Source organism: Gavia stellata, chromosome 22, assembly GCF_030936135.1.
Source record: "Gavia stellata isolate bGavSte3 chromosome 22, bGavSte3.hap2, whole genome shotgun sequence".
Lineage (NCBI taxonomy): Eukaryota > Metazoa > Chordata > Aves > Gaviiformes > Gaviidae > Gavia > Gavia stellata.
In genome coordinates, this window is record NC_082615.1 from 3,029,622 (window position 1) to 3,099,910 (window position 70,289).

Genomic DNA, 70,289 nt, shown 5'->3' on the forward strand with positions numbered 1-70,289 from the left:
TTTGTTCTTCTGAATCTCGGTGGGGTTTGAAAAGACTCTGGAGGGGAATTAGTTCAGGTGGTTGATGAGAGGCAATTGGATGTGCAAGAACAAATTCAGGTCTCCAGTACCACGTGGCAGCATTTGAAAGTCTTTCGTAGCTGGGTTCTTATCTGAAATGTACCAGGAATCTCAGTGCAGTCCTAGCTCTCTGCATTACACAGCTGATGGGCTCCTTGGCCTCTGCAATATATCCAAATCCCTCATCTTCCTCTTCTGGCCTCTAAATGACGTGTTTTCTCCTATCTCTGTATTCTCACTTCGGTATCACCCTCCCACCCACGTCTACGTGCTGCTCTGCAAAGTTCATCTACAGTAAAATGTGGAAATCAATCCTTTGGCTGAGCCAAGTGGCATTTCCATGCTTTTATCAGAAAGCCTGGGCTTAGTGCATTTTCAGACGGACTTGTCCAGCTGCCGCGTGTGATACGTAACTTCTGGGATTTCGTCCTCTCACAGTCCACTGTCTGCAGAGAGCTGTGATTTTGCTGTACAGAAGAGAGATAGCAAGTAGAACAGACATGCTTATTACACCCTTATAAGAGCTTTGTTTCCATGATTTTAGGTTTTTTTTCCCATATATGCAAAAAAAAGTATTTTAACAATGTGTAGGTTACTGAAAGTGTGACTTAGCTGCTCGATATGCACACACACACACAGAGCGCTTCCAAATGTAATGTTTGATACAGTCATGAAGAACCCAATTCCAACAGAAATTCCAGATACAGCAAGTAAGGCAAGATATAGTTCAAGTTCATAAGAGGCAGGTTTGGGCCAGCTTCGGCCCATCGAGCTGGGCAGGCCTCCAGATGCTCTCTGGATGGTCTGAGCAGCAGGAGTTGGGTTCTCCAGAGCTCTCCAGATGCTCTTGGCCAGTAGACCAGCATGAGGACCATATCTGGCTTTTCCATCGGATCCAGCTGCTCCTTCGCTCCATGCACGGAAATGATGAAGTCAACCTAGCATGGAGTCAAGGAAATTATCGCACCTCTTTCTAACAAGATCTCACATAATTATCCTTCCACTTAAGATGTCTGAGGCTTAGGATGAAAGCTTATCTGATCTTTTTCTTCCCTTCCTCACCCAGTCATCCCACAGCTGACCGGGGTCGTGCCTCCTTCTTTTGCCAAACGGGGTGTCAGGAGGATTTGGGGCGAGGGAGGCAGAAGAGATAGACGCTGCCCAAACGCGGGGCCTGGCGGTGATGGTGCAGGGTGCCCGGGGGTGCACGCTCGCTCCACGGCGAGGCCATTTCCCTGCCTTGTTTATCAAGTGTTACGTTACCGTCCAAACCCTCCATTCCCACAAATCCTGCTAAGCTGGATGGCGATTTCTAACAGGCTCTTTTGGGGAAGAACGGTAAAATACAACAGGTAAACAGACACGGCTTGGTGCCTTTCCCGCTTGGGTCCAAGCAAAGCAAAGGTCCTTTCCTGCCTTGTGCCCCAGCCTGGGTTGGAGAGGGTCCTCCGGGATTCCCGTGCCCATGAGTAATAACGCCAGCTCACATGGCGGCTCTTATCTGCTTGAGTGCTGGCGAGATTTGGCCGGGCAGCCGTAAACTCTGGGGCTGGTGAAAGGCTCTGTACGTCTGCGCTGGGATCGGGGCTGCTTTGCTGGCTGGGATGGATGGGTGGCTGGGAGGGCATGCGGAGCTGCCGCGGGATGCTGGCTCCTCCTCGGCTCGGTGCAACGTGCAGCAGGATGCTGCTAGTGCCGCTCGTCTCCTACATCGCTCAGCTCCTCTTCAAGAGCTGAGGAACAGGTCACGGTTTTTAAGCAGCGCTCAAAGTATGTGGTTGGGGGTATTGGTGTAAACTGTCCAGCTGTAAGAGCAGAGTGTGTCTGCAGCTGCCAGGGTGGAGCGGCTCCATCCCACCTTGCCACCCTGCAGAAGAGGTGGGAAGATGTCTTGGGGCTATATTTTTGAGTCTACTTGAGGTTAGAACTTTTTGGGTCTCCTTTGAGGTTAGACCTTTTTGGGTCTACTTTGAGGTTAGACCTGGCTTTTTCCTGCTTTTTCTCAAAACAATGTTGCCGTCCTGCATCTCCCTTGCACAACCCAGGCTACCAGTGAGGTGCTGGTGGAGCTGCAGAGGGTTTCCAGGTCTCCAATGGTAGGTGTTTGCCTGTAAAAGGTAGATTTTCCTTCCCAGTCTTATATTTGCAGTCTGGAGTGCAGAAATGACTTCTGATGCCTCCTTCTGCCTGGGAAAGAAGTTTCCCTTGACCTGTGGAAATCGAAGCCAAGGGGCTTGCTGGAGCTCTGGGAAAGCCAGGATCAGAAATGGGATATCCCCATTGCTTCCTTCCCCATGTGACACAACCGCCCACCTCCCTGCTCTCGCGTCATCAGTGCTCCTGGATGGGCAAAGGCTGGAGGGGGATCTGCACCTCCCCGCGGGCTCATGCTTCGGCCACGCTGAGTGGAGAAGCCCTTTGCCTGCCTGCACGTCTGCCTTCACTTAAACCACGCTGCTCTTCCCTCTGTGCATGTCTGCAGTGTCTCCTCTTGGGCATGGGAGATGATGGAGGTCCGAGATGGAGGTGCAACCACACCGTGAACACCACAATCCTTCCTGCAGCCTCCTTGCTCCCAATTAATCAAAGTAGGTACCCAAGACCATTATCATTATATTACTACCCTCGTTATTTCCTCACTTTCTTGGATGTCAGGTTTGCTCTCTGTGTTAACAAATGGCTACAGGGAGGACAGCCGGACCCTGGGCTGACAGCAGAACTCAGGTTGTAGGCGGCCTCACTGTATGTCAGGATCTGTGGCAATTGCCAGAATTTTGCGTTCTGCTTCATGGTTTTCTTTTTAATCCGTGGCTGGTTCTTTTCTTTCTTCCCTATAATGTGACCAGCATGACATTTAGGGTCTCCATGCCATCGCTCGTCGGCTTTCCCTGACACCTGGAGCCCTGCCACGGTCTCCCCGTTCTCCAGCCACTGTGCTCCTGCCCAGGAAGGGGTGACAGTTTCTTACCAGTCACAAGGACATCAGAAAATCATCCGCCGCATTGTTCCAAATACTCCCAGTGTGTTGGAGACAAGCACCATCCAGACAGGGCAAGGTGTGTGAGAAATGAGTAAAATGCACAAATTTAGGAAAAAAAACCCCAAACACATACAAAATATCATGTTGACCTGGCAGCGTCACTGCCCGGGGGCAGCTTTAGTGTTTCTGACACTGTGTGTGCACGTTCCTGTGCTGGGAACGCCTTCAAACTGGACTCCAGCCCTTCCCTGCGACTGGAGACCACCTTCTTTTTGTCAACCCAGCCCAGAGGAGCCTTTTAACCAGACGGAGGAGAAGGAAGGTGGGTGATGGCTGGATGGAAAGGGATTTTTTAGGACTGTGGATATCATCAGCTGGACTCCTTTGACTTGCAGCTTTCTCTGATCATGAGACCAGATCTCCAGGCTTTAACCATGGCTTCAGTATCAACCCTTTCTAAGGAACTAGGCTGCCTCAGCTCGCTGCCTCAGTTTCCCCAAACAGGGCTACCAGTGTATCTACCTCACACGAGTATTTTCACAGGGACGGTGCCGTGCTGTACACATTGCCACCGTGCTTTCCTTCCATTCGGTAAGTCTGGACCACACCAGCACCCCAGCACACCCATTTTCCTCGCCTGGTGAGATCGCTCGGACATGATGCCGAGCCCAAGTAGCGAGCAGGGACCCAGCCTGGGTGATGAATGACTTGCAGACACCTCTCAGGCGTTTCCTTACCGGATCCCTCTCGCTGTGCACAGAATTAGCACCTCTGGCTATAAACAATAAATCCTGGAAATTGTTACGCCTCCCTTGCGCATCGCAATGGCATGTGGAAAGGGCCACAGCCCAGGTGAGAAAGGGTCAGACTGCATGATGGATCTGGCTTTGCGGGGACAGGGCTTTCGTGTAAATGATGCGGCAGAGTTTGGCCAGGACGGGCCGGATCTGTGTCACACCAGCAATGGCTTTGGCTTCCTGCCCTGCCGGAGGCCAGCCCGGAGCCATAACAGGTCGAATTGTCTTCTTGCTGCTTTTTTCAGACCAAGGCTGGAGCGCCTCTTCCCAGGACAGGGGGGGCTCCCAGAGGAAGCGCTTATTCATTTCCAGGAACATCTGAACCACAGAAAGCTCCTGGAAGCCTTCTTAGGGCTCGATACCAATGTGTTTCCTCGGTACCGTGACTTCTGTGGCCAAAGGGGCCGGCGAGCCCTTCTGCATTGCTGCCTGGTGCCGCCGGGGCTGCCTGGGCAGCTCCAGGCTGGGCTGATCCCTGGAATAGCACGGGATAACGTCACTCTCCAGAAGTGGCCAGAAGCAGGCGGTTGCAGAGCTGCATCACACCACCTCCACAAGGACGGGCTATCCCAGGGCAGGGAATGCTCGAGTCAGAGAGTTTCCAGGAGTGTAGGTAAATAACCTCGCTGGACACCTCTCGGAACTCCTCCACTCCCCCTGACACCAGCACAAACTCTCAGCGTCCGCAGTACCTGTGCCAAGGTGTGTCGCAGTTTAACTACACACTGAAAAAACTCTCTTTTTGCCTAGTCTGAACCTGCATCCTCCTACTTTCATTAATACAACCTTGCAGGACTGAGACACGTTTTTTTCTGCCATCACGTCTCCCCTCCATGGGCTCCCTTGGTTGCTCCTAATGAGAGCTGTTTCCTTCAGCCACCCCTCTGGGGTGGGGGACCAGTATCAACAGTGCGGGTGACTCGTGGCTTTTTTGGGTGGAATAACATCGTCCTCAGCTCTGATCCCTGTTCCTGCCCTCTTCCTTTCTCCCTGGTTTGGGAGGAGCTGGGTGCACCCACCAGCCCTCCTTCCCTCTGCCCCTGCTCCTCCCAGCACAGGGCTGGGACACATCGGGGCTGGGACGGCAGAAGAAGTGACCTCAGCGCTGAAACTCCTGGCTCTGCAGGCAGGGCTCAGCCTGTTGTGTGTTCTCCAAATGCCTCTTTATTTACGATGCTCCGATGCTCCGTGACAACGGTTGCTGTCTGTACCAAAGAGGCTGGGCTGCAGGGACGCCCGGGTTCCCTGCCGCTGGCCGGGGAGAGGGACGGAGGTGCCAGAACGTGCCCAGGCGCAGCCACCGGCGATGGGGACGGCTCGCTTGGCCCCAAAACACTGCCCGTCCCGTGAGAGGGTCCGCTCTGGGGCAGTGACCGGCCCTGATCCCTGCTCCCAGGGTTGTTTCGGGTGGAATTGATGGGCTTGGTTGAATTTGCTGGTTTCTGCCTGCTGTCTTTTTTTGGGAGCATCCTCCCCATCTCTCCCCACCTCCTACCTCGGTGCCTTCCAGCTCCCACCCTCTGCCTCCGCCACGGGCGTTCCCCTCCTGCTATCTGACTGCAGTCCTCAAGATTATGATTATTAAAATCTGCTGCTAAATAAGATGAAGATGTGCTGTGCCTCCTCCCCAGCCGGCCAAGCCTTCACCCTCCGCTTGAGGACACAGAGGGGCCGCACCGCTTCCTCCGGCAGCCCAGGGGTGACCCCCGAGGGAGGGGAGGCTGGTGGGGAGGAGGCAGGATCTGTGTGTTGGGTGCCAGCTCCTGCCCCACGAGAGAGCCCCGGGGCGGGCGGGGGGAGCAGGCGACGCCTGCACAGCTCTGCCCACGCGGGTGGTCCGTCCCCCCCTCCCCTCGGTGGGCAGGCAGCCCCCTGAGGCTCTCGTGGCACGAGATGCACCATTACACACTTCCCAAACCCATCCGCTTCTTGCCAGAGCTATTACTCAACCCAGACATGCCATAAGCGGCTGAATCCCTTTCCCACGTGCAATCGGGTAAGGAATTACACCCGGCTTCCCGCAGGGAGTCCTCACCCACCTGCTGCAGGTGAAAATCAGCTGCTCTCCATTCGAGCGCCGCATTTCAGTTAGAAAACATTTATTTTGTGCCTAAAGGCACTTGCGGCGGGGACTGACCTGGCGGGACATCACAGACAGGGTGTGGGGCTGCAGGGGGAAGCGGTCCCCTCCCCGTCCTGCCTAGGGACGGGCTGAAACCCCCGTAACTCCCTGGTGAGCCGGCTCTTGCCCAGCGTCCTCCCACAGACTCTCTTCTTCTCCTGAAGTTTATCCTAAGAAGCAAACTGGAAGCTCTGGGAGGAATCACAAGCTCCCCAAAGCTTTGTGTAGAAAATATCTATGAGGTCAGCCCATTCTTCCTCCTGCTATTGCAAAACTTTTTCCTCTGTGGCTCTTCAGCATAATGCACAGACGCAGAATCTGTCATGAAATCCACCTCCTGCTTCAGCAGGCTGGAGCTCCCCGTGCCTGGCTGGATATTTTAAAAATACACAGAGGTAAAAGCAGGATATTTACAAGTCCTATGGGTCTGTCAGTTGATACACAGACAGCACCAAGCCAGGTACGCAGGCGATGCTCTGCGGCTGTGCCAGCGCGTGGTCCTGCTTCGTACCCTCAATGCCCAGTTTGCTGGGGTTGAAAAGAGATATTAAATGCACCAGCTGAGCTGTTATTTAATGGTTAAGGCCAGTAGCCAGCTTTTAAAGAACCTAGGATCAACTCCCTGTGCTTATAGAGTTGAAGTCTTATCCCCGTGTCAAAACAGAGCGGGGAAGTGTATCAGCTTTGCTGCTCTGTGGATGTTCTTCTGGTTATAGTGGTTTTACTACACCGATGTCAGCAAATTCCCTGGTATACCCAACCGTTTCACCCTCTTCCACTACATTTGCCTGCCAGATAAGAATATCTCCTTCTCTCACTTGCTGGTTGGTACGTGTACCTGGATTATAAATTCCCTGCATGGGAACTGCCTAGCTCCAGGTGGTTAATTTGATAAAAATGAGGTGTGAATACAAAAGCCGCAGGCAGAACCCACCCAAGTCCCTGTAGCGCCCGTCCCCAACCCCTCGGCTGTTGCAGGGGCCGAGCGCGGGTGTCACAAAGCGGGTGCTGAGCAGCATCGCCCTGCCCGCCGCTGGCGGCTGCCCAGGGAGAGGGCGAGGGAAGGGGCTGCCTGTGCAATGCCCTCGTCAACGCAGATGAGTCTATCCAGTAGTTATCACACCCGCCTGGGTGTCCAAAGAGCTGGAATTAATCCCTCGCTCCATCCAGCAACCACGCTATTTTGCTGACAGATTGGGAAGTTTAATTAATAGCAGGAACATATGTTAAGCCACTCAGACCAAACAGGCTTGGTTCATCAGCTATGGCACAGCCAGAAATACCTCCGAGATTTGAAACAAAGACAGAAACCCTAAAAACCCAAAAGGTTCTCATTTTCTGAGCCTGTGCCCAGGGACTGATGCTGCTCCATGCGGCGCTGACCCAGCTCATTCCTTTGGCCCACAGAAACGTGGGATTCCTATTAAACCCAGCGTTAACCAGAACCTGCTCATTAGACACCAGAATAAAAAGCAAATTTTGTCTCAGATATTTCACGAATCCTAGGTGCTTTGGCTGGTAATTGATTTCATGACCTTTAATTCAAAACAAAAAAGAGAGAAAGGGGAGAAATTTATTTTACAGGAAGACAACCACTTTAAATACCTTCTTGTCCTCCCAGTGGCACTTGGTTACTGGCAGCGTCAAAGCCTGCCTTTAGCTGGGGAAGGATTGCTGCTGGGAAATGCTACTACAACTGCTAAGATCTCCCAATTTGTCTTGGGTCATGTCTGCGCCAGGAAGACAGGCTGTGACTCCCAGCATAAAATCTCTTCACGAGCAGCCAGTGAAGCTACTGGTGTCTGCTCGGTTTGGACGGCGTGCTGTCGCTTGCCGCGATGCTGCCAGGCATCACCCCTGTCCCCGGGATGAGTTTGCTGCTGAGCACCCCTTGCTGCAGGTGAAAGCCCAGGGCCTGCACTGAGCCCGACCCCAGGGAAGGGAGGGGGTCTTGCAATTTTTTTTTTTGTTTGTTTGTTTTGATGATTCAGCCTTATTTGGGGAAGCCACATCCCACAAGGAGATGCATTAGGAAACAGCACCAGGCTCCCAGCTGGACATCACTGCTGCTTTCACAGGCAGAAGCGCTGGTGAGAGCTCCCCTGGCTCCGGCTGAGCCTCCCCCCCATCCTCTGTCCCACCAGAGAAAGCATCTTTCATTCCCCCTTACAGCTTCTCACTGGCAGGTTACACCACGGCGTGACCGCGACAGACCTGGTGCCGTAGGTTGGTGATCGGCTCCAGCGTGTGCATGGGGCCAGCTGTTGTTTTAGGCATTTAATTGGCGTTTCTTGGCTGGACGTGGGTATTTTGTTCACGCTGTGGGAAGGATGCTGTCAACTGAACTGTGTGCGCAACGTAGGCTGCAGGGACAGAGTCACGGAGGGAGCAGCACCGCAGTGACCGGGAGGACTTTTTCTAGCCAAGATATGTAGTTTCTGGGGAGCTGGTGGGGGAGGAGGACGGTGATACGGTAGAACCACTGTCACAGGAGTGCAAGTAGAACTTGTGTCGGCTGCCCAGAAAAATGCACGCCCTCGTGGGTAGGTAGCCAGGGTGCAAAGAAACATTTGACGAGACAGCTGAGCCTGTACGAGGGCCACGCACAGGACAACCAGGAATGACTGAAGACATCTAACCTGACTTTAGGCTTGCTTCCTAAGGAAATGAGCTCTGTATAAGTACACTGAGTGCCTGCCTTTCCCCCCTGGTAGCTTTTAAACCAGCTGGCTGATTCAGCTGAAACCCATCAAAGCAGGAGAATTTCCCCATGACGTTTAAAAGCCCCTTCCCAGGGTGTGCAATGTGGTGGCTGAGGTAGGGCTCAGCTGGTGGCACTGATTGAGGAGGTGGCTTTGTGTGGTTAAAAGCACCTCCAGCAGCTGGGCTGAATTTTGACCTCTCGTTTTAATGGGTGCTTGAGGTGCTTTATGCTGTCATAAGCACCCAGCAATGGCCAGGTCTGCTCCTGAGTGTGTCCTGGGGTTGGGTGGCTGCCTGCCCCAACTTGAACAGGAGCTGCCCCACTCCTCGCTTGGCTGCTGCATCCAGGTATGGGGAAAGTGGTGGCAGGGCAGGAGAGGCAGGGTTGGGGACTGGGAGATGTAACGATGGGGTGGATGAAGTCGGGACTGGAAGGAGAAAGCAGGGGTAGGAAAGGGGGAAGGAACCCTTGAGAGGGGAATGATGAGCTGAGGCTGAGGGAATCGGCAGCACAGGGAGAGAGCGGGTGTTGAAAGGGAAAACCAAGGGCTAGCTGCAAACCCTGCGTGGAGCTGCTCTGCAGCTCCCAGCTTTTGCGATGGGTGAGATTTGGCTTTTGTAAAGGAGTCCCATGCTTTATACGCATTTTTCTTGGTGAAACAAACCCAAGTGCACTGGGTAGGGGAGAGGGTTGTGGAAAAGGGTGTGCAACAGTGTAGCTGGAGCTCAGCTGCCCTGTGTATGCACAACACCGGTAGGATGGGGGCTTACACTTATCGACTCTAATTCTGGTGTTTTCTTTACAATGTGTGACTTTGCAACCTGCCCGATGCTGTTCAAAAGCAGTGAGCTCTGCGTGAAGTGTCTAATACCCAAAGCCAGATTCAAATCCTTTCAGTCAGGCTCACACTGACTTCAGGGGCTTTCAGAAGCTGGATGGTGTGCAAGGCAGCAGAGAGCGGCTGTACCCAAACATCTCTATAGTAACACAGTGTTTGTTGGCAGCAGAGCAGCTTCCTGCAATCTGCTCCAGGCCTGGATGTCCCTGAGAAAAAAAAATAGGGGGGGAAAAAAGATGTTTTGGTCACTTAGCATTATGTGATACTATTTTTTTTGTTTGTTTTGTACACACACCATATATTCAGTGAGAAAAATGGATGTTTTTTTAAAGGAGATCCTGGAGCCTTCAGAGCAAGACACATTTGACCACTTGACACGGATGGAAACACCTTCTATCAACACCTTCAGGAGCCCGTGCACAGGTAAGGGGCTGGGCTGGGGGTGCCCTGTGCTAGGGTGATGGGCTAACTGCTGCCGAGGGCAGGGTTAAAGTGGAGAAAGCTGGAGGATGCCTGCTGTGTGCATCTCCAGTACGGGCATTTCCCTCCTGCGGGTTTCCTGCAAAAACTTTGGGGTTTCTCATTTATAAGCTTAAGTATCCACTGGGTTGAGATTTAAACTTGACTGCAGAACTACTAGGGAAGCTGCACCTCGATATCTGTAGCTGGCCCAGCTGAGATGGCCGTGTGCCGGCAGCTTGTGGCTATGCTGTACTAAACTTGAACGTTTAATGTTCTCTTTGAACTCGGTTAGTTCTGCTGGGCGCTCTGGGGTCAGCGCTCGCTGTGCCTTGTCCTCCAGCACTGGGGGAAACTTGCAATCCCCCCTGGATCTTAGCAGCTCACAGTGAAGTCAGGAGTTAACATCCTTAGGAAATGTGGGATGTGTTCTTTGAAATACCTGAAAATACTATGATTTTGTTATGGGCAGCACAGCAGAAAACAGTGAGACTCATAAGTTGCCTGTGGCAGGTTGCTTCCCCAGGTGTAAATTCCCTCCTCACTGATGGCCACCAAGTGAGTCTGATTAGCAGCTAATTAAAGCTGTTTATGGCTCTTTTCAGGCTGGCTGTTTAAAGCTGCACTGCCTGTGCAATGTCAAGCTGGTGGTGTGGGGCCAGGGCATACATATTTGCAGCAGGTAACATAAAGATGATTTTCTGTGTAGCTTGGTGTGGTATGTACAGCATGAACATGGTGTTAGAACAAGAGGAAATGGCCTCAAGTTGTGCCAGGGGAGGTTTAGGTTGGATATTGGGAAAAATGTCTTTACAGAGAGAGTGGTGAAGCATCGAAACAGGCTGCCCAGGGAGGTGGTGGAGTCACCATCACTGGAGGTGTTCAAGGAACATGTGGATGAGGCATTGTGGGACATGGTTTAATGGGCGTGGTGGGGTTGGGTTGATGGTTGGAGTTGATGATCTTACAGGTCTTTTCCAACCTTAGTGATTCTGTGATCATTGAACTTGACTTCGTGTTTTAACCAGCCTCTGCAGAGGCATAAGAGTGTACCTGTGGGTGTGTAACATGCATGCTTGCCTGTGGGAAGCAAACAACAAGTTAAGTGATGTTGGAGTCTATAGGATAACTCTTGGTGTTTTGCATTTCCCTGGATCTTTTCTACCTTCTGCAGTTATGTATTTACATGTGCCTGGGATGTTGCTGCCTGCTCTTGTGGCATTTACCTGGTGGGGAGAGAAGGTGCCTCAGCACAGCCTCTGACCGCATGTCAGGCTATAGGTTTTAATGTGGAAGTAGGAGGGTTATATAGCTAAGAGGGTGCCTGATGCTGCAGGTGACCCTTGCTGTGCCACAGCCCTGTAGTGAGATCTCTGAGAGACTGGTGGCTCTCTCTAGCTCTCACAACCTTCCTAAAATGTTTCCTGCCATCCCTCTGGGTAGCGAATCCCTTGCCTATGCACGATCTCCCACTGTGTGTGTGCAGCCCCCACATGCCAAGTCCAAAAGCAGGTCTGCTCTCCTTGTTTTCCAAGCAGGGGTTTGCAGCACATGGGCATTTCCAGGTGGAGAGGTTGATATTTTTGACTAAAAAGCTAGCTGCCTGCAGGCTAATGGCTGTGTAATTGCTCTATGTAGCTGTACTCTCCCATTCATTCACAACTAGCCAGGGTATTTTTTTGTATGGGTTTTTCAAATCAAGTTTCAAATCAAGTTTCAAAATTATACAAAGAAAAACCCTATGAAATAGGGTAAATGGTGCTTAGATGGCCCATGGTTGTCATCTTGGCATAGAACTGGGAGCTGGCTTGATGCCTGTGTATCTCAATCGGGAAAGCAGCGAGCTTCTCTGCCACCTCTGTAAAGTGGGAGCAGTAGTATTTCTGTACCTGTGCGATAAAGCTAAACCAATAGGCCTATTGTAGAACTAGCTATTTTGTATAAATGTGCATGCTTTGGTAATCTTTAAAGCCCTTGAGGAGGAACAGAGAAAGCTGATAAAGAGGAACTTCTTGCTCTAGAAGGTCATGAAGCTGAAAATCATAGAATCATTTAGGTTGGAAAAGACCTTTAAGATCATAAAGTCCAAGAGTAAACCTAACCCTGCCAAGTCCAACACTAAACCACGTCCGTAAGTGCCTCATCCACACATCTTTTAAATACCTCCAGGCACGGTGACTCAACCACCTCCCTGGGCAGCCTGTTCCAGTGTCTGGCAACCCTTTTGGTGAAGAAATTTTTCCTAATATCCCATCTAAACCTCCCCTGGCGCAACTTGAGGCCATTTCCTCTTGTCCTATCACTTGTCACTTGGGAGAAGATACCAACACCCACCTTACCACAACCCCCTTTCAGGTAGTTGTAGAGAGCGATGAGGTCTCCCCTCAGCCTCCTCTTCTCCAGACTGAACAACCCCAGCTCCCTCAGCCGCTCCTCATCAGACTTGTGCTCCAGACCCCTCACCAGCTTCATCGCTCTTCTCTGGACATGCTCTAGCACCTCAATCTCCTTCTTGGAGTGAGGGGTCCAAAAAAGTTGCTATACAAGTGTAAAGTCAGCAGAAATCAGCAGTAGGTGGGGGAAAGGTGAAGACAGTAAGAGGAGATGAGGACCACCGACTCGATTGAAGACCGAGTTGACTTACACCCTCCAACACCTTCAAGGGGCATGCGTGCTAATTTAAATGTGACTAGCCAATAACAACTGTAGTGCTAATCACAGTAAGTACAAACTTGGGTGGGTTTCTGCTGATCATGTAACAGGATAAATATGCTGTAGTTCTTGTATGGAGCAGAGTTAGCTTCGAAATATCACCTAGCTCCTGGCTTTGTGCAAATCTGCGATAAAGAAATACCTCGACCCTGCGTGCATTGGCTTGCACGCTGGGTGAAGATCCCTCTTTTTGGGACAAGTGCACTGTGTGGCTAGGTACACTGTGGAAGGCAAATAGCTCAAGGAGCTGTAGTCAGCTCTTGGGTACCTGTTGGTGGCTTATGTGGGCTGCAGGTGATGTGTCCCTGGGTGGTGTGCTGTGCCAAGATCCCCCTGTGCCAGCTGGCAAGGCTTGTCACCTCTGGGACGCTGCTGTGGTCCTCACATCCCCTGCACAGCCCTTGCAGCAGTCCAGGCTGCCAGTGGTGGTGCAGGAAGCCCCAGGGATGCTGAGCCCGTGTTGCTGCTGCCGAGCCGAAGCCACCACAACGGGCTGATTGCACGATCCCTGCCCAGCGGCTTGGGTGTCCCTACCTTGCTCCTCTGCACCCTGGGCTGTGAGCAATTTGCCATCCTGATGGGGCTCAATTGTTCTTTACCAGTACAAGTGTGGGACTTGACAACCCCGTGGGATCCCCCAGGCTGGGGCTCAGGGGGGTTCAGGCTGTCCTGAGGCCAAACAACTTGCCAAGGTGCAGTCCTGCTCCAGGTGTCTTGAGGTGGGTGGGACTGGCTCCCTGTTGACCACCTATTTCCCCTGGTTCCTCCAGCCCTGTCCATGCATCAGCCTGCTGATGGGTCTGTTGCCACCCAGGTGGAAGGGTTAGAACAGCACTGTCCGCCGTGCTCGGGCTGCGGATTGCAGAAACGCTGCTGTGGGGAAAGGATGCTCTTTATGGCTCTGCTAGTTTTCACTTGGTGAGGTTGAGCTGCTTTAGAGCCCTGCTTTAAGGGCAGGGATCACTGCTGCTCCACTTGCAGCATTTATTTTGCAGACTTGCTTCTTCCCGAGGGATGAGGTGTGTTTCTCAGGGAGCTGCTTTTCACTCTGCTCCACCAATTTTTGCTGGGGTCACTGGTCGGCAGTGCCGGAGGAGACAAATGGCATGTGCTGTATGGAGACAGACAGGGAGATGTGTGTGTTACGCACTTGGAGCCCTGCCCAGGGGAACATAGAAAGCAGATGTTGGACTGGTGACCTGGATAAGCCATGGGCCCTTGCTTCCTCCTGTGCCTCTGTGGTCTGGCTTTGACAGAGCTGGAGTTAGTAACTCTGCGGAGGCTTGGGTGAATTCAGCACAGCCCTGGCTGGTTCGCCTGAAAGGAGTGTCTGTTCATTTTAAAGTTTGTATAGCAGAAAAACAGACCTGAAAGTCATGTTAAATAGGAATTGAAGCATGATCAAGAAATCGAGGTGCTCTACTTTTTTCCCTATTCCTAAGGTAGCCTAGGGGCTGCTCTAAGTTATGCTGGGGTGACCGCTGACCAGTTGGAGGTAGCTGGGGTGTTGGGCACTCCTCTGATAGTCTGTCCATCCCCACTTGTTAGACACTACTTGGGGCCAACATTAGTTATCTGGATTTAGGAGCTAGTGCCTGGTCTTTCTCCATCTACCCACAGAGCTGGACAAAAGCTGAGGGTTTGGGCCAAACTCTCAGATCCAATTGAACTCTAGACCCAAAGAAAGACCCAAATGGGTGAGACTCTTGGCTGGGCTCCACAGATGTTCCTGACTTCCACTCGGGAAGGAGCAGGAGATATTGGACTTCTTCCCTTTGTATTGTCCTCCGCTGTGTCACCTAACACTTACTCCCTAGACCATGATAACTGAGCAGTAAGGGTAGTCTCTTGCTCCGGACTATGAAAGAGGGTCCTAATTAAACTGTATGCAGGGCTGTGCCGCAGTCTGGGTTGCCGTGTTGTCTGGGAGTGCCAGCAGTGTTTCTGTGGTTGTGTGCAGTGTGTAACGGCTGCTCGGCACACAGGACAGCAGTGCCTGCTTTTGCTGCTGCCATCAGCATCCCAGGTGTGCTTGTGCTGGGCCAAATAAGCAGTGCTTGGCCCCAGGATGTGCCAAAACAGGAGGACAGCTGGTGTCTGCTGGCTGCAGGGGAGCCTTGGGCTTTTGGGTCTGGACTGCCTTCACTTGCTGACTTTCGGGCATGAATATAACAGGAGGAGCAGCTGGTAAAACTGGGCAAAGAAACCTTTCCCTCCCCAAAACATGAGATCTAGTGATTCCAAGTGTGCCGGGACCTTGGGTGCGTTTACAGCCCAGCTGGGTTGGTGCTTGTGCGGCGTGGCGAGGGTCCCAGCGCTGGCTCCGAACGCTGCTGCCTGCGTCTGCCTCGGCCCGGTGTGACATTCCTCCCACTCTGGCTCCTGGCTGCAGCTGGGATGTGGCAAAGGAACAGTTTGCTGCAGAATAGGGAGGTATCTGTGTGAGCCTGCTGGTTTTCCATGGCCTGAAGTGTCTTTGCTCCTAAAAAAATAATTAAGGAATTAACTTCATTCTGTCTTGCCCATAGGGTCTGCTTACTGTTAAATTTACAAAGGGGTTTGAAAGTGCATGGCTGGAGAGAGGAGACAAAAACATTGCTACAGGGGAGGCATGATCAGTTTTGCTGAGAAGGAAAACTTCATAGTACTGGAGTGATTTTTTCCTTTTGGAGTGAGGAACAGCACTATTGTGAAACACATGCTGGAGAGGATGTTTTGAGGGACTTGTGCCTTTCCTGCTCTAAGCCATATGTGCAGCTGGAACAGCTTCAGCCCTGGCTGACTTTCAGGGCAGATCAGGAAAACTAATTGGATCCAAATGCCCTGATTTGGCCCCTCTGAATATGGAGTATCTGAAGTCCAGTGGGTGATTTGGGGAGCTAATGCCTCTTGTATAGGGCTGAGTCCCACAGGTGATGGACTGGACATGGCTGATGGCTCAGAAGGGACTTGGCTCTGGAAGCCCAGCCTCTCGGAGGGGGCTTAACCTTTTGCTAAGGAAACGCCAACCCAGGGTGTGTCATGGTTGGCAACACAGATTTCTGAATGCTTTTGGAAACAGTGGTCTGTACTTTCATTTGAGGGTGCCTTTTTTTTTTTGGAATCGACCTGCTTTATAAACTGTTTATACAAAAGATCCCTTTCCTACCAGCTCAGGGAAAGGGCAGCCTCGTGGGGCACTTGCTATAGCAACTCCTTGCTTTTGTTTTTGGCTTTTACTCTCTTCCTTTGTACCTCTGGGAAGACTGTCTTCTGATTCTGGCTTTCTTTTTCTATGAAACAGATAATGGCAGAAGTGCTCCCTAGCAAGCAGAGGGTGTTGTAAGGCTGAGCGCTGTGAAGGGCTGAGCTGTTCTCCAGGGACAGCTATGTAGAAATTCAAAGTAATATTTTCTTGATCGCAGCTTAGGGAAAAAGAATGCTGTAAGTGATTAATTTGGTGACGAGCAGTCATATTTCTGACTAAACTCGTGTTACTGGTGTCCAGGCTTCTTCAGTGTTGGATCCCCTTGGAAATCGTATCAAAAGCTTCCTTGCAGGAATGTGTGTGGAATGCGGAGAACTTGCAAGTAAATGTCTTGGGGATCCTCGTAGAAAAGCTGTGCACAATTTTTAACTGTGGATGACTGATGCGGGGGCTTTGATGTTGAGAGCGTGTGTGTCCTGCTGGGACCTCTGTCCGCTCAGAGCAGCTGCCTGGAGGCCCCGTCACACCAGACAGGCTGAGTCCTGCTGATGGAGCAGCCTGTCTGCAGCAGCTCTGCAGAAAAAGCTTAACAGTTTCCCTGGCAGTTGCTCTAGAAATCACCACAAAGCTCTTCAGATCATTTCGGATGTGCTCTTTATATTTATTCTGCACTGCTGGCCAGCTCTAGCAGTGCATCCTCCAAGTCTGTGTGTATGTCTGGGGAGCGTGTGAGTATGCTTAGCTCTATCCCTGACCTCCCTCTCACCTAGATTCATCTCATGACCTCCAGAGTTAATATTTTTTTCTCTTACCCATGTGTTTCCACAGCTTTCAGAAAGTTGCTGCCATCTAAAGGGCACAAAAAGGTTGCTTTACAGCTACGAAACTGGAGGTGGTGTGTGCTGAGTCAGTGTGTGCAGGTTCACAGATGCCTGTGAAGGTCTCTTTGGGATTAGATACGTTCTTCATGCTCTTCTGAGCTAAACCTGTGCCTGATCTCCAGCTTGTGGTTAAAAGCAATGCTGAGCGGCATTGAATTATACGCAACTGCCTGAAAGCTTGACCGCGTGTCACTAAAGTGATTGGGGATTTAGTCATTGGCTTTACAGAACATCAAGATCAAGCGTGCTTTAGGTTTGCTCATGGGGACCAGAGCTGTGAAGGATGGTCCTCAGAGCAGGGTTCTGAGTGACTCTTAGTCAAAGCCAAACTGGTCTCTGTAGGAGAGCAGGGGACCCACTGGTAACAGGCAAGTCTGTGTTTGTGGAAGTCATCAGATTTCTATAGCTTTGTGTGCGTAGTTACCAAGAGAAAGGTAAGAAGCACAAGCAGGCCTTGTGTCCTGAGAAAGCATTTGGTTGGGCTTTTCATGGCTTGTTTGTAGGGCTCGGTGAGGACTGCTTTCCCTTTTGTTGAGATGTGGTCTAAAAATGGGCAGAACTTCCTGTGCTGAGTGAAACTGTTGGTTGGCAGAAAGTTATCCCAGATGGCAGATATGGAAAGGGTCCCAGGAGTGATGACATTAGTGCTCCGACTCCTTCCTTCTTGTCAAAGCTGTTCGCAGCTTCATTTGTTAAAACTGACTTCCCAGCTCTGGATTGCAAAGGGCAGGTTTGGTTAGAGGAGGGCTGCTCAAACACAGAAGCCAGTTCTCTTGGGAGGGTCCTTCTGCTATGCTCCTGTGACATTCTTGATGCATACATGGCCCTGTATTTTGCCTTTTAAGATTAGATAAATTGTTCTACGGAGTGCGGCATCCATCAGCTCTGTTCAGGCCAGGGGCTTGCTAACAAATAGGAAAATGAAGCCATCAAGAGGCTGCTTCAAGTGACCTCAATTACTTGCATCATTCCAGGAGGCTCCCAAAAACCATAACTCAGCAACCACAGCTACTCAAGGGATTTTATTCCCTGGACTTGTAAAACCTTTACCCTCGTGTGCAGACTGCTGCTCTGACAGAAACATTGCAGACTCCGGGGAGGGGCGAAGCTGCGTACAGGGGAAATGACAACAGAAACAAAATCTGCTGTAGCTAAACCACTTCAGAAAGTCATTTGGGTAAATAAATGTGGCAATTCCTTTGGATAAACTAAGCAACCCATGTGCGAGAGATGTCTTGCTGCTTGTACGCACCGGCCCCTTCCTGAGTTGTATTTGGTGGTGGGTCCGCGCAGGGTTTCCTTTTATGCCCTCGCCTTTGTTCTGCTCTTGTTTGTTGTTTAGGAGCCAGGGACTGGGGAGCTCCATCTCGGGTCGCCCTGGGTTTCCTAGGGGCGGGCCAGGGGGTGTTCTCTTCCCCTGGAAGATTAGTTGTACGAACCTGGTATTTCTGTTCTCAAGGCTAATTTGGCTGGATGCTGAACATTCCCGCCTCACATTTTTAGCATGGCAGGTGGGTGTCACAGCCTTGCAGCATCTTCCTGCTAAAAACAGATGCTATTTCAGCCCCTGGCTCACGTTGCATGCTGCATCCAGAACAGCTCGTGGACAGAAAGGCGCGTGCACACACCCTGCTCCTCCTGAACGGCATCTCTGGGGAATGCGGGGCGGGTCGTGGATGTGTGCTGGGCTTTCATAACATGCACATTTAAGGTAGTTGGGTGGTGAAATGAGCTTGTCCATCCGCTCCTGCTCTGTTTCAAAGGGCCAGGTTGTTCATGAAGAGCTGGTGTTTGCAACCCTGGGTCTGGCAAAGCCAAAAGCAGGGCTTGGGCATTACTGGAGCAAGGATTTTTGCGTACGAAGCAATACTGCTGGCTTGGAGTTGTGGAGATATTTGGGCAATGACGTGTCCTGTGGGTCTCCAGCTGGAGTGAAGTGCTGCTCAGTGGGAGGCAGTCTGGGGCCACGTGAAACCCCAGCCAGCAGCAAAGGCACGTCGGGGCGAGCGTGGGCCAACGCAGCACCCTGTGGCAGGAACGCCGTGCTTGAGGCATGGTGTCACTTCTCAGGCTGGCAGAGCAGCAGAGCTGCTAATCGGTGGAGCTGGCTGGGAAATGTTTTCCTGTGCTAAGGAGAATTTCATGACAAAATGAAAACAAACAGTGCAAATTTTCCATTTTGAGAGATCACTTTAACAGAAAGGCAAAGTCTTCTGTTCTCTTGCCTGATCAGGTTTTTGATGCAAAGTGGATATTTTCCAGTTGGAGTCTTTCATCTTGTCAAAAAGTCAACAACTCTGAAAAGCAGATTTATTCCAGCAAAATAGTTTCTAGCTGAAGCTTTTTTCCTCCCAACTCATTTTCAGACAGCTCAACTCATTGTTGCTGTTGAGATTGGATGTTGCCTGATCTGAATGCCTTTGTACAAAAATCTTTTTTCCATGATTCAAGAGTGGGATGTTATTTAAAGCAGAAAAAACATAAAGCAGAAGAGTCTCCATCCTCAGAGTTATTCAAAATCTGACCAGACAGTCCTGAGCAACCTGCTGTGAGGAGGCAGGCTGGAGTAGGTGATCACCAGAGGTGCCTCCAGCCTCACAGTTCTGTGAACCACTGCAAATAAAGCAATGTTCTTAAGACTTAAGAGCTGCCCTGTGAAAGGAGAGTATTGGAAACCACAGAGGCTTGGCCTCTTGCTCAGTGCAATTCCTTCTGGCCACTGCTAGAGATAGTGGCTTGCAAGCAGAGCTCCTTCATGGTACTTCCAAAACTGTCTGGAAAAAGTGGACTGTCATGTGGCAAGGTCAGACGTGCTGCAGAGGTTGGGGTCTGTTAGCTGAATATAGTCCTTGCTCCAGTTTGCTTCCAGGCTGGGTAGGCAGGGAAGAGAGGAGAAAGCCTGGCTGAAAGCTTTGCCTCCTGCCATGGAGGTGTGGAGAAGCTGATTCTTGTGGCTGTCTCAGTTTCCCAGGAAATCAATGGATGAGTAGCTCCATCCCTTGGTCCTCACCTGCTGGAAACTGCACAGCTACATAGGGTTCCTTCCTCTGAGATGAATTTATGTCCCAATGTCTTGACCAGCAGGCAGGTTGCTTGCAGCGGGACTGTATGCTGCAACTCAGACCACTATCCGGGTACCAACCGTCTCTGTCGGTGTAGGACCACAGAGCACTTCATGCTGCCGCCTTCAGCGCCGTGTCCTGATTGTGATAACAGCAGCACTGAAGGGCTGTCGCCAACTGACGCGGGTGGAAGCGTTCCCTTAAGGGAAAGGTGGCCTCTCCCACAGCCCCTCTGGGAGTGAGCAGGTATCACCCTGGCTCTCAGACCAGGCTGCTGGGTGAGAAAGGAGATGTTTCTGTGTAACTTTTGATCTGATCTTCTCTGTTCAACATGCAAGTGAGAAACCATTCTGTCAGAAATGGGGATGTCCATTCAAATGAATATTGGTGAGGGTTTCTCCAGTGGCCACTCCCAGCTGTAGCCAGGACAATATTTGAGTTGCTGATGAACCATTTGGTGTGAACGATTTGAGCTCTCCTCATCAAGCTCTCTTTGAGTGCTCCAGCCAGCACAGGGAGCTCCACTGGGGTTTTCAAGCTGAACTTGGGGTCCTGGTCCAAGCCACCCTGGGAGTCTGGCACCGTCCTTTCTAGATTGCTACACACGTGTGCTGTCTTTACTCTTGTGTTTTGCTGGGTCACGTTATAGTGTGTCTTGGTAAAGGGGAAATATGTGGCTTCCCTGAGTAATCTGCTGCTTCTCTGTGAAACTCTTGTGGGACTACAGATAGTAAAATAGGGAGGAAGCGCGAGGAGGGGGAGAAAGTTGAGGCCCAGAGCATCTGCCTTGTTCCTGCGGGGTACAGGAACGGTCACAAGCCCAGCAGTGCTCAAGTTAACATTGTGGCTGTTTTAGATGACAAAAAGGCATCACTAAACAGCTGGGTAGACCCCTTGGCATTGCTAGGTACTTCTGTGGTGTGCTTCACTAGATGTGGAATACGCGTGATCCCATCCAGGAGATTTTTCACAGGCAAGGTGGTCTGAATTTAATTGGCCAGATAGAGCTAACTGTGGTTGTGGCATGAGATAACTGAGTGGGCATCAGTAGAAATGACTCTTCAGCAGTTAATGTTGGCTGCCAGCAGGATCTTGCCTATTAAGTTAAGTTCACTGCAGAGGCTAGTAGCACAGTAGTTAAGGTAAAACAAATATTAGCTTGAAGCTCTGCCTGTAACCTGATTCACATAGCTCTACTTTTGATGTGAGGCTTGATTGGAAAACCTTATGTTTAATTTGTGTTGCATTAGTCTGATGGCAGCTGGTTTTGCGGACTGAGCGTGAGCCAGATCTTCTGCTGTCGTAAAGCTCTGGCTCTACTAATGCAGCGCTGATTTACGCTGGGTGGGGATCTGGGCCAAGTCTCCTTGCTGTATTGCTGTAACCTGTATTGTTCAGGCATTTGCTGGGGTGTTGTTTGAGGACAACCAAATAGTAAGGAGGCTGTGAGGAGGGAGAAAATACTTTTTTTCCTTCCTGTGGGTCAGTGTTTTTATATTTTTCTGTGTTATAGACAGGCCTGTCTGTAGATGAGGCCAGATCTGTGCCTGATTGGAGTTTTTGTTGTGCTTCAGCATCTCCCTGTACCTGAATCTGTTTTCAGAGTGGAAGAAAATGCCTGGTGAGGAGGAAATGCCTGCCTTCACTGTAGCCAAAATGTACTGGGTTGTCACATAGATGTGAGATGCAGAGACGCTCTGTGCGGGCACCTCCCAGGGAGGGAGGTAGAAAGGTCCTCCGGGAGCAGCAGTGCATGCCCTGGGGTTTGCTGCTCTCCTCCACAGCAGCAATTTCATCACTCCCATTTGCTGCCCGAGAAACACAGACTGATGTCAGCTCTAGTTACGCTTGAGACTCTCCTTACGCAGCCTGCCTGCTTGCGTGACAGCCTCTTCAGCCTTGGCAGAGCCAGGCTTCACAAGATCGTGAGCAAGCCTGAGGTTTACTTGAGTCTGAGCTGTTTCTCTGGATGAGAGTGGACTTCAGGGGAACATCCTGGTCTTCTACCCCATGTCAGCTTTATGCACAGCCTCCAGATTCGGAGCATTAGCCCCGAGCTTGTCTCATCCCTATGGCACGTCCTGGACTGCAACTCAGCTACACGTAGTACATGTGGTGTAGCTTCTCTGGAGGCAGTGAATGGCTTGGTGCAACGCAGGTTTGGTGCATGACCCCGTTCGTATATTGTTGGATGATGAAACTAAGTGGGCTGCTGCAGAGTATTTTGGCCATGGTGAGCTATCTGGAGGTGCTGATCTCTACCTGGATTTTGTGTTTTGGCTTGCCTTGTGTCAAGTTTTGCCTGGGGTTTCATATCTGTGGAGAGAGGGCAAGTGGTATGTTGTGAGGGGGAAGTCCTTCCTGAGAAAATCCTCTTTCCCTCATGCTTAAGTCCTTAACCTGAGTGCAGTGCCTTCGCAGCACTTTTCTGCTGTGGGAATAACGTGAACTTTTGACTCTTTCTGACTAATACTTAGAGCTGCTCTCCCTCCCTGCCTGTGCTGCCAGCCTGGTTTCCCTCCCTTCACTTTTGTGATTTCCTCTGATCCCAAATCCAGTCCTTGCCGTGTTGCAGAGTATCCCTGGTGTGTTTTAACCACCGACACTGGGGTTTTTTCACTGCTTGTATGAGTACCGGAGGTATTGGAGCTGTGGCAGGATTGCTGGGAGGGCATTGCAGGTGACTGCATGTTGCAGTTTCCCTGAAGCAAGCTAGCTCCATATCCTTGTGCTCCCTGTGCAAAAGGAACCCTGTGATGTGGCTGTGACAGCAGGCAGCTCAGTGTTTGCTGCCTAAATATTGACCTGATTACTTGGGGAAGGTTTGAAGGAGTCTGAGCTACTAGTGTGGAGCTGCTGGGGTCTTGTACACAAGCTGTGCTTGGGACAGGACCCATGTCTGTGCTCTACTCTGCTTACAAGACTTGGAGCATCACCACTGAGGTGCATGTGAGCCTTGCAGAAGACACTTGGGTGTGTCTGCTGGAGAAATCTGGATGGAAAATGTTGCATTGAACTGGTCATTGTGCAATGGAAAATGACCATCCTTTCAAGGACAAATTGGCTAATGTCTTAAGAAAATGATTACTAGGAAAAATGTGGTCACTACTTGTACTTTGGTAGCACTAAGACTGCTTAACTCCAATATTTCCCACTGTCAGACACCTGAAGTAGAAACAACAGGGTGATGCTGGACCAAGAAGGCTTGTAATGACTTCTATCAGCTTGTGTTGATTAAGCAAAAGAGTGAAACTTGGGGCTGGGGAGCTGGGAGGTGAACAACTTTCTCTGGAAAGCCTTCCAAAGCATGGCCTTCGGATGTTGGGAATATAAAGCACGCCTTGAGCGTGGTTACAGGGTGGCCTTACTCTTCAGTGTGCACCTTGCCACCACGTGTCCTAGTGCTGTCCCTGCTCTGGCACCTCTGGGTTACCAGCCAGAGCACTTGGGAAGGTGCCATGGTATTCCTGGGGGATTAATTTGAAGACAACATGAGAAAGTGTAACCCCACATGACTTGAAATCCACAAACAACAGGATTTATGGGGGGTTTCCACAAACCTACCATGGGAGTGTCCCATGCCTGTGTCATAACAACATGTTGGTGGAGGAAAGAAGTGCAGGGAAACTATGAAAGTTCCAACTCTGTATGTTGTTCTGTACATAGGGAATAGCATCTGATTTCTCTGGGAAGGTTTATATGGGTGAAATTACATGCATGATTAAGCTTTTTTGGAAGATCCCACTCACAACAAGGTTCGTATTGCTTAGTCAGCGTGAGCTGTGGGAGTCTTGCAAGAGTCATTAAAACAGACACTGCACTGAAATAACTCTTCAGGCCAGCTCATTTCTAGGCAAAATCATGCTGAGTCACAAAGTGTAGCTCAAACTCTATGGTCTTTACAAATGTATTTATTCATAAACACATGAGGTATCCTGGCTCTTACTCAGTCTCTAGAGTAGAGTGTCCTGCAGGGCTTCCGAGGGGGTTGCTCTAGCTGTGACTCAAGGTGTATGATTCCACTGCAGTGGTTTATTTTTATTACTGGGGTGTTTACAAACCTCAGAATTGAAGTGGGGGGTATGAGAGACTGCAATGTATAGGATAACCCTGGGTGCTCTTAACACAGCTTGGGTTAAGTAGAAACATTGATAGCAAGCCCCCAGACTACTGGGGTTGGGGTCAATTGGGTGAGATATGAGGGGTGGCAGGTGGGGAAATGCAGCTTGGGAAGATGCTTGTGTTGGGACAGATTTGTCACTGGCCTCAGGAAATGGCCTGCCTGAGCTTGCTGTGGGGTGGTGATGGTGGTGGCTCTTCCCTGGTAGAGCTGGGTGGTGTGGGAAGGGTGAGGAGCCTCCCTCAGTGCTGAGTTGCCAGCTGGAGTCTCCTCCTGGGTCAAGCCCACTGCATTGGTCCAACCAGCAGTGGAGAGAGACTGGAGGGAAGCCTGGATGGAGAGGAAAACACTGAGGAGCCTCTGTTTCTGCAGAGGTTTTGAAGATGCTTGTGGCCATCAGAGCTTTGAGAGCTCTGGGGCAGCACTCTCTGCTATCTTGGCAGTAGCTATCTCTGCTTTGCAGTGGTCAGAGTTAAGTTTCTTGACCCAACAGCTCTTCCAGGCAGCTCTTCTGGAAGGTGCCAGGAGGAGGTCAGAGATGTGGGGACGTGATGCTGGCTGCATACCTTCCCTGCCACAAACAGGCATGCCTGGGCACTGGATGGGTTGTTGGTACATTTCTGACTTCTGTTCTACCTCTTAGTGGAAGTCTGTATTACATTTTTGTCTTTGAAAACAAATTTAGTAGGTTTTCTTTAAAAGATGCCTTTGGGAAGCAAAAAAAAATCAGTCTTGATTGCATAAACGTGCTTGTATGATGTAAATGTATTTGTAAATGTGCTCGTGAATATTTATATGCATACACATAGAAAGTTTTGGTAATGCTGCCAATTGTTCTGAAATTCCACTTCTGGTAAAGGTTTTTGTGGATAAAAACATTGTGTGGCTTTCCTGTTTGGCCACTGAGGTTCAGTGTCCGACAGCAACATTTCCAAACAAGCACTGTGTATTTTCATGAGGCTTTTGTAGAGCTTGCTGTTCCATCCATTTGCATTGTGATAATTAGGTTGTGTGTTGGTCTAATCGGCTGTGGATGCTGCTGTGTGGTAGCCTGGTGTTGCAGCATGCGGAAGATGAATCGGAATTCCTTGCGCCCATTCCTCACAGTCCTGTGCTTTGTACAGTTCGCACAAGGGACAAATCAGTGTGTGCTGTATCGCAGGGGTATTGGATTTTGGGTGGGGATAGACACTGCAGTCCTGCAGGCTTTGAGTATTGGGTACACTTCCCTACTGTGCGGCTTATCCCGAAAAAGGCACTGAGGGCGAATAAAACAGGAGAAGGAGGTTATTCACCCCTTGTTTGGGGCTGCAAAGGGTTAACTGCTGCCTGAGCTCATAGACCAGTGTTACGGAAGTTGAGCAATCTGGGGTTTATTAGGGAAACTCAAACCGGGAATGAAGAGAGCTCCAACCAGTAGGAAAGCTTTCTTGGAGGTTTGAAGCGAGTTTTCTTCAAGCTAAGCACTGATTTGAAGTGGCACTGCCAGAATTTCTTGCAGGGGCCTCCAGGAAGCGAAGGACGAACAGGCTGATCTCTTTGAACCATCCCACCAGCTCAGCATGTAACTTTTATTGCTCTGTTGTGTCTCCCTTGCCTGGGCAGACAAAGCGCCCATTGTTTGTCCCGCACCGCTTCCTCCTCCGCACCCCGTGGAGGCTGCAGCCGCTGACCTATCGTGGTCTTGTTCCCGGTGGACAAGGAGGTTAAGTCCTCCCTGAGGATGCACGGTGCCCCAAAGGGCTCGGAGGTGTGAGATCGGCTGGAGAGACAGCTTACGGCCAGGTGTTGGGGACCAGGGCTCCTCTCACTTCCCGGAGGAGGTGACTTTTCTCTACATCTGGGCTTGTTGTCAGAGATGACCAAGAGTTAAAAGTGAATGGGTGTCCATGGGGTGGGGAGTAAAAAAACCACCCTATGAGCTGGGAGAAATAAAGCACATGAAAATGTGGAGCAGGCAGCTGGGGAGGGCTGGATGGTGCTGGTTTGCCCAGCACACCGGGGAGAGGGGAGCAGGTGCTTTGTCCCAGTGTGGCTGGGACTGGTTGCCTCTAAGAAGCCTCTATCAGACGTGGCTGCAGATGCACTCTGTATTTTTGCTTTCCTCCCCCAGAGTCTCACAGTTAACTGGGAAAATATTATTCTGCCAACTCCTCTGCTGGTCCCCACCACCGGGAGGTCCTTGTGCCCTCCTGCCAGCATGAGCTGGGCTGCTCCGCCACTGGCACAATGCTGTGCTGTTCCTGTGATCCGCCCTCCCCAGCCTCGGTGGGATTACGTGCTTTCTGCTGGCACCGGCGGGGGGGTGTCAGGCTTGGCACTTGCTGCAGGAGAACGGTGTTTTTATTTTCCGTGTGTCTTCAGCCTTTTGTACCAGGGCTGTCCTAAAACGACCTTACTGCCCTGGCTGTGTGCTATATATGTTCAGGAAGGGGAAAACGTGGCAGATCTCCAAATGAACTTGGAAGGTCTCTGTTTCTCCCCTTGCCGCTGAGTGGGTGAGGTGGAGAAATTCCTGTAAACAGCAGGAGTTGTACCATGCACTGGTGTTAATGGGACTTTCATACTATAAACAGTGGCTGCTGGGTCAGGGTTGGGCTTATCGGGCATTTCACTTGCACCGAGGCGTTGCTCTCTTACTGATGATGGATGTCAGCTTTCTTCCCTGGCCTGAGTGCTTTCCAGCAGCACCTATGGCAGTTTGGCTGCCTGCAGAGGACAACTCTTCCCATCATCTGTGGGCAGAAAGTGCCATGGGGGTGTGAGGAGCTTCAGGATGAGCAGTGTGGTGGGGTCTGTGCCAAACTCTTGTGGCCTTTGAGGTGGCAGGGGTTCACGGAGGGTCAGGTAGCAGGTACATCCCTGTACCTTTATGAACTTGGAGAAATCTCTGTGCTTTTGCCGAGGTGAGATGGAGAAGAGCTCTGCTGTGTTGCACTGGTGCCCTGTCCACAGTTGCTTGTGTGTTTGGCTGGTTGTTTCTGGGCTGGCCCAAGCCCTGTGGGCACTGGTGCAGGAAGCACTTTGGGGCAAAACTGTGTTGTATGACACTTCCACAAAGAAAACACTGAGAGGTGTCCTCAGCCCTGTTGGGAACAGCACCCATGAAGCAGCAACATGTGTATCCTCATCCTTGCTGGGACAGGAGCAAGTGCATGGAGGGGCAGCTGGGCTGGCCTTGGGGGCTGGTGTGGGCTCGATGCCCCTCTTGGATGGCTGAAGCTGGAGGCTTGTGTGGGATGACGAGTCCAAGGCAACCTGTCCTGGCTCCCAGGCTGTGGCCTGAAACATGGATTGTCAGCTGGATGTGAGATGACAGACTAGAGACCCTTGGCAAAGTGGACATGGGAGCTGCAGTCCCCTTTTCAAAAGGGGATGCATTCAGCACATGGCTTCCAGCAGTATTTGCAGTGCCTCCAGGCATGGGTGCAGCTGTGTGAGCCCTGGTGGGGCACCTCCAAGCTCTGCCCCTCTGGCTGCTGCAAGAAGAGCTTTTTGGGGGCAAAGGGTTTTGGGGGGGGTGGCAGCAGAGGGGCAGGAGGCAGATGCAGAGCCACATACGAACATCTTGTCCTTTGCATCCTACTTCATCTGTCGCTTTGGAGCGCGGGCCATTGCGTCTCTGAGGGGAAAAAAATGCCCAGAAATTCCACAGACCCTTCAATATCGTTTCTGTTTTACACTGAGACAAAAAAGGTCCCTTTGTGTGAGGGCTCAAAGAAATAGCCCAGTCCCACAGCCTCCCTGAAATCTTAATGTCAACTATTTGCCTCCTTGTGTTTTCACATAAACAAGCGCTTTCTCCTGAATATCTGGGCTCTGGCTGCTCCCCCAGTTTCGTGTTCCCCCTGCTCGGTGGTGCCTGCGGGACGGACAACCCAGCCCCCTCGTCCACCTCCTGGCCAGGCTTGTGCGGGTGGAGAGATGCAGGGACTGGCTAGGGGGGATGTGGGCCAGAGTAGCAAGGAAGGCAACTAAAGCTGGGCTTGGGAAGAAATAAACAGTTTGAGCTGCTTTAAATTCAAGTGGCTGCTGCTTGTCTGGTAGCAGGGGGTGAGCTCTTGCTTGCAGATCGAGCACAAGCACAGTGAGGCTGGTGACCTATCCCTGTTCACACCAGCTTGGCCCAGTATCTCGTTCTGCTCTTGCCAGGGTATTGGCCACCCTGCTTTGGGGTCAAACGTTCCCCTGGTTTAAGTGACTATCAAATTAATAGCACTACGCAGATCGCAGCAGCTGAGAAACCGCCCCTTCTATTTTAGTTGCTGTTTGCGTATACATACTGGAGTGCCTCGGGTGTAAGGCTGAAGACTTCTATCCTGGAGCCCACCTTTTTTTCTATCATATTCCCTTCCCCTTTATAAGAAGAAAAAATGAGAAGCAAAAAAAGACTATAATGTTGTGTCTGCAAAGTAAAAACAAATTAGTCTCTAAAATGCAAGTGCCAGCAGCGTTCCTGTGGTTATTGTTCATTCAGCTGGGCTGCATGCGTGTGCTGCTTGGTGTTCCTGTTCTCAGCTGCGTAACCTGATATATCACTGGGTGCATTGTAAAACATGTCCCGTGAGAGTCAGGGGATGCAGTGCCTGCAAACTGCTGCTGCTGTGGAAACCCTAATTTTTGTTTCTTTTATGTTCCACTGTCAGTTTTCAAAACTTGGGGCTTTTGGGGGTGGAAGCTGGTCCCGGTAACTGAACATGGATCCTGGGGTTAAGGCAGTGCTTGCTAAGGCAGCTCTGGAGAGAGGCAAGGTAGTGGAGGTGATGTCATCCACATGGGTTCATGCCTTGCCTCTTCATGTTGGCACTTTTGGAAGTATTTGGGGTGATGAGATAGTACCTGCTGGCCTGGGGCAGGATCTTGGCTAACTGCTCTTGGGCTGTCATAGTTTAACCAATGGTTCAACTTCCAGTGGATCCAAAGCCCCTTGGAGGCAATGGATGGGCACCTGTTAACTCCACCTGATGTCAGATCAAGCCCATCCTGGAATTAACAGGAAAAAAACCCCCATGTGCCAAGCTATTTGTTTCTTCCGTTGGTTTGTCACTGTGCTCCTAGCACCTAGGCAGGGTTTCTCCCCTTCCCTGGGGTCTGTCATGGGGATCCTGAGTTCCCAAATCTGCCTTGCTGCCTGTTTTGTTGATCTCTTCCTCCTCCAGCCCTTTCAGAGCCTGTGATCATCTCTTTCCATCTTTACTGTACAGCTTCTCAATTCACATGTATGGGGGGGAGTTTGGGTTGAAGCAGTTCATGGAGAACTTCAAACAGTAAAATCAGATGAATGAATGAATAAAGGGTAGTTTTGTTGCTCTTATCCTTTCATCAGCTTTATTTGGTTCCCAGCAGTTCATTTAGCAATTGCTGTTCCATCTGGCTTCTTGCTGAGGGTCATATTAAAATTCTGCTGAAGTTGAGAGCAAACTACTGTTGAGTTGTATAGGACTGGTAAGGTCTGAAGTTGACTTCTGGCAGGGTAGCACTCATTTCCCTTCATGTTGCTTGAACTGAGAGGTTGAAAAACCTTTGAACAGGAACCTTTGGAAGCAGGAAATTCCTGTCCTGCGGATCTCCCAGCAATGCAGGTTAAGCTAAGATTGTAAAATACAGCATTAAGATATGCCCAGCGGTGTTTGTCAGCTTTCCTGAGGGATGGATGTGGTCCCCCCAGGACATGGGAAGAGGAAGGGGCATCAGCTGCTGCGATCTTCCCAACTCAGATCTGCAGTTTTCAGTGCTATACTTCTATTTGGCTGTAGAAAAATAGATGCTCCAGTTTGACTGAAAAATCCCCTGTCAGTGGAAGATGACATCCCAAGCCCACTGCAGGCAAGACCCTTTCCACTGGCTTGGGTGTCCTGTGGACTGGCCTTGTGCTGCAGGAACATGTATGCCTGCAAGCTGATTGAAGGGATGTGCTGCACAGGCTCCCATGTGTTGCAAATGAGTCATTTAGGCCACTTAAAGGATCACTGTGAAGGGTACTGGAGAAAGTGATTTTAATAAAGTTTATGAAAAATGCAACTTAACGGAATTTGATGGCAAGGTTCACTCTTACTTACTAAAACATACAAAGAAAGACCAGAGAAACAAAAGGGTAAAGAGGACCCTCCTGTTGACTCATGAGGTTCAAATGGGCCCCCTTTCTTTCTAAATTCCTGACAAGAGTTTAGGTGCAGCTAAATCCAGACTTGGTCAATGGTTCACATCTAAAGGAAAGGAGAGGGTACAAGAACAAAGAAATCCTCCTGTTGAGTCACGAGGTTCAGAGAAGACTGGCTAGGTCCCCTCCCAGACTTGGACAATGGTTTATGTCTAATGGAAGAAATACAGAGTAGGGAAGACCCTCCTGTTGAGTTATGAGGTTCAGAGTAGACCCCCTTGCTTTCTAAACTCCTTCTCGGAGAGGAGTCTAGGTGTAGCTAGGTCCAATCCTAGTCTCAGACTTAGTCAATGGTTTATAACTGAAGGATTATATGTATTTAGCAGCAGTTTAAGGTTCATTTACAGTTTAAGGTGGATTAAAAGATTTTAGCAACACTTAATCATTGGTTAGTTTAACATTTGCAGAGTTAACAGAATTTACTACAATCACAACAGTGGCTTGGTTACAGATTTGAAATGATAGTATTATACTTGCTATCGAGTACTCAAATTGATTCACACATGCACGCAGGCACAAAGATATAGGTATATACACAAAGGTATACCTGTTAAAAATTTCCCTTGAGTTCTCTGAAATACTCATTTCAATTGTCTTGGCACTTCTCAACAGGCAAGGGTTGTGCCTTGAGGAGGAGAGGGTCCTCTGTGAACTCTCCAGTTTGCAAAATTGAAACTCTGAGAGCTGTCCTACTTGGATGGAGATGCTGGTGGCAGCCCGCTGGGGTCCAGGAGAGCTCAGAGGGCCTCTCCTGGGACCCCTGTTTATAGGTTTGCAAGATGATTGGCTTTAGTCATTAGCAAAACAGTGGAATTTCAGTAACAATGGTGGTGTTCCACTTGGGCTGCGATCCAGATATGGAATGTTCCAGGGCTGTCAGGGAATGACTGATTATTTCATTATTCCCCCTTTCATTGCCTGCCTCGGTCAGGTAACAGGAGTGCTCGGTGCGCTCAGTGCCGCTCCCCACCTTAGCCGTGGAGAGTACCTGGTGCAGTCAAGGAACACTTAACTGCCCAGCTCATTGCACAAAGGCCAAGGCTGAGCTGGAATGGCTGAGATTGTAGAGCGGCCCAGGAGAGGGGGGGAAGGAATGCACCACCACACCATGTCCGGAGTGAACCAAGCATTGCGTCTTCTCCCTTCTCCGCCCCAGCCTTTGGAGATGTCGGCTCCTGCAGGCCAGTGTACCCCAGCCAAGGATATGGGAACCACATGGCTAAAGCTGAATGAATGGGAGCCAGAGGTTGGGGGCCCAGAGCCTGTCAGCAGGGGCTGGCTTAAAAACAAATGAAAGAACAGAGGAAAAAATAGTTCGAATTACTGTGAACTTCTAAAAACACAAAATAAAAGCTTATTATTTCAGAGTACCCTTTGCAGCATGTAATTTCATTTCCCCCCATTTGCTTTTACTGCTTGCTCTGGGCACTGTCAGAGCAACCTGATTTATAAGTGACAGCTTTGGCTATTTTTCAGGCGAGTCTCTCTAAATAAAGAGTGTGAAAACTGTCCCGCTGCCAGCAACTCTCTTAGAATTAAAACTCGCATGAGTTGTAGCATGGAGTAAAGTGCTGGGTGCTTTATGACTTAAATGTCTTTCATAAAAAGTAACCTTCCCTCCCTTCTCTTGGGATAATTTTTCCTTTTATTACACAGAATATCTCAACCTGTAGTTGGAGAAAATCAAATAAAACAAGCAGTGGCTGTTACCTTACTGTTTCCCTGCTACTGGTTCCCTTGTGTACTATCAGTAGAGAGTTGTAGATCATGAGGGAGATGTTTATTGACCAAGGGTTTTAGCAACAGAGCTTTGTCTAAGGTTTTCTTCCCATCCTGAAGAGGTAGAGAAAATGAGCAAAATGAAGCATAGCACCATGGCAGGTATACAGTATAGCCTGCTAATTTTAAGTGAGTTGATAATAATTGGGGAAAGCCTTAACTGACAGCCTGAACAAAGGTCTGAGAAACTGTTTTCCTCTGCCATCCTGTGTTCTGGTGTTGAACTATGGCAGCTCCCACCCAGACCCGAGTCCAGAGAGGGCTCTTGGCTTTCATACTTGGTCACAAGTTGACCCAGAGGGTCTGGAGGACGCTGTGCAGTGAATTCCCTCTGCAGTAACTTGAAGGATATGAAAAATGGCTGTAGCTGTGGCCCTACATGTGTGGCACATGGACACTGCGGGGCTGGGTCTTTGTGTTGGGGAGAAAAATGGATCTCTGGATCTTAAACGCCCAGATGCTGGTAAAGCTTAAAAGGATTTCCAAAGATTAGGACTGGAGTGTACCCCTGTGAAGTGGCCTGGCTGACTCTCTAGAGCAGGTTTTAACATTGAGGGGTTTGCAAAGGTCTGCCAGACAATAAATTTCCAGAAAGAATGGTCACAGGTGTAAAATCAGCATCCTTGTAAAACACACGCTGCATACACATCTGTCTTGAACCTGAGGCTGTCCTCAAATAAACCCCGCTTGACATTAAGATGAAAGTCTGGTCAGGTATGAAGTTGAGAAGCTGCAATCTGATCTGCAGCTGCATTTGCCTTGCCAAGCCCAAACAGGTTAACCTTACCTGTTACAGGGGAGGGCAGGTCTTTACTTGCCTCAAAGAGTACACGTGCTACTTGGCCCCCATCTGAAAGGTTGCTGCTCAGCGCAGTCTACCCCACGAGCAAGACAGAGACCCTCGTGCTGCATAGCTGGTCGCGGGCTGCTGCCGCCTGCCAGGGTGGGTGGGTGCTGCTAGGGGGTTGCCCATTGCTCAGGAGAGTTCAGTCAGTCTCCTGATGATTCTGTTTAGATACTCTTCCATTGATGACACTAAAAAAAAAAAAAATCAAATTTGATCAATGCTGCTTTTGTGGATGGGGTTTTCAAAAACATTTGCTCCCACCCAAGTCAATGGGGAATTTTTCGGTAGGATGAGTTTTATTTCAGGAGGAAAAAGTTAAGCTAACACAGGGTGTTTTTTACTGTCCCATTCTAGATATTGCATCCTTCAAGGCCCTCTTTGGAAAGCTTCCAGGTGGGAGATTTTTTTGGTCTTATGTTCCAGGGCTGGCACTTCCAGCAAAGGCACATGAAGTTCAACACTGCAAAACTGAATTTTTCAGAAATATTTGTCTGCTGTAGGGGCCTGGCTCTCATCTCAGGTGCTCTTGGCTGTCCCAAATGAAAGGTAATACTAAGCTGGCTTTATAATTGCACCTGAGCAGTTGGTGCCCTGATGCCCTTGCTCTTGTAATCACAGAATCACTAAGGTTGGAAAAGACCTGTAAGACCATCAAGTCCAACCATCACCCCAACCCCACCATGCCCACTAAACCATGTCCCACAATGCCACGTCCACACGTTCCTTGAACACCTCCAGGGATGGTGACTCCACCACCTCCCTGGGCAGCCTGGTACAGGGTTTCACCACTCTCTCAGTAAAGAGATTTTTCCCAATATCCAGCCTAAACCTCCCCTAGTGCAACTTGAGGCCATTTCCTCTTGTCCTGTCACTCTTCACTTGGGAGAAGAGACCAACACCCACCTCACCACAACCCCTTTTCAGGTAATTGTAGAGAGCGATGAGGTCTCCCCTCAGCCTCCTCTTCTCCAGACTGAACAACCCCAGCTCCCTCAGCCGTTCCTCATCAGACTTGTGCTCCAGACCCCTTACCAGCTTCATTGCCCTTCTCTGGATTGTTGGGTTTAGCCATTTTCTGATCTTGCTACTTCAGTCAGGTTCTGTCTTTATATTTGGCATTGGCTGCTTATCCTAGGGAAATGGAGTAAGTGAATTCAGGCATGTACCAAGTTTGAGATCCAACAAAAGCACAGGATGGGATATGGATGGAGAGCCTCGCACAACCTGATCACTTCTTCTCACAGTGCACCTTCTGCCAAGGATGCACAGCAAGAACAGATGACGAAAAACATGATGAAGTGGAAGCAGAGATGGGAGGGGAACGTGGTTTTGGTGGGCGGAAGTCCTGGCACTCATGGCTGTGGGGAGCAGCCAGGCTGGTGGTTGTACTTACCATGAGGAACCATGTTTTCCAGGGATTAGTCTGCAGGTGGCCATGCAGCCGGGCTGATGGCTTGTGACAATGGGCCACGAAGATGTGTGCCCTGTCTCAGCTGCATCGGGTGGTGCGTGGCAGGCCAGACCTGATGCTGAGCTGGTCTCTGTGTTATCAGGGTACACTGTGTTAGGGTCAGGTTTGCCACTGGAAACCACAGTCTGGGGGGAACGTGTAAATCCCATCGCGGTGCTCCCTGACACATGCTGGTGAGATCCTGAGCTGGCGTCGTGATGGGAGAGGAGTGTGTTGGAGCGCTTCCCGTTGGAGTGGTTTGTGAGCAGATATCTCGGTGTGGACAGCTTCAGATGAACCCCAGGCAGGGTTTGCAGAGGCAATGGCAGGCAATCTTGTCGCTGCAGTGGGAGGGCAGTCAACTCATTTCTGCTCTGAAGCCTTTAGCAGGACAATCCTGAAGACAGGTCTCACTAGTAGGCGCTTATGAAGCAAAGGAGCTGATATATTTAGAGGATTCCCAGGGATGTTGCAGAGCCTTTTCTCCCTGGGCTCTGAAATAACTTCCAGGCCAGTAGCCAAGCACAAGCTGTAAATAACAAATGGTGGCTGATAATCTCGTTTTGCTCCGAGATGTTGTCAGCTCTGGGCTTTCCCTTGGCATCTTCTCTCCAGTGCTTTGCATTCCCATCCTCAGCTCCCAGTGCTGTCGTGGCATCTGGCTGTCTCCTGTCATGCCCTTGGTATGAACTTGGTGTGGAGGAGTCATTTCTGTGGTGGCCTCCACAGGGATGTAGTGCAGGAAAAGTGTGGATGCCTGATAGATCCAGGCTCTGTGGTCAGGGTGGTGTTTGTTTGTTCTTCTGTTTGTGCTTCTCTGGTCATTACTGGTTTGGAAAGGGCTGGAGATAAGGTCAGAGGAGAAATGTCTGGGATTTTCATCAGCCTTTGTCTCAGCACTCAAACATGGGCAACTTGGAAGGCAGACTCTGTGGCCTCATCTGAGGCTTTCTCTACCAGAGCACCCACAACTACCCAGGAAAACTCACCCGACAGGTATCCAAACTTTATCCTGTCACCAAACATTCCCACCTCATCAAATATCCAAACTGGGGTTGCTGTCCACCACAGTGCCTTTTTCTCAGCATTTAGGAAATTCTAAAACCCTTTTATTTTATTGCCCTGTGAGATGATGCTGTAGCAATTAGTCAACACAGCTGTGCCCAAGGCCCTTTTGAAACCCCAGCCTACACGAACATCACATAAGCAGCAGCAGTATTTATCCAGGATCAAAATAATACTGTGCAAACACTCAAATATTAGGAGACACGCCTAGCACGTGCACATGTCCTCCTGCCCTGAACTCGTGGGCTTAGCTAGCCTCCTCACATCAGAAACTCTTTGAGCAGGGAACATCTGGCTTGGTGCAGCAAAGGTTACCGTTCCAATGAAAACACCAGGCGTGCAAGCGAGAGGTGCGGGCTGGAGCCATATCTCGGCACCGTAACCCTTGTCCTTCCCTATTCCACCACCTCGGTGTGCTCATTCCTTGCCTTTTCATTGCACAATAGATTGTTTGGGTGAGGGACTAAGCTGGATCTTTGTTTGCTCTGCAAAACATGCAGCGCATTTTGTTTTGGGGCTATATGCAGAAACAGCTCACCGTCTCCTCGTGGCATGGTCCTCACCCGCATTAAGCTTGTTTGCTTTGTTAGGAGCTGGTGCTGCTGGTTTGGCTGTGGCCCTCCCTGTCACCCTCCCCAGCCCCCTGGCACCCATGTCGCAGCTGTTTGGGTCTGGCCTGGGAACAGGCGGCGAGGTTTCGCTGCGCCTCTGGGGCACACGGCGTTCTTTCCACGGCCTTTGTTACTGCTGAATTAAATTTACAGCTCAGCCCTGCGCGGTGGCTGGGTGCCCGGGTTTCACTCCGTGTGTCTAGTCATTTTACAAAGACCTGAGCTACAGCCTATAAAAGTGGGGAAAAGGGCTCCAGATCAGCTCTTTTTGTGCCTCGTTAGCATTGTTTGGTGCCTGATCCTGCTGTTTTATCCACTGGGCTGCAGTGCAATAGCTTGCATGTATGCATGCTTGCCGTCGTGCCCATGCGTCCTGTGCGGTCGCTGCCCAGAGCAGCTCCCGGCGTGCTGCTTCCTTCTGCCGAGACCGAGACGGGGGGTGCTCCGCTGTCCACCCGGCTCTCTGGAGGATGGGCTGAGGCAGAATTCCCTAGTCATCAGAAACACCTGGAAAATAGCTGAGTTGTTCCTTAACAAATATTTTTAACCCTCTTGTAGAGGTTTTTGCTGCACATGAGCCTGACGAGCTAAATTGTAAAACAGTTCTGTAACAGGGGTTAAAAACTCCAAATAGTGAGTCAGAACAGGCATTTGAAGAGTTATGGACTATCTCAGCTTGTCAAAATAAACATTTTGTTTAAGCACAGAGTGTGCCACTGTCTGAAAGCTCATAATATAAAACAAGACTTTTTTTGTTTTGACTTTTCCCTGATCGTAAAGCTGAGTGTGTATAGCATAGGTACAGAAGGGTGTAACTTCACAGCAATATGATTGCAGTGAAACTTCTTTGATCGGGAAACTTTTTTTTTCTGAAAATACGTCAGGCTGTTTCTATTTATAAACTTTGGGAAGAGCCTGGGCTGCCCATTCGATCGTCCCCATACGCTGCTACCGGGCCATCAGCTAGTGCTTCATGGGGTTGTCCTGGCTGGATCTGCTGATGTCTCCCTTGCTGGAAGGATGGATGGCTGCTTCTAGAGAGCACGGTTCACGTAGGGGAAGCGAGCAAAGCCCCAACTCCCGCCCTTGGGATGCAGTGAAGAACAGTTATTGTCAGCGGGCGTTAGCAGGGGTGCTGGGTTGTAGCCGGGAGCGCGGAGGGGCCGGGCAGGGGGAGCGTGGGGAAGGCAGAGCTCAGTGCCGGCCCCATTCCTGCAGCGTGAGCAAGAGCACAGCTTATGTAAAAGCAAATTCCTGATGCTTTGCACACCCGGAGCCCATCTGGCACCAGCTGCGGCATGGACAGAGGCTGCTGGAGCAGTGGCCGTGGTGCAGGTTCCCGGGCTTGGGAGCCTGCGGGATGCGTCTTGGTGCAGAAGCCACTGAAAATACACTTTTCCTCCCTCCTTCTGTCCCTACAACTTTAGCAGAAGATAATCTGAAGCAGCATGTTTCTTTAAATGCTCTCATTTCTCTAAAACTAACTTGGAGCTCCAAGCTTTTTGGTTTTAATTTCTACCGGGAGCTCGTGGTAGGACCTTGGGATAAATGCACGCAGCTCTGTCCCCGCATGTCCCCATCTCTGAACGCCTGAAGTTGGCACGCTTTTCTGATGAGGACCCTGGGTATCGCAGCTGAATGTCAGAGCCCTAACAAACCCCAGTGTGTTTTTGTTCTGGGTGTTTCCCTGATACGCATCATAGCTTAGTCACAAAGAACTGACTCTCTGCAGGAGAGAGGAGGAGAAAAGAGGCAGAATTATTCCCAATTTGAAAAAAAAAATAGTGCACAATGAGAGGTAAGGATCAGGCTTTCCTCCTGCACCTGATTGATTTAGGAACAGGGAGGTGTGTGTGATGTGGGCAGGTTTGTAAATCCCACCTGGAGCAGCTTGTCTCCTACCTCCTCTGTGCTCCTGGCTCAGCCGAGCTTGGGGAGGGGTAACCAAGGGCTGCTGTGCCCTCCAGGGACATCTGGTGAACAGGGCTATGGCGTAGAGGCCAAGTATTTATTGGCTTCTACTTCCTCATGTGTGAAACCGTTCATAAAGCATCTAAAGAATAAGATTTAGCATCATTTTGTGGATCGGGCTTTCCACATCTGTAAACCCAATAACTTTGCTCTTTAATAGGACCGTGTTCTGCCTCTGCTGCCCCCCACAGCAGCCACTTCTTGTCCTTGCCTGTTCTGAGGGCAACTGAGACACCCCACCTCCTCTCCTGAGGACTGCCGTGCCCACCGTGCATGGGAGACTCTCTAACTCCAAGTGTGGATATCTTAAGCAAAAGCCCGGTTGCAGGGTGATTGCTCCATCTCTCTGTTTTTCCTTCCTTTCTTTCTTCCAGGCTGCTGTTCAGAGCTTGCTACAGACCAGTTTTAAATACGCTGTAGCATGGAAGTTTGTCCCTTTGACGGCAATGGACCTTCAGGGGAGCCTTTATCAGCAGGACTTCCCTACCGTCTTATCCCAGTTGCTTGTGCTAAGCAAGATTGCATTTTATTACTTTGACTATCTAGTCATAATTATGCTAACCATTGCATTAGGCAAAGTTAGTGAAAAGTAAAATACTTGAGACAGAAAACTCTGCTTTTGTGCTCTATAACTCTTAAAGGACTAATGACATCTAAGTGAAAACAAGCTGGTTTTATGAAAAGCCTTGTATCTAAAAATACTAATATCGATGATCTCATTTCCCAAGATCTATTTGAATGCATCTTCCTTTTCTGCATGGTATTTTTCTTGGATTTTCTGCTTTGAAGTTTCCCTTGGACAGACATCTTCCCAAGTAGGCTCAGTCTAATGCCTCCAGCCATTTCTACCAACCTTGTGTTTTGAGGTGCAAGACTTGAGTGATTAATGGGGTTTGGGGCAGAAAGCTGAGACTGGAAGGATCTTCAGTGCGGTCTTGTCCTGCTGTGTGCTATCTTGGCCATTGGTCAGTGCTGCAGAAATGAGAACTGCTGATATTCCCCCCCCACCTTTTTCTTTTCTTTCCCACTGCGCTTCTTAGTGTAATACTGACCTTCTGCAGTGCCTCCTTGGCCAGTGCAACCATACCCTGTGTTCAAGTAGAGAAATAAAGGCACAAAGGCTGGAAATGATGGACATAATCTGTATTTCTTGCATGGGTTATTTGAATCTTGATGCAGAGTAGCTACCTGGAATGACACTGTTGTCCCATAGTGCTGCCTGGCCCTCCATGGCCATAGCAAAACCATCACTGATCCTAGCCATGGTCTTTGCCTCCACAGAGCATCCTTGGTGTTGCTGAAGGCATCCTTCTTTCTAACCCTTCCCAGAGAGGGAAGAAGCCAGGAGGAAACCGGCTGTGCTCTCATGGTGTCTGTTTCTTGGGTTCCAGAGTATGCCCTGCCTTCGGTCAACATGGGTCTGCCTGGCCACCTCATCCAGTGCCACCGCCCACAGCCTGCCTACACCACTCACACAGCCCCTGTGGTCAAGATGCTCGTTGAGCAGGATGAGCGCAGAAAGGCTGCATCCAACCACCCAGCAGAGACAGAGCCAAACAGACGGCCTCAAGAAGCTGGTTTTGAGAAGGAAACCCAACTGCTGTCAAAAGGGCTGCAAGAAGCTGGTTTTGAGGAGGAAACCCAAGTGCTGTCAAAGCTGAATGGAGGTATCACGACCCCCGGGACTGGGAAGGACTCTGTAGGAATGTCCACGCCTGAGAGCAGTTTGCCATCACCAAGTGTTTGCAATAGGGTTATTTTTGCAAGAAAACCTCCCTTGCGTGTGCTACGGTGTAGTTCCCTGGCACATTCCAGCAAGAAATGACCTGTCCACAGCTAGAAACAAAGAAAAGGAAAAGATGCTCTCAAGTGTTTTCAAGTGCATTAAACTACAAATGCAAATAGCATTTAACTTTTTGACTCTTTTCCTAAAAGCCCTATTTGAATGAAAGCAGACAAGCACAAAGGGTGGTGGTATTGCATTTTGCGCTTGCCTGCTCTCAGGTCTAGAGAAAACCATAACTTCTTCCTATTGACCTTGCTTCACGTGCATCGCTAGCTGTTTGCTGCTTTGCTTCTTGGAAACACCCCACAAAGAGTGCAGCGCAGAGGCACGGTATGGAGATGCGGATGCCTGCACGCCCGCGCAGCCCGGCACACACAGGGCCCAGTTCTCTGCTCTCCTGCGTCTTGTGACCCCGCTGGCATCGGCGCTGAGTGCCAGCAGCCGTCGCGGGGATTTGGCTGAGGGTAATGGCCTCTGGGGACTCTCCGTACCTCTGCATCCGCTCCAGATGTTGGGTGACTGGAGGAAAAATACACTGAGAATCGGTGTCTCCTCTCTTTGAAGCTGTATGTAGCTGAAGGAGCATGGACTGGCAGGGAGAGGAGTTTACAATGAGCATTTGCTTGTACTTTTATCCCTTTTGCCCAGCCTGCCTGTCCTTGGGGTGTGAGGTCTGTTCAAGTTGCAGACTCTGCGTATGTGTATGTATGTATCTATGCACGTGACGCTTTCATGCACACAAGTCAATTGAAAGAAAAGCAGTGCAGCAGCAAAGCTGAACAGTCAGCTGGTAGATAAGCTGCTACTCCTTTCTCACTTTTACAGATAGCAGAGATGCTGAGGTCAAAATTGCTGGGGGAGATGTGATTTTTTTTTTTTTTTTTTTTTCCCCAAGTCTTTAGCCTTATGTGGTACTGGCAGGTGTATACTTAGGGTCTCCAGCTCCTGGCGCGTGCCAGCTCAGACCCTAGGTGCTGAGGAATATTGCCAGATTTTTTAAAACCATTTGCAAAGGCATCACCTCATTATTCTTTGGCTACAGAGTTAGAATCCAGTTTTCTAGGACCATCTATGGCCACCTTCCTTCATCAGACCTTCCAGCTTGTGCAATGGAGCCTGCAGGCACCTTTGACAGCGTGTCCGTCTCTGTTAGAAAAGGTCCATCCTCTGCATCGAGCAAGGCAGGGTTCAAATTGGTGAAATGCTGAGTGACTACTCAGACTATGCCAGCCTGCATACCTGAGAGGTGGCCTCTCCATCATGAGCACGGGCATGGAGAGCACCTAAAAGGGAGCAGGAGGCTCTGGAGAGGTGGGATGGAGGGTGCCCAGTTTAGCTGTGTGTGCTGGTACCCCCAGTGTGCTCGCCTGCTGCTAGGGCTCTGCTGGGGATGTGTGCCCTCACATTTCTCTGGAGTTTCTAACTCTGGCAAAGATGGTTGGGGATTTTTGTCATCAATACAGCAAAAGGCATCCCTTCCTGCAGGGGTGACCCCTTCTAATTTTAGATTCCACTTCAGTTCAGTCCCTGCAGGTGTCAGAGCGTTTCAACATTTAATGAATTTGAAACAGTATTTTCCTTCTGATGGTGCTGGGAAAAAAAAAATTGTCAAAAATTTTTTCCATCAAAATGAAATTTGCTTGAGGAAGCCATTTGCCCTGGAAAACTTTGCTAAAGTTACAAACAACTTATCTAATAATCAGGAGTGTTTGGTGCTGTCTAGTGCGCTGTTCCCAACTGCTGCTGTCAGCTCATGTGATTTTGGCTGAGAAGGAGCCAGTGCCACTCATCAGCTGAATGATTTGGGAAACAGTGTTGGGCCTCTGCAAGAAAAAAATGTAAAGAATTAGAAAATACAACAAAAAAGAGAAATTACTGCTTTCTATGGATGTATAAATAAATTTGTTCCCTGCCCTATTTCGAGCCCCGGGTTACTCGCATCCCTCATGCCTGTGCATGCACAGATGCAGCACGTCACGAGCCCCGTGTTTAGCAGTGTGTCTCGCCTGCCAACCCGCGGCTTTGGTCACAAGCCATGGAACTGTGAAGAAATAAATAAACCTTAGTTTCCAGCTCTTCCCTCTGCCTTTTCTCTTTGTTGTGAGGGATGCTGGAAAAGGGACACGGTGGTGTCATGTTCTTACCTCCTTGCTGATGCAATAACTACAGAAATAGTTGGGAGCCCCAGCTGGGGCTGTGTCTTTCCTGATTGTGGCTGGGGGGCTGTGGGCACTGTCCCCTTGCACCCCCTGGGCAGCCAGCCTCCGGCACGGGGGGCTGCGTGGGGCACTATCCGTGAGGGGGGTTGATGGCTTTTATTTAATAGCGTCGATGTATACAGCTGACGCTAGGATGGTGTCGCATGGGAGTGCTGAAGCAAGTCGAAGAGGTGTAAGATGTGCTGTGGACCACCGTCCAAGCTTCCTAGGGTTTCTGGTTTGCTCTGCAATCGCATATTCCTGGTGAAGGGGGGGATAAGGCGCTGATTTCTCTCTAGGTTCGCTGTAGGCTACCTCTGCCTGTGCAGAGGATGCTGAAGCAGGTGTGAATTGTATGTGCTTGTACAGCTCGGGGATGGTGAGAAGGAAAACACCCACCTTCCTTCTCCTGGCTGCACAGGGGCTTTACCAGGGCTAGGATCTTGTTCGTACCTCTGTGTTAAACCATTTTCGCTATTACACCTCCTCCGTTGAGGAATGGCCTTCTTGTTCTGCAGGTGAAAGACCAGAGTTATTTATAGGCAGTTCTGTGGTGAGAAATGGTAGAGAAAAAGGTTGAAATCATCCCTAGAGAGCCAGAAGTGGCAGCCGAGGTGACTGAGAAAACACTTTTGTTTTTTCTTTTGTACGTGCAAGTGTTTGCACCTGTGCTCAAACGTGTCAAGAGTTCGCTGTGGGAAGGTGTCACAGGGCATCCCTGCAACAGCGTCTTTCCAGGTGGGGAATCCTGTCCCGTGGTCCGGTCGAGGACTGGTGGAGACATTGTGGGCTGCTCTCTGCTCGCCTGTTTTCCTTGCTGGATATGTTAGCTGGTTTTTTGTCTCAGTTTCTCTCTCTGCGGCAGGGACAGTAACACGTAGCTGGATTGGATTGTACATGTGTATTGGAGTTGTACTGCAGTGTTCTGGCAGTACAGCTTTCTGTGGCAAAATGGCCAGAGGTGTAAAAGTTTCAAGGAGTTGAATGATTTCATCATTAAAATTGTTGAAAATGCATCATGTCTTTAGAGGAGGTTGAAGTGCTGCTTTTCTGTAATGAGTTAGAGTGAAATGGAAAGAGGCAAACCCAAGTGTTGTAAAAAGCACTTGTAGGAAAAAAGGGGTGGGGAACCCCAAAAGAAAAAAAAAAAACAAAACTCAAAAACCAAATGCGCTGGCTTTGGTAATTCTTAAAATGAGTTTTTCAGTAACTTCATTTTATGGGAATTTTTGACTTTTCTGTTGTCACTGAGGATAAAAGGGACCTCTCCAGAGCTGCAAATTCGCAGAACAGTAATTCTGTTTCAGCTTGTACTGCCCACTAGCATTAATAAAATACTTTGAGAGCTCAGTTCAGCTCCAGTTGAAACCAATTGCTGTTATTTTGGAGCCCCAAGGCACAGCAATGCATGCCATTGGTGAGCCCAGGGCTGCGATGGAGAGGGTGGTATAGGTGGCTTTGGGGATGCCAAGAGGGCTCATCACATTGGTGAGCTCTAACTCCAGACGTGCATCTGGCGAGGCTGAAACCCATAAAGTAACGGTGTTGTGGGCCCTGCCCTTGGTCCATAGCCTGGCACTGGAGAGCTGGGTAGGAAAATGTTTGCTGTGTGGTGCAGACGCAGCTGCAGGGATCTCTGCCCACATGCAGGGTGCTAGAGCAGGGCAGCAGTGCAGTGTTGGATGTGGCACAGGGGAACATTTGGGAGGCTGAGGATGGGAGGAGATGTAGGGTGTCCCTTGGGGGTGGGGTGGAATTGACCCCCCTGCATCTGTCAACAGATGTTGCAGCACCTACTTTGTTATTATAATATACAACTGGGGGCCCAAAGTTAATTGCAGCTCTAAATGGCTTTTATTATGCTGTGGTTGCTCCTTGCCTGCAGTATTGAAACCAGATGCTCAGGTCATTAAATAGATATAAGCCAGGTGCTGACTGCCTTATTTAAGCAAAATGCAAATTGATTTCCTGCAGGAGTGAGTGTGGTCATATATATGCCAGCACCCAAGACTGAGATGAGAAGGCTGGGCAGAATGGTGGCCATTGTGGCTTGGGGACTCCTGGTGAGGCTTTTAGTATTGCTTTGGGACTTGGCTGATGGACTGACTGATGGAGGTGGTGGAGTCACCATCACTGAGGTGTTCAAGGAATGTGTGGACGTGGCACTGCAGGACATGGTTTAGTGGGCATGGTGGGGCTGGGGTGATGGTTGGACTTGATGATCTTACAGGTCTTTTCCAACCGTAGTGATTCAGTGACTGGATGCAAAGCTGCTGAAGGCTTGGGGCTGGTTAATGTGCTCTAGAGCTGTTCCCCTGGGCATGTCACCAATGTGTTGCTGAATGTTTAGAAAAGTGCCTCTGGATGAAACACCTGCCTTGCTGAAAGGCACAGGGATCTGACAGCGTGCGGCACAAAGGTGACAAACCCTCAGCAGCATGTGGTGCTGATTCTGGGAGGATGCTGTGGTCTAGTCCCTAGATCAGGTCTGTGGGGTGTCTCTGTGCCTCTAGCCCAGTATTTTAACTTGCCGAGCAGAGCTTTTTGTTGGAGGATTTGTCACTGAGAACTTTTCATCTCAAAGTGCTTTATCATGATCATGAGCACAGCAGGTAGAAATTAGAGTTGCTCGTGAACTGAGCTGAGAGTTGCCCAGCTGACACCAAGGTGCTTCCGAAATAGCGTTTCTCAACAATTTTATGTCTGCATTCACCACTTGACTCATCTGTCATCACACAGCCGCCTGTGCTAGCAGCAGCTCCAGGCGGGGAAGTGCTCGCTGCCGCTGCCCTCTGCAAGCGCTCGTGTTTGAGCCCTGGAGGAACTGAGCTGCTGCCAGCAATTACAGTTAGTAGTTCCTGGCTCGTGGCAAACACTGCCAGCAGTGCTCAACCTGTCCTCACCATCCTGTGCAGACAGAGAGGAGATGCTGCAGACGCCAAGGTGATGGAGCTGCCGGTGCCCGCTGCTCTCTGATCTTTCGCAGCAATTCATGAAGCCTTTGGCGAGTGCCACGGTGGTCACAGCCCGCTGCAAACTGCCTTATTCTCACAGAGGTGTGGATCTGCCTCAGAGGCAGCTTGGGGTGTGGTCTGTGGGGTTATATGAAATTGAGGGAGAGACTGGAGAGAACCATTTGCTGTTTGGTTGGTAAGGCTGAACCTGCGTAGCTGGAAGCCTCTTGGAATAGCATCAGACCTCAGGTGAGCCTAGGGCGAAGCCACGACAGCCTGGGCTTGGGCCTTGCTCAGTCATTTGTATTGGAATCAAAGAGCAGTGGAGAACCTGCCATTTTCATGCAAGAATTCCCCCTCCCCAAGCGCTGCTCTGTCTGTCCTCCCAGGCTACGACGATGCTTTTTTTTCTTTTCCGCAGCATTTATGCTGGGTGCAGTTGTGCCGCTCAGGGTCTCGGGAATGACTCCGTCTCAGTAGGAGCTTGGTATGATGTCAATGTTTCGAGTGGGTGAAGCAGAGGAGGCAAAAATAGACATTTAGACATTTTTCCAGTTATGCCTTTTCAAAAAGGAATATTTATAGCTCAGTGCACAAAAACAAGCTCTTTGTGAATCTGCTACCAATTGCAACAGAGCACATTACCCCCTTGGACCCTCACACTCTCAGCCTCAGGAATGGTCTAGGCGGCTTTGACCTTCTCGAAGTGGGAGCCTCCGTCTCCCCGTACCACTCCACAGTGCTGAAAGTGTTTTCTAGTCCAGGCATGAAGCACCTGCAAAGATCTCGGGGTGCCCAGGGGCTGGATCCCTTGCAGCGAGCTGTCCTGGCTCATCTCCAGGGTGGGGATGCAGCACACTGGAGTCTGAGCCTCAATTTTGTGATTAACTCTGAAGCATAATGAGGCCTGTGATCAGGGTGGTTTTATTAGGTCACTCATTGCTGGGTGCTGAAGATCCAAATCACTACATTTCACTTCACTTCCGTTTCTCCATCTATGGAATTTGGATAATGGCCTTTAACACACAGTTTAAAGTGCTTCAAGACTTTTTCAGGGTGTTGTTTCACAGGAATGGTACCTGAACCACCTCTCAAGGTCTGACCTTGCTTACAAGGAGTTTTGGGTCTGTTAACATCATGTGTTGAAAGCTTTCTAGCTGCTGTTTTCTTCACTGTTTCAGCAGGAACGGGAGGTCAGATGTGGGTGGCAGGTGAAGAGGTTTTCAAAGGCCAGCACTGGCTCTTCAAAAAACTGTGTGAACTGTGTTTTTCAAGAAGACTGCCCTGCTGCTGTTCGGCAAGAAGCACTGGTTATTTTTGGCAATGCTCTTCACTGCACTTGGCAATCTGAACGGCAGAGAGATGGTGCCCTGAAGGGCTTCATCGTGTGATGCTTGCTGGAGTGGCTGGGGTTTATATGTTTGTATTTACGGATCTGTTGTGATACTTTGAATAGCAGCTTGGTGGAGGGTTAACACTGACTTCTGTGGGAGTAAAACTCCCAGGTCTTTGATATGAAAAAGGTGCGTGGGCAGAAAGGTGGGGCTGATAATGTCTAGATGTCGTGAGAATCTCTGCAGGTGGATAGCTATTCAATGCTTTGCAGGATCGGTCTCCTAGGGTCCAGGGAGATTTAACTTTTGCACCTTAGAGCCTTAGAGGCAGGAAAAATAATCCTGCTGAGCAATGGGTTTAGAGCCTGGCACACTCTGTCGTGCTCGCCGTGACACGTGGCTCCAAGGGTGTGCCTCCAAAACATTGCCAGAGATCTCGATCTCGCCTTAAACTATTTTTCATTAAACCTCGGTCTGATCTCTGGCCTGCTCTCCAAGCTGCTTGAGTGGAACAATAAACTCCATTCCTACGGCTTGTCTCACACCGCCTAGTTATGTGCCAGCTCATCAGGTTCCCCACGCGGCGCCTGCAGGCTTGTTGCAAGCTCTGAGGTCGGCGCTGCCTTCCTCGCTCGTGCATCCCTGCCCCACTCAGGCAGCAAGTGCCTCCGCTGCATCAGCAATGGCATTTTGATTCCTCCCCTGCAGATGCAAAGTCTGGAAAGGTTTAGTACTCCAGCCCTGTCTGGATTTCCTGAACTGCTCAGGCCTGAGCTCTGCTGTAAGCTCTGGGTGCAGGAAAACCCCCTGGCTGGCTCACAGATGTTATTTGTAGTCCGTGGGTACCAAGGGCTAGCTTAGAAATGCGGTTCCATCACCAAAACCCACCTGCTCCACTTTTACAGGTATTTTGCTGTGTTTCCCTTTGTGTTCTGGTTCGAGGCTCATCTGGATATCGTAGCATGGATGGGGATCATGGAGAGGAGATCCCAAGTACTGTAATTCCAGTCTTTCTAATCTGATCATTCTGTTGCTTCTCTTTCCCTGTCCTCCCTATCTCCATCTTCAGCTGAGCTGCTTGTTAGCACAGTGAGAACAGGAGCAAAGCTTAAAGGCTGGATGGCATTTCCCTGGCTCAGATGTAAGGGCGGATCCCTCCGCCTCATTCTCACAAAACTCCAAGGATAGCCGCCTTTAGTCCCTGTCTTCAGTGGGTGGCCTCTGCTTCTTTGAATCCAACCTTAGACCTGCAGTGGGAATTTTGGGTGTGCTGTTTGGGTCAAACAAGGGATTTTTCCACTTTTCTCGTAATGGAAATTTCTTCCCAGCTAAATGAAACTGTTAAATGCTTTTTTTTTTTTTTTAAAGTTTTCTTAATGCACAGTAGATGCTTTCTTAAAGGTGTTACAGTTTCTTGTTAGAAATCTGAAAACCACAAACTGATTTTGGTTTGGTTTTGACCACAGATTTTCAGTTTTTAAATAGATAAATAAAAGATCTCTTCCCAATGAGCCTGGGGAAGGAGAGCTAGACTTTCTCCTAGATCTTTAGCTGTGCTGGTGTGAGACTCTGCATTTTCTGTTTAGGAAGAATAGCATTGAAAATAAGTAATGCCTCCTCTAGAAAATGCAGATCATACGTTGAGCTGAAGGAGCACAGGCTGTGAGCCTGTTCCAGGACTGCAGTCCTTGCTTGGGAGAAAGCTCCCCCTCCAATACTATTGCTTTTTTTCAAATAGTGATAATCAGGGTAATATGTGAGCAGGTTCAGCCGAAGATTCGTGGCAAGCCGTGTTTGGAGGAGTGCACATGTGGCTGGCCAGAGCAGAGCTGCAGAAGGGTCTGCCTACCCCATGGTCCTTTCCTTTCAGAGCAGCTGTAGCATTTTCTCTGCTGGGAACAGGGAAGATGGGTTCTGCCATAGTGGCAAAGCTGGGGATGAACAGACTGATTTGGTACAGTGCGGTAGCATCCTCTGAGATGGGGTGTGCTGGTTGGACTGCCATGGGCTGAGGAGGTACCAGTCCCTTGCTCCCCATACAGAAGTGGGGAGCTGCTGCAGAGAGACTGGCGCTTAAAATGCTGATGGGGTTTGGAGCTTAAAAACACGAGCAGCGAGAGGGAGGAGGGCGGCAGATCCCTCAGTCCTTGTCTACAGAGGTGGGAGCAACTGCCCTCGGGGGGAACTGCAGTTCCACCTCTCCCCATCTGCTTCGATGCTCTTCTCTTGACTGCACCGACTGCATGCCAGGGGCTAGTGGGGGCTGCACATAGAGGAAGAAGAGTGGTAGCGGTTACATCTTAGCCCATGGCTCTCTCCATGTGTGACAGATTACTCTTACAGTCATCAGAAGCCAGAATCAGACCTGTTGCTCTCCAAACACAACTCCCTAAATGCCAGTGAGATGCAGCAGCTGGGAAAAGTCTTTTGATTTGCAATTAGGGCTTGACAATTCTTGCTGGACTCTTAGTTTGGGGAGGGATGGTTGTGCCCAGACCTCACACAAGGACCTGCCAGCCTCTTGGCAGGGTGTGTGGAAGGCCACTCTGTTGCAGCTTTTCTATGGTCAAAAGATTTCCCCCCTCAGCACTGACATCCTGGGCTCCCTTTTAGCAGCCTCAGTAGATAGATGGCATTCCAGCCACCCACAGAAATCATATCAGCTAAAGGCAGCCAGAAGACTGGGGAGTTTATAAGCAAGTCATGTGCCTGTCTGCTGTTGCATCCTACACTTGGTGCTGCAGAGCAGAAAAGAGCTCATCATATGTTATGTCTGTGCAAGATGCTTTGTCCCTTCACAGCCTTCCCCTAAGGCTGCTCTTTCTTGGTTGTTTGACTATGTTGGACCTCTGAGAGTTCATGAACTGCTTTAAAAAGAGAAAATGTTGCTGATCTTGCTTGCAAAATTCAGCAGAGGTAGCAAGACATCCATTCCCTTCTTAGAAGTTGCTGTCTGAAGGCATGGTGGGGGAGGTTAAAGGCAACAGATCCTGCTGCTTTCCATCTACAGCCCTGCCCTACAAGCTCAGTAAATGCATCGAAACATGGTATAAACAGTGCTGGGGAGCTGCCAGCCCCCTGCATGTTGCTGCAGTAGCAGAGCCTGTGTGCACCAGGACCTCTCTGCATCCCCACACCAAGATGGTGAACCGTGTGGGTCTGCACTGCTGCCGGCAGCCACGGGCAGCAGCAACCACAGCTAGCAACGACCTGGACTGAGAATTTCTCTCAAAGGGGGTCATACCTGAATTTGGGGTGCTTTATAGCAGGGTGACAGCCAAGGCAAACCGTGCTCTGATGTTCGCAATGTCACTCCTCTCTTTTTCCTTCTAACCATGCGTGGGTCCATCAGCACATTTCCTGGAAGATGTTCTAGCAATTAAATTGCCATTGATCTCTCAGAGCTGGAAGTGGGCTCTGCTATTAGCTGAGGCTGTTAGCAGGGCTGTGGGGAGCTCAGCGTGGTGGAGCTGAAAAATATGCTCAGGGAACAGAAACTCTCTGTGGCCGCCCCAGCCATTCTGGGCTGCTGGCCAGACTCCTTTGGACAGATTAATGGCAAAATACAATGACGATAACGAGAGCTATCCTTTGCAATGGAGAGCTAATCCACAGCGAGCAGGGCTCTAGACTTGCTGATTCACTCTCTAATGGATAAACAGGGATGCTCTGCACACACTCCAGTGTCTAGACAAAGCGGGGTGCACAGGGAAAGGTGCTGCTGCGAAAAGCCGGGCAGTTTGCTGTGGGGCCATGTGGATGTGTGTCAGCACTTCCACCAGAAACTCTCCTCCGTGGAGGATCTGATAGCCTAATGATGCAGAAATGGTAGGGTGAGCCTCTAAAACCCGGGTGATGCAGGAGTTAGGGGAGAGTTGTGATGGTGGCCTTGAAACCAGGTAACAGCAGCTGCAGGGTTTTGCCTGTCTGCACAACGGTATGATTGGAAAGCGCCGTTCGCTTGGCAAGTGGGAGCAAGCAGAGGACACGTCGCTCCCCAGGGACTTGCTCCCCAGGTTATCGCTTGCTTTGATTGTTATGGGAAAGGCTTGCAGAATCCAGTGTACGGTGCTCCATTTTGCATAGGGGTCTGGCTGTAACTCACCATGGAGAAATGCATTCTGCTCGGGCAGGCTGGTCCGAGTGGATCCCTGAAGAGCCTCTAGTCAGCGGGACAGGGAGATTTTGTAGTGAGTTTGGTGCTTGCAGCCATGCAAACTCTGCTTTCCCCATAACAATGCAGTAGGGCGGGTGAAGGTTCATGCTTTCCCCTGTCTTTTAAAATTGATTTCCACCCATGAAAGATGTTTTGTGGTGAAGGCAGTCAGTTGAGGAACCCAAGTCTGTTCCTGCCCCTGCCACAGAGTCAGTTCATTCACCTGGTGTGAGCGTGGCCAGGCTGAGATGAACCCGGGCTTTGTGGAAGACGGTGGCATTTGGCCTGTCCCTGGTGCAAGAGTCTTTGCTGGGATGTGAGCAGACACAGCAGTTTGGTGCCTCCTGGGAAAATGGTTGGGCCCAAACTGAGGGAAGGGCCATCAGTCTGGGGCTTGGTGTGAAACCATGAGGGTACCCCAAAGCCTGAGATACATCCTGGGTGTCATTTTTAACTCCTCCTCATTCCTAGGGCATTGAGTGGTATTGGTACGAGAACATAACATCCAACAAAATGCAATTTTTGACCTAAATATCTGTTTTATGGCAGAAAACCAAAACAGCTTTAATTAAAGCCAAAGCTCAGTGGGATACTCTTCACCGCAGATGGCCATTACTCCTCTAGTGATGTTCCTGGTGTGGTCACGCTCAGCTTGGACATGCAGAACAGCTCTAGGTCTCACTTGCTTTTGTACTGACTTTAACCTTAAACAGCTCCATTTACCAAGCTGCTGTGAACCCATCAGCTTCTGATCCAGACTCCCGCTTTGCTGTCTGCAGGCGGGCTGGCCCGGGGCTGAGCCGGCAGAGCTGGCAGGCAGACATGGCAGCAGTTTCTCCAGCCAGGGGTTGAGAGGTGGGATTTGAAGTAGGTGGAAAGTGAGTCTTCACGCAGAAGTGAACTTCACTCCAAAATTTGGCTGGACCCTTTGCTTCCAGCACTGCAAATGAGGCAGATCAATTATTCTGAAACAGAAGGTAAAAATTATGGCTCCCCTGGCTTTGTTCCAGCCTCGCAGTTTGCACTGCAGCTGATGTGCTCCATGCCATGGACTGCCTCTGGGATAAAAGGCATGCTGCTGCAGAGCCCGGAGCAAGGGGGCTGTGGCTGACGTGTTTGCTTTGGTGTCAAACCCCCTTGGGCCTGACCCTGCAGCCTGGCTCACGTTAAGGCTGAGCTCCTCCAGCCCCGCCGGCTGGGCTGGGGTCTGCTTGGTTGGTTCACGTGGAGAACTAGGCATGTCCCAGGCTGGGGACATCAAGGTTGCTGCACGTTAACGCTGTTGAGATGTTGGCTATACAGCCAGTGAACCCTAGCTGTAGCCTTGTGAAACTGAGAAAAGACCAGAGGTGGGTGGAGGAAGAACCAGAGCCTGTGGTTAAGGGCAGGACGGAATAGGAAAAACTGTGATTAACCCTTCCGTGACTGCATCTGGCTCGTGAAAGCAGCTCGGTTGCTCCCTGATCTTAGGCTAGCATAAATTAACCTTGTTAAAAAAAGCAAAGAGTGAATGAGGGCTGAGAGGTATCTGAGAAAAGATGAAAAAGCAGAGACAAACCATGTCTCCATAATGGAAATCCCTTGATTTCTCGAGGCTGCCAGCATCTCTCGGGGCCTGGAGCAGCAGCAGGTGAGGGCTGGGCAGGAGGGTGAGCTCCTGCACTTGGAGCTCGGCTTTTCAGGGCCTAAGGCTTGCAAACATGGGGACCGGAGGAGGCACTTGCAGCATTGGGCTTTCGTGGCCTCATGTGCTGGAGTGATCTGGGTAGTGACAGATGTGGTGGAGGTTGGTGTGGGGCTAAGCTCCAGGCCAGCTTGGTGGCCAGCTTCTGCCTGTGTACCCGGGATCATCAGGGGGCCAGGCAATAGGTGGAATTTAAGATGTCTATATTTAATTTTTAATCATCTTTTATTACTTCCCGCCAAATTAAACTCTTTTTATTTGATGTCTTAAAGGTCAAGATGTGCAGGCTGTGCTACCGAACAGACACCTGGCAGGAGCTAGGCAAAGTTTCCTTTTGGTGCGCCAAGACGCACCAAGCTCATGCATATGGCAAATGCTCATTTCTGACAGTCACAGCAGCTCTCGGTGCCTCTCCTATCTGTTTATCTGCCAGCATTACACTGCGTTGGTAGCAGTGGGGATTTTTTTCCGAGGTGTGGGAAGAAGCCCATGTCCTGCAGGGTGCAGCTGCCCCAGCGGCAGGACGGGGCTCCCGGGCTGCTGGATCCAGCCTTGCCGAGACGGGTGGTGCGAAGCGGGCGCTGTCACGCCTCTCTCTGCCTGCTCTTTCCTTTGGCCAACGCTGCTCAACAGTGCAATGCCAGCGTGAGGGTTGGGATGTGAGGAACATCTGGGGATCAGACCTTGTATCACTTCAGAGCAATACCTGTAAAGATTTGTGATGCATAAAGCTGGTATTAAATTCATTGCAACTCCTATAAGCCTTGGTTTCTCCCACGCGTGCCCCTATTGCTACAGGCAGGAGTACAGCAACGGGTTCTCCAGGACAGCCCCTAAGACTGTGCTGCTGTCCCGCTCCTGCCTGGACACATCACTGAGTCGTCTTCTCTCCTGCAGTTTCCTCCTGCTCTCCCAGCCAGTCTTTCACTCTTTCTCTTTTGTTTTCATACCGATCCCTCCATCCCACCACCCTGAGGCTTGCCAAGCCCATGCTCATGCTCCCACATCTCTGCAGGTGCTGGTGGCACTCCTGGGAACAACTTGGTGACAGTTTTGAGTGCTAAGGTGCCCCTTGTGCTGTGCTCCCCATGCACTGCACCCCAGGATGGGGACTAGGGCTACATAGGAAGAGATTTTTCCCAACTACTGTATTTCCTGACAATTCAATTTCTTTTCCTGCGGCAGGGCAGGCCGAGACTATACAAGTTTTCTGATGAAGCAGCAGAGCCAGGAAGTAGAGAGGGAGCCCTGCCTGGGAGGGACAGTCCCCCAGTGAACTTCTGCCCCTGATCCCACTGCAGGGAGGAGAAACCTTTCTTCAAAGTTATGTCAGAAGAGGGACGTGCTGAGGAGAATTTTCACTTCTTCAAACAGCCGGGTTTTGGACAATTTCCAAATGAGTTCTGGTGATGAATAAGCACTTTTGCCCTGGAAAACTCTTCCTCCTCCTCCCTGTAGCAGCGCAGTCCTCCAAGACTGATGGCTGCATTGCCTGAATTCCAGGCGAGCCACCTCGCCTTCCCTCCCCATCCCTTTGGTGAACCATTGCCCGGGGCTGACGCAGCTTTTCTTGGGGACAGAGGTCTCCCGAGGGCTATGGGTGCCTCACTCCGGGCAGACGGACCCTCTGCAAGCTCCCAGCCAAAAGCCACTGCATGTTTTCTAGCATTTCTCTTGGTGGGGTTGCACTTCTGGTCTTGTGGCTGGTGACAAGCTGGGGTCACGCTGAGTGCAGCCTCTTTTATAATTTGACTGAGGTCGCCTTAGATGGGGTTGTGTCATCTGCTCCTTTCCTTTGTGACAAACCAGGGGTTTCCCGTTGGTGTCGGTGAGGGTGTGGGTATCCCAACAGCATCAAGACCAATCTCTCCTGCCCACAGCTTTTCCCTGATGCTCCAGGATGACTGAATATCTCCCCCTTGTACAACCTCTGGCCATTAAGGAGGCATTTCAAAGGAGGCTCTCTGCCTCTCATTTGCAGCGTCCCACTCTGCTGTTGTCCAGGCATGACACCAATGTACTTACAGACGCTTTGCTAGGGCTAGTTGGTTTGTAAGGTTATTGGTGTATACTGGGCCTTTCAGTCTCCAGCTCTCTGTCTTTCCTCCCTTCTCTTTCACTTTTGCTTCTTTGGTTTTTTTTGGTTTTGTGGGTTTTTTTTTTGTTTGTTTGTTTGGGTTTTTTTTTGTTTTTTTTTTTTTTTTTTTTTTTTTTTTGCATCTGAGGTCTAAACGGGTGACTCCCAGCTGAGAAAAGCTTGCAAGGACATAATCCAGGCCTTTAGAAAAAGCAGTCATTAAACAGCTACGTGCAGCTTCCCCTAAAAGATGTACTGGGCATTGCATTAAGAGGCAGGGTGAAGCAGAATATGCATAGAGCAATATAGCTCTAACCATACAGAGGCTAAAAATGGGCAGGAAAACACTCCCAGGGAGACAGTCCCTGCTGCAAGTCCCAGCAGATAATTGTTTTTTTGTGGCATGCCTTGGGCATTAATGTTAAGGGATATTTTGGACAGAGCACTGGGAACCGATCCCAGCGTGCCATAGCCTTCATGAGAACTCCTGGCAAGCGCTCGCTCTTCTTGAACGTAAAATATTTGCAAGTCCCGCTGAGCTGCCTTCCCGTGGGGAGCAGCGTTGAGGACGCTGGGCTGCGTGCGTGGATACGTCCCTGTCTGCTGGGCTGGACGAGGCTCTACGAGCACCCAGCCCACACAGTTCATTCACCATAGGGTCACGGAGCCAAATGCCAGAGGTTTTCTCTCTGAAATGCAATCTCCTTATGAAACATGGTTTGTGTGATGGGGGATTGGCTTTCCTGCTGCGACCTGCCAAATGGCAGGGTTTGATCTATGCGGTGGGGTGGGGAGCAGGCTATGAGCAGAGGAGGAAAAGGGGCAAATGGCATGGACTTATCAGGTGTCTCCTCTGTCCTTGCCCTGGCTGAGGTCCTGCTTTGGTGAAGAGCTTTCTGCACCAAACACTCTGGACTCTCACTTTGTATTAATTTGAAAGAAAAACGTGTGTCTAAATCTCAGAAAATCCCTGGTGGGGCGACTTCTCTTCCTTTCCTTTGGCTGTCTGCAAGTCTCGGGTGGCTCTGCAGAGAGGGAGAGCGGGTGCCTCTGCTCTGAGACAGGTAAAAATGAGTCATCTTTGGAAGGGGTTGAAGCTGGGGATGAATGCCCCGCTTGGATGTTGTTTTTGTTTTTTTTTTTTTAAATCTGATCGAAACAAGGAACCCAATTTTGGCCAGCGGTTGGATCCAAACACAGGCTCTGTTTCAGGAGCTGTCCCCGAGAGCATCCCCGGTTTTGCTCAGTGGAAAATCCATTAGCAACATGTTTGATGAATGAGGCTCTGTTATGACACAAACGTTTCAGAAACCGGCAAAGCCCTGTTGGGTTATATAGGATTTCATGACGTTACGTAAACACCCAAGAGGGCGAGTGAGCAAGCTGGTGGGTGGTGCTGCCCAGCGCGGCTCCGCGCAGCCTTTGCTGTTTTTCCTGTTACCCTTTTAGACTTCCTGAAGTGCTCGTTGCTGTGGCAGCAAGGGCAGTATGGGCTGCAGAGTTTGTGAATAAGCACTTTGGTAAGGAACAGGAGGGCAGGAGAGCTGGGGCAGGCTGCACACCCATACTGTGGGCAGGTGTTGTGCCGTCTCCATCGTGGCCCTGCCAGCCCCGCGGCCCCCGCCGCAGCTTCCCCCCTTCTCCTGTCCCAGCCTGCTCCGGAGCAGCTCTTCCGATGGGTGTGTGGGGGGGTCAGTCCGGTTTGTTTCTCACTTTGGGCTTTGACCTTGTGTCTCCACAGTTTTGCTTTCAGATTCCAACCAGCTTGGATGAATTCTTTTTCCCCCAAACTTTCCTCATGTTAAGGGGAAGAGAATCTGGGGTCTGAATTCTTGACTTTCCCAAACGATTAGTTTCATATTGACTTAAGTGCAAATATGCTCTCTGTAATCCAATGTAAAGACCTGTGGAGCCAACAGCTCCTTCAAAGTGCTTTGCGGTTTTAAATGAAGGACTAGACCCTGCGTCCTGCCCTGATACTTGTGAGCAGCTACTCAAGTGTGTGATCCCGAAGCTACTGAACACCAGCCCAGTGTCAGAATAGGTCATCAGGGCTCCTCCTGTAATTGCACTCATCAGCTGAGCGAGACTGACACATCAACTGGAACAGCGCATGAGAAATGAAGCTCCTTGCCCTCGAGGCGGTGGGCTCTGCATCGCGCCGGGGGCTGCTCGGGGCCATGTCAGCCTGGTTTGCTGACGGCAGGTTTGCGTTTCCACCCTTGGCTGCTATCGGTGGCGTTTGCCTCTGGCCCTGGCTGCGCTGAGCACGCTGGTCACATTACCCCGACCTTCTCACATTACAGGGCTTTTTTTCCCTGGAAGCTATAAAAAGCCTGTAGTGAAATGAAAACCACAACGTAGCTCCCGGCTTTGCTGGAGGGATGTTTCTTTTCCTTTATAAATGGAGGAGAGGATGAGGAGAAGGGATGTGTGTGGTGGTGCAAGGAGTCCGCGTGTGCATCAGAGGGAACGAAGGCTGTTGAGGCTGTGTCCGTCTGTCCATGTTTGACTCCTACTCTCTCACCACCAACTCCCCAGGGAACCATGTCTCCTGGCTTAGCAAAGTGCCTAAAGTTAGGCAAGACAAATCTGGACCACCGAGTCATTTAAGACCAAACTTCAAGTGTCACATAAGCAGAGACCCTCAGAGGTACTCGTGGGTGGATGTTCTCCAGCCATGCTTCCATGGGCATGAGACATTGCTGGTCCAGATTTGACTGCATCTGCAGGATATTTCTGGACAGAAGGGGCCCTGCCTGTGTGGGATGGTTTGTCACAACTTCTATGTAGCTTCTGATGCCTCCCTCTTTCCCCTCTCCTCTGCTGATGTTTGTCTGTCGCAGAGGTATGTGTAGATGCACATGTTCACGTGTTGTGGACCAGCTCCAGGAGGGTGATGCAGAGCCCTTGGGCTTCCCCAGCCCACTGGCTGCGAGAGCCTTTTGCCATCTCGAGATGGCCTTGGTGCGCTGGAGTGGGGACGGCAGGCACGCTATTAATAAGGCAGAGCATGTAAGGAAGAGGGAGGATGCAGAGTGAGGTCCGTTGGTGGAAATAGCAATGGAGAATATAGGAATACACGTCATGTCTTCCAAAGAGTGGTGGGATGCCTTGCTGACTCCCATAAATTCCCAGTATTTAAATTAGTGGTGTATCTTGGAAATAAGCCAGAAAGCCCCTGAAGTTAAATTGTTGAAAAAGTTTACTAGGATTTTTTTTACCCCTTTGGAAAATGGCAGTTTCTTGAAATCTCTCTGACCTGGAAACATTTTTGTCCAGAAGGTTTCTGAGTTTCAGAGTAGACTGTCAGAGAGGGAGAGACGGACACCCACTGGTCAGACTGGCCTTGGGACAGGAGCTGCGCCCAGGCGTACCTGGCTCTATGTCCTTTGAGCTGAGGTCTGCCATGCCCACCTTTGTGAGATGTCCACATTGCCCTTAGCTGTTCCTGGGACGGATGGTGAGAAGGCCTGAAAAGGGTGAAAGATGTCCCAGATTTCACAAAAAAAAAGCCCTGGAACAAAACCAAGCCTGGGAACCTCATTTTGTTCCCACAAATTACTGTTTCTTAAGCTGTCAGAGCTGCACCGTGAGATGACCAGGCTCAGGAGGAAAGGACTGTAGATCCCCCTGGTCCACAGTGCTGGGGAAAGACAGGGATTGCCCAAGTAGGAGAGTCTCCTGGAGCAGCCTGGCTGCTTCATGGGTACTGCCGTGCCCCAAGGGATGCCGCAGCACCCTCTCATCATCTTGGCTCTTGTTTCTCCCTGGGCTGGCAGGGCATGGAGGTGCTACGGTGGCAGATTTTTCTCACTTCTCCTTTCCAGGCCCTCTTTGCTACCTCCTTTGCCCAGCTGTGACCTCTCAGTGATGGCATGTATCCCTCTGCTCACCCGCTCCCCGGAGCACGCTGTACTTTGCTTGCAGCTGTTGTTCCAGCTGTGTCCTGCCAGCACAACCCAAGGCACAGCTTCATGAATCACCACCCGGCCCGTTGCGCGGAATGAATGTAACTGTCGCCATCCATCGCAGGGAGACGTGACCTTTGAGGAGGCTTTGTGGGTGGGCAGCGATGCCCTGCGGGGAATGGCATGCCCCGCTGACGCTCCGGTGCATGCTGTGCCTTCTGGCTTCAAACCCCGCCGGACACCTCCGGGAGCTCTTGCTGTTCCTGGCCTCTCTGTTCCCGTTGCTGCAAGCGTGGCAGGGGGAAACCTCATGTCTGGCAGTGCAGGATTTATCTGTGCATCCTGCATGGGGCTAAAGCCAGCTGGGGTGGGAGATTATGGTGCAAGTTGTCTGCTGGGAAATGCAGAACACTGTGCACCTTGTGCATTTCTGCACAGGCTTTTCACTCAAAAATAATTCCCATCCTTGCTAAGCCATGCGTCTTCTTCCCACGGAAAGCTAGAAGTCTGCAGTGGAGATCTTGTGACAGTGATTTGCCTCCAGCTGTGGCCTTGGTTACATCCTCTGAGCACCACCAGCGGTAGCCTAGCTGTGTAGTGCCATTGCTTGCTCCCATGTGAACCTGCCTTCATGCCTCTCTCCTCTGTTAGCAAATGCCAGCACAGGCTGGAGGCCATTGGTCTAAAATCAGTCCCTAAACTGGAGGGCATGTGGAAAATTCAGGTGACAATCAAATGGAAAAGATAGCAACTAAATGTTCAAGAAACATGGGTATCACTTGGTATAGCTGGGTCATACAGCAACACGCTGCACAGGACTGACTGGGCTTCCAGCTGGAAAACCTGGGTAATAACATGAGATACAAGAATTTATTTAGAAAATAAATACTGGTTCTTCAAGGTGTACACAGGGAACAGGGTGGATGCTCTCCACCCTTTTACTCCTTTTCTATTTGAGAGCCTGAATCGGTACAGGCTGTGCCCTCATCAGCTTGCAAGTAGCCAGCCCCTCATTGCTGCATCTGTTCTTGAAGGCAAAGGCTTCACAGGCTGGTTCCACACAAGCTGAGCCCCTGGTTTGCAGTAGTGGCAGTGTTACAGCTGTTATGAAATACAGTACACCCGCACTCATGTTCACCCGTTTGATTTTTCTACTTCTGAAGAAGGGGAGGAGAAGTGAATAACAAGCACTGTGAGAGCTCTTGTTGCTTGGTGAGGTTGGAGAGACTGGAAGATGTAACATGAATGCAAACGTGTGGTTCTTGATCACAAGGGCAAATCCGTGTGGACACAGCCCTTGGTAAAGTCTGGAGTGGAAGTGAAAGATACTTTTTAAAATTAAATATCAGTGCTTTTCAATTGTAATTTAAATTTTGGAAAGAGTCTCTCTTTTCAGTAATCTGAAGGTAAGGACATTGTTGTCTCCAGTGTTGTGGGATTTCCAGTGGGCAGGTTGTGCTTCTGGGGCCATTCTCGGTGCTGGAGGAACGCAGCGTTCTCTGAACTGTGCTTTCTCTTTCCATCCCATCACCTTCAGGCTCTGTTTTTGCTTAGGACCTGGGTGATCTGGGGACGGGGTGTGTAGATGGCAGAGAGGAGCTGAAGGACAGGGAGAGAGCCTCAGAAGTTGAGACCTACCTTCTTATTTGTATCTTTTCATTTGTGGCATCCAAGGGCTTGTTGTCCCACTATGGTCCACTAAACTTTTTCATCTGGTTTCTCTTTCTTTTTTCCTATAGAAAGTTTCTAGGGGGTTGGCTGGAAATATTCCAGCCATGGTACGGGGGGTCTGGAGAAGTCCGCAGATCACCAAATCAAAGGATGACAGGGGTTGGAAGGGACCTCTGGAGATCATCCAGTCCAACCCGCACCCCTGCCCCGCCCCCCCCCCCCCCCAAAACAGGGTCACCTAGAGCAGGTTGCACAGGAATGCGTCCAGGCGAGTTTTGAATATCTCCGGAGAAGGAGACTCCACAACCTCTCTGGGCAGCCTGTTCCAGTGCTCTGCCACCCTCCAAGTAAAGAAGTTCCTCCTCATGTTTAGATGGAACTTCCTATGACGAAGTTTGTGCCCGTTACCTCTTGTCCTGTCACTGGGCACAACTGAAAAAAGACTGGCCCCATCCTTCTGGCACCCACCCCTTCAGTATTTATAAGCATTAATAAGATCCCCCCTCAGACTTCTCTCCAGACTAGAAAGACCCAAGTCCCTCAGCCTTTCCTCATAAGAAAGATGTTCCAGTCCCCTAATCATCTTTCATTCATAATCATCAGATGCTTCAGGGGAGCTCCAAGTGGCAGATGTTTTGAGAGCCATTACTGAACCAGTTCCTCAGCATGGAGCTAGGGGGAGGTACCGTCTTTCAGATGAGATAAAATCAAAGTCCTTGTGACCCTTAAAAATTCTAAGATGCTTTTTGCAAGAATAGAGGTGTTAAGGCCATTTTTATGGCCAAATGCTTGTACACCTTCCTAGTAAATTTGGTCCCAGGTATTGGTGTCCTGTAGCATTATAACATCTACTACTTCCCCAGAGATGTTTGTGCTTTCTTTAGCATGGTGTGATTGTTGCAGGAGAGATACTGTATTAGTACCTTTCAAGCAATTCAGGAACCTTTGGAACGAGAGGCATTAATTATGTAAATGGCTGGGGGGGCTTTCATGGACAGGAGCAAGTGATTCACTGAGGAGTTCCCTTCTGTATCGCCCACACGTGCTGCTCTAGTTTCTTCCCTGGCTTCCAGCGAAAGGGTTAGTCTGACAGCAAAGGCGTTTGGAAAAAATCAGTCTTGGGGGGAGCTCCCACACTGGTGCAGGATGGAGATGCTCTACCTGGCACTGTGCTCCATGCCCAGCCTGGCTGGAAGGCAGGTTGTGATGGCCAGTGCTTCCTGTAGGTAGCTCTTCCCAATCCTGTTGTGATCCTCCGAGCAGATAAGGGCAAGCAGGTGCAGAAGCGAGGTGATTTTCTTGGCCCAAAACATTCTGCGAGTCTGGGATTCCCTCTAGAAATGCAAAATCTTTTGCTTTTGCCCCAGTGCAGTTTCATTTTCATCTCTGCAAGAGAACGAGTGATTAAAACCATTAGCACAAAGCATTTAGAAGATGTCGCCATGAACTATAGAAGAACCAACACTTCATACATTAGTCCCACCATCCCTCTGTTGAAATGAAAGCATCTCCCGACTGGTGGTGTACCACTGTCGTAACGTTTGAACCCCAGCTAGTCCCACCACCTCGCTCTTGCAGACAGCTAGTTTTGATGTGTGTGGGTTTCTTTGCCGGCACGGAGATGTGAGGAAGTCACTTGAGTGTGCAGGCGATGGAAAATGGCCCACGAGCTCCCGGCGGGGCTGCATGGGTGTGGGATGCAGCGGGCTGGAGCATCGATGCTGGGGGGAGCCACTGTAAACGGGTGCCATGGGAGAGGTGGCCGCAGCACGCGTGGCTGAGCGGGGAGGGCAGCCCTGAAGACCAGGACTCAATCTGCAGTCACCTGGGGACTCCCCAACCCTGGTATATTGTTGTTGTTGTTTCCTCTTTCCCCTGGTAAAACTAATTTTCCTCCAGAAACCTGCATTTCAGCATGCACGTGTTTTCAATCACATGCATGTGATGAAGAAAACAATCAGAGGTGTTATGAGTTACAGCCCAATTCATGGGCCCCCTTTTTTTTTTTTTTTTTTGTAGGGCTGCTGCTCTACACCTAAGGCTTCTTGGCTTTGATTTTCTCTTTCATGAATCAGGTCTCGGGGGAGGAAACTGTTGGATAATACAACCATTTGTTTTGGCAGTTGCCTGCGGGTGCCGGCCCTCCAGCCTTCCTGAATACGTACTCAGATGTGAACTGCTCAGCCCAAAGGGTCGGCAGGGCCTTGATCTCTAACCTTAATAAAAAGCCGGTCGAAATAACAATAAGCGAAGGAACCAGCTCGCGGGCGCTTGCTGTGCTCTGCCAGCTCTGAAATGCAGACAGAGGCCAGCACCGAGCCGCCTTCTCCAAGGGAGACCATGTCTCCAAGGTTGGGGTTCCTCGCGCCTCGAGGCCTACCACTGCCTCGCCCCACAGCTGGGACATGGATTGATGGGCCGAGGTCAATTGTATGAGGTTCAACAAGGCCAAGTGTGGGGTCCTGCACTTGGGTCACAACAACCCCATGCAACGCTACAGGCTTGGGGACGAGTGGCTGGAAAGCTGCCTGGCAGAAAAGGACCTGGGGGTGCTGGTTGACAGCCGGCTGAAGATGAGCCAGCAGTGTGCCCAGGTGGCCAAGAAGGCCAACAGCATCCTGGCTTGTATCAGAAATGGTGTGGCCAGCAGGAGTAGGGAGGTGATCATGGCCCCGTACTCGGCGCTGGTGAGGCCGCACCTCGAATACTGTGTTCAGTGTTGGGCCCCTCACTACAAGAAGGACATTGAGGTGCTGGAGCGTGTCCAGAGAAGGGCGACGGAGCTGGTGAGGGGTCTGGAGCACAAGTCTGATGAGGAGCGGCTGAGGGAGCTGGGGTTGTTCAGTCTGGAGAAGAGGAGGCTGAGGGGAGACCTCATTGCTCTCTACAACTGCCTGAAAGGGGGTTGTGGTGAGGTGGGTGTTGGTCTCTTCTCCCAAGTGACAAGTGATAGGACAAGAGGAAATGGCCTCAAGTTGCACCAGGGGAGGTTCAGACTGGATATTAGGAACAATTTCTTTATGGAGAGAGTGGTGACACACTGGAATAAACTGCCCAGGGAGGTGGTGGAGTCACCATCCCTGGAGGTGTTCAAGGAACGTGTGGACGTGGCATTGTGGGACATGGTTTAGTGGGCATGGTGGGGTTGGGGTGATGGTTGGACTTGATGATCTTACAGGTCTTTTCCAACCTTAGTGATTCTGTGATTCTGTTTGGCCTCTGCTGAGGAGGCCGCCCCTGCCCACGGGCTGCCTGCACCGCTTCACTCAGCATGGCTTTGTAGCTATCGCATTTCTTGGTAGCGAACGCAGAAAACGCTGTAATTTCTCATGACCTCCAGTTCATAACCAAGCTGGGTCCTGTCCGTGTGGATAGGATCAAATCCTTTTATAAACAGTTGTTGGCATTATTACTCCAAGCCCTGTTATCACAGTGTCAGAGGGCAGAAGCCTGTAACATGGTCCTTTCCCCAGCCCCTGTCATTCTGTGGGGCTGCCCTGTGACTTGGGGATGCCTGAGCACAATGCACTGTAAGAGGACGTATTTCACCTATCCAACTCTGCGAGGACAGAAGTCTCCTCCAGAGAGATCCCACCTGTCCTAGCTTCCTCTGCCTTGCACGCTGCAAAAATAAGACACCTAAACTTTATTATAAAGACATTCAGTGTTCCCATCCCTAATCTTCCTGCAGCAGTTTGTGGGGTGGATGTGGTATCTCCCGTGCTCCTACCCTGGAGAACCAGGGATGGGGGGAATGGGGACAACTGGAGCTTCTTTTAAGAAGCAGAGGTCTGTCAGTACAAGCTGGGAGTCTCCCCGAGACTCTGCATGACTAAGACTTTTATAATGCTGCCCACACCTCAAGACACTGTTTTAGGGCTAATGAACCAAAGGTAAAATATTTAGATGCTTCCCTCCCAGGCAGGGTGCCTGGAGTGACCAGCCAAGGCTGTGCGCTGGGAGCGGCAGGGTTCGTGTCACAGATTGTAATGCAGGAGAGCTCCCCAGGGAGTGCCAGCGCCTTCGGTGCCACCCGCACCCTTCCCTCGGCACACGCCAGGCGTGTCACCGCGCTGGCTGTGCTATCCTGGTGACACAGGAGGGGCTGCGATTCATGCTCGGGCTCTGTCTCCGATTATCCCAATAAATCCCTTTGCAAGGCTGATACTGGTAGATGAGATTGCAATTATTCCCCCCCCCAACGATTCTGTCTGGGAGGTTTCTGCTGGTTTTGGGGTACTGATCCCATAGATGGAATACGTGCTGTGATTATGCTGCTTTTGTACGGAGATGAAAATAATTTGATTTAGCCATTCAAAATAATGTTATTAGCTACAGAAAAATCAGAGCTAGTTAAATGTGGATATTATTCCATTAGAAAGTGTTTTCATCAAAAATGATCTGGAGGCGGGGGGGGCTGAAGAGAGATGTAAGGTTTAAGTCAGAAGAAAGATCACAATTTATTTCTCCTTTTGCTGTTTTTTCCCTGCTTATTTATCTGTGGAGTTTTTTTAAAGGTATTTTCACTGTGTTGCATAAAGGACACTCCAGAAAGTCCTGGTGCAGTTAGCTGAAAAACCCTGATGGTGCAGGGTTGGGCCCAAGACAACTCTGCCAATTCTTATTAGAGCCTTTTCCCCTCTGTGAGACCGAGACTGATGCTCACTGACCACCTTGGAGCTAAACACAATTTTGATAGAAACCATTGGTGCAAATTCCGCAGAGTTCAGCCAACTGCTTCCAAATCTGCAGCAGCTTTTGGGACTGGGTTCCTCTTCTAGACTTGTCTCTGCCCCCGTTTGCATTTTGGTCAGCTGGAAAGGGCTTGCACAAAAATCTGCTTGCTGGCAGCACAACGCCCACAGGCAGCTTCAAATAGCAGCGATTCAGATACTAATCGCAGGCAGCCTGCTGCCTGCCAGGGCGCTGCCTGCTGCAATTGCAGCCCTGTGATGGATGGCAAAGTAGAGTGTAAGTGAATTAGGGAAAGCAAGAACATAATTAAATAAAATCAGTGGTACAATTAGATCTGATCTGCGTGAATGGAGTTCTGGATCCCAGCCTGCATCCCAAGGCTGTGCTTTGGGTGCTGAGCCCCTTTTTGTGAGCGCACAAGAACCTACCTGAAAAACGAGCGTGCACAAAGGGGTGTGCATGTGCGTACTATAGCCATCACAGGCCACTTTCCTATAAGGGTAGTTTAAGTTTTTTCCCTAAACAGGGCAATCCTGTTGTTACATGACTGAATAGCGCGATGTGTGGATCCCCAACCTTACCTTTAGATGTCACCCACTGTGCCAACACCTGAGACATGCCTATTGGGACAGCATCGTTCTTCTGCTTCCCATACATGAGTGTTAGACAAACTTCCCTCCTTGACAACCATTTTAAGGTCAGTGTGTTGCTTATGCCACACGTGGGATTCAGTCGTGAGTGATGGCCACAGCCCCAGGCAGCAGTGGCTGCACAGGACCTGTCAAGGTCCCGAAGCCTGGGAAGGTCCAAACTCCTTTGAAATAACCTTCAGCTTCCTGGTGGTGATGGTGGTTGTTAAGCTTTGGTGCAGCAAAGGCTTTAAAGGCAGGTTAGAGACAACGGTGTTAAAGTGATGCTCCCATGTAGCTGGTTGAAACGCGGGTGACGTCTCAGGGCTGCAGCTGTGCCGGCAGGAGAAGGTTTTCCCCGTGGCAGATGTGTGCTGGACAGTGTGCAGGGGCTGCTTTCATTCTTCCTTTCATTCTTCATTTCGTTCCTATGAAAGACCAGTGTTGGGGACCACTTGGCACAAGCCCAGCTGATGCCCTCACATATCCAGGTTGACCTCAGTGCCACCGTGGGTTGGCAGAGACCTTTCAGCCTATCTCTGTGCCAGGGAAGGACGTATGAATCACGTAGGGACAGCCAGGGTGCATCTCCATGAGCATTACTAAGAGCCCTGCCCTTGCTGATGGCCTCTGGCTTTCTCTTATTTTGCCTGTGACACACAGTAATCCCTGGAGAAGGTCATGGCTGGAAGCCGAGGTGACATTGGGTGCCATGTGGGACTGCTGGGGTGGAGCTGTGAGCCCTGCTCCCTGTGCCCTGACCCTACTGACATCGTACACCTGAGTACCTTGAAGAAGCTGTTTCAATGCAAAACATGTCTGCTTTTGCTCTGCAGACGGAGATCTCTCCCCATCTAAAGTGGGAATCGTGCTACTGATCTGCTGGAGGTCTGCTGCTGAGAAGCACGGGCAAAGAGCGACACAGTTTACCAGTCTCTGTGTTTTCGGGTGGGTCGAAGGCATGGATGCATGCTTGGCGCTTGGCTGTGTGCGCATCACAGGGGAGAGTGGCACAGGGTTTGCACCTCACAGGGGAAGAAAACCACCTTTTTTCAGTAATACTGTAGATAAGTAGAAGCCAAATATGTGTCTTTTTAACCAGAGCCTCTTCGGTTGTATTAGGAGTTTGGTCTTTATGATGTTTTCCACTCCAAAGTGCATTTCTATGTGCTTTCCATTGGGGATTCCTAAATGCTCTGCAGACGATCTCTCTCCAGCCTCTTGAGGCAGGGCACTGTGTTAGCAGCTCAGAACCCCCCGGCCCTTTGCCTGATCTCATCTCTGTGGGGAGCTCCACTTACACCGGAGACTGGTTCTGCTGGGCACACTGGGAGTCCCGCTGTGTTTGTCATCAAATAGACGTGTTGACTGCGTGGCAGGATTGGGACCTCCTACACCCATCAGATAAAGCAGCGCACTGTGCTCCTGGGAGGATGCTGGCTCGTACGATGATGTTAAACGCGCAGAGGGAAGAATTGTTTCTGATTTAGCCAGCTCAGAGCTGGATGTCTTATCCATACTACCCTTCTGGACTCACTTTACAGTTGCTGGAAGGAGACCGGTACCTCTATCCATTTCTTAGACACCTACTAGGTGTCTCCTGGTGGACCCTACCAGGATGGGAGAGGTTGGGGACTGGGCCACCAGCTGACACGAGGTGTCACTGCAGGTGGCCCAAGGTAGGAGAGAGAAGCCCCACTGTCCCACCAAGGGCTGGCTAGGCAGGGCCCTATCCCAGGGGCAGAGCCCTGGCCCTATGGAGCCCCGTGCCATCCCTCCCTCCCTGGCACAGCTGTGGATGCTCCCCCACACTTTGTTGCCGTGTCCCCCTTGCATTCCCAGAGTTGTTTCGCTGGCAGAGGCAGCATCCCGAGCCTGCTTTCGGGATGCCATCCATCATCCCCCCCATTGGCCTGGGTGTCTCCGCGGGAGCATGGAGCTGGAGGCTGGGACAAGGGATGCCTCTTCTCCTGGGCCCCGGGGCTCTGCAGGAATGCGCTAATTGCTGCTGGAACAAAAGCTGCTTCTGTGCGGTGCTGTGCACGGCTGTGCTGATCCTTCCCAGGCCCCGGGCGAACGCTCCCAGCGGTTTCTGCAGTGTGCTCTGCACACACTCCTAGCATATTTGCAAAGGACTTAGATTTATCTTTTCTCGTGCTGTTCAACTTAAAAGGCATATTTGGGGCATGCCAAGAGGTTGCCTGGAAAAAGCATTTCCTCCTCCTTTTCAAATACAGAGAGCTGTTCACTCAAATCTACCCTGAATAATGCTACCTGAAATTTCAGAAGGTTTTCTTAAGAAAAAATACCCCACGCTCCCCAGCTATTTACTGCTGTCATGTTTACCAGGTTCCCTGTTGCCTGATGACTCAGCAGCACTCCTTGCTCTTTGATATATTTTTTTTTAACCTGTGTTTTTTGCTGAGGCAGTGTTATTTCCCTTATCTCTGTGCCAGTGCGTTTTGGCGGGTCGCTGTGTCTCTCCTCCCTGCTCCGGGGCCCGGTGTAGATCAGACGGAGCGGGTGTGGCTGTGGGTGCCCTGAGTAATGGCGCAAGCATCCCACAGCCATGTGCTGTGATTTCCCCAGGACCGTGGAGCACTTCAGCAGCCTGTTTTAATCCCCCAACATCACTGCTCGGGGCAGCAGGGAGTAATTTAGCGGCAGCTTTCTGGAGATTAAAGGATGCAAAGAGACATTAGGGCAATGCAGCGGCTTTTCCCAGGGAAAAGGAGCAAAATCATGTGCGGGTTGTGGCAAGAAGGGCAGTTTAAGTCACCCTGGGAAGTTTGTGCCAAGCATGTTGGATGTGGCTCCTTTCCCAAACACTTGTATTTTTGCATTGTGGTTCAAAAAGTAGAAGGCATCGGTTGCAGAAAGCCACATATATGGAAATAAAGTGAGCGCGTGCAGGAACCAGAGAGCCGGTACAAGGGCTGGCGGCTGGGCTGGGTGCATGCGCGCCTGCAGGGCTACTGCGAGGGGATGGAAAGGGGTGGCCGTGTTGTGCAGGCAGAGGGGTCTCTGGGGAGGTGGCTGGGCTTAGACAACAGGAGAAAACTTCTTGATATGGGTGAGCCCTCTCTGTGCCAGACCCACCACCCTGGGGCTCTCAGAGTCCCCCAGATGTTACTTCAGTTATTAAAAACCGCCTCTGCGCAGAGATGGGCTGCTGAGGTTTGAACGCGAGAGTCCTGCAAAAATCTCTCACCACGGCCCCCTTCGCCAGGACGTGCGTCCTCGCGGTGGGGAGGAGGGAGGGATGGGGTGATGCACTCTTCTATTCCTATGTTTAAAAATCTGTCGAGCCAAGGCAGTGGCCAAGCAGCCATGGCGTGGGGAGTGCTCTACTGGAAACATTTATCTGTCGTTCCTGAGGAGCACACTGAGCAGGCAGAGAGGAGCTCAGCCGGGGTGAAACTCCTTTCTGCACAAGAGGCAACAGCGACGTTGGCTCTGGCATGGCTCCCAAGCCCTTACGGTGCGTCTTGTACATACGCTGGCACTTTATGAGCCCTCAAAATAAGCTGTCTTCAGGCCTGAGATTAGGCTTTATTGCAGGTGGGGCTCATAGCAACGTCTCTGGCTCTGTTTGCCTAACAATGTCCATCATGTTTTTATTTGATTATAATCTTGCCGAAGTGTGGCTATTAGCTTTTACATTTTTCATGCTGCGTGTCAGCTCCCTTTTCTCTTTTTGGAAGCTTTCCAGGGAAGGGCTTAGCTGTTGGGAAGAGCAAGGCTGGGGCGCTGCCCCTCGTACATCCCAACACGTTGCCTTTCAGCAAGCTGCCTGGCACCACAGTGTGCGGCCCTGACTGCGTATGAGTGAAGTTCTGTGCCAATACTTCTATTTTCATAGGTTGCTTATAAAAACCCTTGGACATTGCGTTCCTCACCTGGTGAAGGGCCGTGCCTGAGTCTGCAGTGCCGCCCCTCTCGGCGTTGCAGCCCTGCCGGGGCTGTGTAGTTGGTTACTTTGGGGGATGCAGGCATCTTTCTGCGTGCAGAAAGGCAGAGGCTGTTTTTAACTTGCCTTTGCTGCAAAATGTGATTTTCCTAGAGGCAGTGCAGGTTTGGGCCCTGCCTTGTACTCCGTCCTTGTCTCCATTTTCCATCTGGCCAGTCACTAAGCTAACCTATACAGGCAATGTATCCCTTTAAGCTGGCATAGCACTGCCGTGTTTGGGTTGCACCCAAATCAACCCAGCCTCGGAGAGTGGCTCCCGGTTCTCCTTTCCCTAGGATTAACGCAGGAATGTCTGTCAGCAGCTGAAATAAGCTGCAGAAAACCAAACCCGTGCTTAGTTCCTGCAAAAGATAAAGATTTAGCCGCAGGCTGAGAAGGAAGATCTCCCGTGGCTGGGGAAGGGGCAGAGTGGACACATCGGTGGGATGGATGGATGGGTTGTACGGCAGAGCTGTTCCTGGAAGGCACCAGCCTGGCCTGGCTTAACTCAGCCTGACCCTGACAAATGCAGCCTGATGTAATTTTTTTAAGTGCAACGTCTGGATCTCGCTATTAGGGAGCTTTACAAATGGCCAAGGCTGACAGACAGACACACAGGTCACTATTGAGCCGTCAAGCCCAGGGGAGAGCACGTAGCATGTTAGCTGGTGAGAGGGTCCCCATGCAATGTCTCTGCTGAGCTCTGCACCGTTGCTGCCTGGCTGGATTGGTGATGCTCGGCGCTGAGCTCCAGGATCTGGCACCCTCCGGCAAAATCCCGTCTGCCCCCGGCATAGCCCAGGGCAGGGCGTGGAGCTGCCTTGCAGCTTTCCCCATCCCACGCACCGGCTGTTGTGCAGGTGCTTTTGGAAGTGTCATCCTTGTTTTTTATGGGAAGTTGGTCTTCTTGTTGCAGGTGAGACCATGTTGTGGTCACAGGCAATGGGCTGCCAGGGGTAAAATACACTTGAAAGGCAGCTTGTTTTGGAGGCAGTGAAAAAATGGCAGCTCTCTGAGTGAGAAATATCAATAGTTGCTGGAAGAAAAGAGCATTTTTGTTGTTGTAAAATGGCCTGTAAAGCACAGGTCAGTGGGGGATGTTAGGGCCCTCATGGGAGAGGGCAGGGGCAGGAAGACCTGTGCTGCCCTGCAGAAACGAGTCCCACGGGCCCACCTGAGCCCTGAAGGAGACACCGAGATACCTCCTGGTACCCTCAAAAGATTTGCCCTTCCCTCTTGTCCATGCGGTGTTTGCAACAAAGCGATGTTTGCTATTGAAAACGCTTTGAGGGCAGAAAGAGCACTGAGCACCGGGTGCTGTAGAGCAAACAGAAGCGCCGTTTTCAGTCACTGCAACTAATTAGGCTGCAGTCCTGCTCCGTTCGGAGGTGGCTTTCATCATCTTTTGTATCCTCAGGATCCCAACGTGCAGCAAATCCC

The 70,289-nt window shown here is 50.5% G+C and overlaps 1 protein-coding gene across 1 annotated transcript; it reads left to right on the forward strand.

Moving 5' to 3' along the window:
• Positions 1-9,815: 9,815 nt before the first annotated feature.
• On the forward strand, positions 9,816-39,630 carry LOC132318947 (CMT1A duplicated region transcript 4 protein homolog). Its single transcript, XM_059828071.1, has 3 exons — positions 9,816-9,924; positions 39,197-39,382; positions 39,425-39,630. Exons 1-3 carry the CDS (start codon positions 9,816-9,818, stop codon positions 39,628-39,630), a joined length of 501 nt encoding a protein of 166 aa, XP_059684054.1.
• The last annotated feature ends 30,659 nt before the right edge of the window (positions 39,631-70,289 follow it).

Coding starts and splice junctions, on each gene's coding strand:
- LOC132318947 (XM_059828071.1), top strand. CDS start 9,816: ATGGATGTTTTTTTAAAGGAGATCCTGGAGCCTTCAGAGCAAGACACA. Junction 9,925..39,196: donor CTTCAGGAGCCCGTGCACAG/GTAAGGGGCTGG, acceptor CTTGGGTTCCAG/AGTATGCCCTGCCTTCGGTC. Junction 39,383..39,424: donor CAGACGGCCTCAAGAAGCTG/GTTTTGAGAAGG, acceptor AAGGGCTGCAAG/AAGCTGGTTTTGAGGAGGAA.